At 46.3% G+C, this 72,089-nt stretch overlaps 1 protein-coding gene across 1 annotated transcript; it reads right to left on the bottom strand.

Moving 5' to 3' along the window:
• Positions 1–18,087: 18,087 nt before the first annotated feature.
• On the bottom strand, positions 18,088–59,701 carry LOC126183863 (aquaporin AQPAe.a-like). The gene is made up of 6 exons (XM_049926156.1): positions 59,609–59,701; positions 24,365–24,564; positions 22,812–22,955; positions 21,668–21,868; positions 18,592–18,672; positions 18,088–18,483 (listed from the first exon to the last, which is right to left on the bottom strand). The coding sequence occupies exons 1-6, from the start codon at positions 59,646–59,648 to the stop codon at positions 18,331–18,333; spliced, it is 819 nt and encodes a 272-aa protein (XP_049782113.1). The 5' UTR covers positions 59,649–59,701; the 3' UTR covers positions 18,088–18,330.
• Positions 59,702–72,089: the final 12,388 nt, after the last annotated feature.

Here is a 72,089-nt window from a genome sequence, read left to right as displayed (position 1 = left end):
GACGTGGAGCTCCTCCACGCCCAACCTTCATGATGGCCAACACAAAAGGTCTACTGCCATCTCTACATAAGGGTTAGTGTTCACTAAGTGAGGTCTGCGATGTTTTCGTACGTCTGGTTAAGATTAACCATTAATATGCGCTCATCTGGAGATCGATTGGGTCGGAAAATTGAACGAAGGGTAGCTTTTGAAGGGCAGAGGAAGAAAAGTTCCAAGGCAAGAGCCAAGGGGAAAAAAACCCTCTGCGATAGTAGGTTGGGGTAGTAAGAGCAGCAGTGGATTTCTTGTTGCCTGCGACAGGTCATGCAAGGGTAGGCTACGTCAGTAGTTGGTACCATGCATCGATACAGTGTCAGAGCCACAGGTCATTATAGTGAAAGGTTCAAATGGTTCAAATGGCTCTGAGCACTATGCGACTTAACTTCTGAGGGCATCAGTCGCCTAGAACTTAGAACTAATTAAACCTAACTAACCTAAGGACATCACACACATCCATGCCCGATGCAGGATTCGAACCTGCGACTGGAGCGGTCGCTCGGCTCCAGACTGTAGCGCCTAGAACCGCGCGGCCACTCCGGCCGGCTCTAGTGGAAGGAGTCCGGTGCGGCAGCGCAGTGCGCTGCCTTGAGCCCTCTGCTCCGCCGTGTCGTTGGTGACTTGGCACAGCATCATCAGGCAGATGTTGAACGGCGGCAGCTCGCTGTTGGACGGCGTCTACTGTTTACTGTGTGGCGCAGTTTTTCAGCAGCTGCTCCTCGAGCAGCTCTGCTTAGTTGGCGAATTGCGGTGCTGATTCGTCGGAGAGCTGCAGGCCGTATGCTGCCTTTTTATCTTCTTCTGCCTTCGTTCTAGTCACCCCGCGGCTTTTGACGTCGCTGCGACGGATGTCTCCTTGGCGCCCTCCTCCTGCGGTGCTGCTGGGGCGGTCGAAGGGCAGGTACCCTAACACTCTTCTCCGTGGGTGCAGGAGCGTCTGTCGGAGTTCGCACCCTTCCACTGATCGCAAGCCTTTGGTAAGAACTGCACGCTGTTGTCTCAAGGCCTCGTTCTCGTCTGCAGGCAGAGTGGCTGCGAAGGCGGCCACCTCTGCCGCCATGACGGCTTTGAGAGCCACTGCGGCTTCCTCCACGGCGGTGTGAAAGTCGACGCCACTGTTCTTCTCAGGGACGCGAGCTACAACCCATCCGTCCCGTCCACCTCTGGGCGGTCGTCCCCGCTAATGGCGGGGGCAGAGGCTTCTGCGCTGTCCCTCAGCTGAGTCGGGTTGGTCTGTGTCCGTCTTAGTCGCCGTAGTCATCGTCGTCCTCGCCGCTGCGTCGGTGCGCCCGCGGCCGCCTCTCCGCTTTTGGCACGGCTGTGGCTTGAGAAAGTTGAGCAGCCAGGCCAGATGGCGACGAGCTGACCGCCACAGCGGTCGAAAGTCGGCAGCACTTCTCTGCCGCGGTCGCAGGCGCGGCTATCGTGCTCGCCGGAGCACTTGACGTGCAGCGCTGCGTTGCGGCAATACTTGGCGACATGGCCCTCGCTCTGTCACTTGAAGCACTTTAAGTCTCTAAGGGACCATGCCGAGCAGGAGAGCTTCGGCCGTAACAGGGTAGCGAGCAGCTTCTGCAACGCGCAACACGCCCCGCCGTACGCCGTTTGCACGGTCACAGCATAGAGTGGCGGTCTCTTCTTGTTTGTCCGGTTATGCAACCTAGCGATCACGTTACCGAAACCTGTTCGCAGCAGGCCTTCTCGGACAGTGTCTCGCCGCAACACCAAGGCAGCCCCCTTAGGAGTGCATCGGTCGTCCTCATTCTTCCAGGGGAAGGTGTCTTCTCACGCGCTGAAGGAGCGTCGACGATACGAGCGTCCACGTCGCTATCGATCGCCCTGTGGTCACCATGTTCGCTGCCAGAACGCAAATCAGCGAGTCTGGATCGACGGCCTCGTAGGCCACCTCGTTCTTGGCGCAGGATGTCATTAAGTCGAAAAGTGCTATCCGCCCGGCTCTGCATTCGACGTGCAAAGGGAGGTACAGGCTGCGACTCGTCTTCTCGAGTCTTCTTTGCCTCGTCGGCAGATTCAGTGAGTTGCACAATCGATGCCCCCTCGTGGCAGATGGTTTCTTATGCTCAGTCTTCCATTTCAGTTGAAACATCACATGTCCAAGTGCAGATGGAACTGATGGAACTGATTGACCTGCAATGTAATCCCTGTTTCAGACACAAATTCTTTTACTTTAAAACTGTCCAATAGTTCTACTTTGTTATCATGGTCAAAAATTGCTACCTCTGGATCACGGTGTCACCGGTTCGATTCCCGGCGGGGTTGGGGATTTTTCTCTGCCTAGGGACTTTGTGTTCGCCGGCCGGAGTGGCCGAGCGGTTCTAGGCGCTACAGTCTCGAACCGCGCGACTGCTACGGTTGCAGGTTCGAATCCTGCCTCGAGCATGGATGTGTGTGATGTACTTAGGTTAGTTAGGTTTAAGTAGTTAAAGTTCTAGTGGACTGATGACCTCAGCAGTTAAGTCCCATAGTGCTCAGAGCCATTTGAATCTTTTTTTTTTTTTTTTTTGAAACGCAATGTTATCTCTACCCGAACCGAATGCCGACTAACTTTGTAATGCGCTGAATTTAAACACAACATTTTCAAGTCTTCTTGATATCCTCGGCTCTTTTCCGATTAACATGCGTTGGTAAATGTTTCACAGAATTTCAATTTCAATGTAATTAAAAACAGTAATTAAGTATAAAGAGATTTAAACTTCAGCCTTCAATGGTGCATGTTCCCTATCGTAGTAGTTATTTGTTACTAAAACATTTGGCTCTGGTAGGCCAATTCCAATGGAACATCTGTGGATTCAAAACACATCAGGGGGAACTAAAATGCGTATCACAGACAAGACTATTGTACATACGTCTACATTAAACTCGTTTTAAGGATACTGATAGCTGTGTGCTAAGTGGGTGTAGCCTCTACAGGAATAACCACCTTTTTTATTTTCTTTTTTTTATTTTGCAGAGATGCAACCTGAGTGTCTTTGCTCGCAACTACATCAAGATTTTGTGTAACTAGCACATCATCACAATGATGGGGTAAAACGTTTGCCATGGAGTTAATAAAAGTCGCACAACGTAACAAGATAGAGATAAATATATAAACCTGGATTCAAGTTTTTGGATTACAATGACTAGTTCATAATTAAGTTGTAAAAAATTGTAGGTTTACAAGGAACTTTATAAATATGTAATGGGTAACATACCATTACCTTATGATAAAAAGAACAAAACATTTACAATTTGCAACGATACAATTTAAAATATTACAAAATATTATTTACAATGATGTTTGAATTGACATACATGAATATGCGATTACAATATTTACGGTGTTGTACGTTGTACGACAGTATTACCGATGTGGTAACAGTACCAACTATGGACTTTTATGTTTGTGCTGGTCGTTGATCTAATACGTGGATATTAACGATTGAGTGTGTCGGCTAAGTGAGAAAGTTTGATTTGAAAGGTTTCAGATATGGAAAGGATCTCTTCTGAAACAGGGAAGCACTACCTCAGGGGATGGAACTCCTAATTTATCCCGTTACCACTAACACGTAGGCATTCGTCGCCACTGTGTATGTGCATCATACGAAGACTGTGTCGCCTCTCTTAACAAGGTCTTTAGGAAGTAGGTCAGGACCCTCTTAGCAACCTCATCCCGTAACGCAACTAATCATTCCTATACTGTGGGCATTTTGATATACAATTCTCTCTAGGTTTCCATAACCACCTGCCCCGTTTTCCGCTCTGAATACACATGCCAAACAGAGCAAAGCCGGAAAGGAAATCAGCCATGTGTGTCCTCATTTAGGCGAATTGGACACTACAGACAGCCTGGTGTGTATGAACAACGGGACAGTCTTAGGATATCGGTAGATTACAAAGATAATCCCCAACGCTACTGAAGCATATATCGCACAGCGCTGAAGCCAGCTACGAAGGCAACTTTTTCGCAGATGGAGTGAATAGTGCAGCTCTGCTGTCGGGTGTTCGTAGGTTCAGATTTCGAACAGATAAGGAGAAGAGAGTGCCTAATGACGCCGAATGATACCTTCATTTTCGATCTACAGTAGTACTTTGAGGCATTGTATCCTAAGACAGCACTATGAGTCAGGTATCCGAGGATGTCTTCCAGCTTTCCTACAGTCATTTTTTCCTTGAATTATCTTACATACTGAGTCAATGTTGTTTCCGCTCATTTTCCAAAAGGGAGTGGTCTCCTGCAAGATATTTCTTGCGTGACAATGTTTGTGTTTCCTATTAAAAGCATTATGCCGTTTTTGGTGCCCCTTATTCATAGATCACATTTACTTGTTGAGATGGTCATCCAGCGTTGTATTAGGCACGTACCAGTTGCAGATGAAAATCCAGCGTTGAAGTAACTTCCAAATAAAAATGGTTGTAAACAATCTTGACAAATCTGTGTGTCGTTTGTTTTTGATTCGTTTGAACTGAGAAAGAGGGACGCCGTTTGAAAGTTGAAGTAACCTTTGAAGTTTTTAAGACTAATTGTTGAAAAGCTTAATTGGTCTCTACACCACAAGGATTCAAAAGCAAGGTCTCTCGGAGCATTAAATACATTTTAAACTTCACTAACCACAAAGCTTGGGGAGCAGACCTAACTTCTCTGCTACGGTTTTCTTACAACAGTTGTACGATCGCAATGGCTTTGAATGTGTAGTGTTCGTATCAAACATACATCATAAAATATTACCTGCAGTCTACCGTGAGGGAATTATAGTCGCCACTGTGACATTTATGATCAGACAAATTTCATGCCTCTTCGCTGCGGCCGGTGAATCAGCTGCAGACATCAGCCGACAACTCTGTTACAATGAGATTAGAAAATGTAATTTTATCTCCTTTCAGTTGCTCATCACTCCGTTGTTTTCCCAGCTTTCGAACGACTATTAACAGTCCGCGAAAAAGGAAACCGTATGGGATACTTCCAAGGCTTTTTGTTTAGCAATAGGTGTAACAGATACTGATTTTCCAAGATAATGTTATAGTACATCGCCTATGAAGAGATAATTATATTACGATTGACTACTTGATGAAGGAACATACTCTCAATGCAAATTGGTAAATTAGTACTTTTAGTCTATTACAAATAAGCACCATGTAGTATATTCCGGTGACTGGAAAAAGGAGACTGCCTCGGAAGTCTAATATTCTTTCCTCGGCGTGTCGTCAGATTTTGACTTTTTGACAAGTTCACAACCTTTAGTGCTGAGCTGTACGCGATCCTGAACATATTGGAACACATGACACATCAGCGAAATAATAAACTTTCCATCTGCTCAGTTTCCCTCAGTCAACTAAAAGCAGGGAAAATGAACCATAACATACACGAATCCCTCCATCAACCGCAACAGAATGAGACAGTAACCGGAGTCCAGAAACTGAGGGAAATAAGCTTGCAAACAGAAAAGCCAATAGGACTGCAGGCAGCTCACTGTGACAATGTGTCACTGCTCTGCAGCTGTAGTCTCGCTGCTTGGTCAAAAAGCCATACAGGTAACAAGTGGACAAACATACCTGTTAATCAAGGCCTTGGATGAGTCTAAGGTATGTTGTAGATGGATCTGTCAGGAGTACCTGGCTAGCGGTTTTTCTTGGGACAGTCCTAGCTTCCGAGAATATCGATGTTGCAAGTTTTACCCGTACGTCCCATATCCGTAACGTTGTTCATGTTGCGACCAACCAACCGTAGCACAGGGGCGAAGTTTGACGGCTGCCACGCTGGCGCTACGGTTTCAAATCCTGCTTTTTTACTTTATCTCAGTTTCATCCACAGAGTATCAATACGCCACTGAAATTATTCAGTAGTCATTTTCGTAGTATTAAATTCATTAAATCAATCTTTATAGCAAACTTTCTTCAGATATGTATTCCTTTTGTTACAAAATAGATTACAGAACCGTCTTATTCGATATCGCTTGCTGTGCTACAACAGAGTTCCGGATGGCAATTGGTCTAGAAGCATCAGAAACAAATTCGCAGACTACTACGCACCTTCAGCGCAAGCTACTCCCTTGCAGGCACACGGATTCTTCAGAAGCCATCCCCGAAGAGTTTGTAACGTCCCCCTTCCCTTCTATCGACAATGTTGAAAATATATGACCGTGTAAGCAAGTGCCTAAACAATTGGAATAAAACTTTGAAAAGGCTATCGTTCCGAAGATTCAATATAAAGTCGATAAATGAGGAAGTAAACAACAAGATGCCTTCTAAGACAACTTATTCCGCCTACTTAATGACTGTAAAATTTAGTATGGTTGTTCGAAAGGTTTATATCATCATTCACGGACTGTGCCAACGAGAAGGGGTACCACGTGGATCGGAACAGAATAAGAGTTACTGAAATAATTATAGCTAAAAGAAATACGGTCGCCAGCCCAATTGGGCAAAATTTCTGTTCGGTAGGTGAATTAATGAGCCGAACGGTCAATGTCAATAATTACTCGAACACGCGCGGCAACAGAGCTGCACGCACGTTAGCAAAAACAACTGAAACATTTACATAATAAAGCGAGAAAGAAAATAGTTTGTACTCGAGATGTCTAACGAATAGAGCTGAAATTTTTAAAACATGCAAGATAACACTTAGATTAATGGTTACTTACTGCTGTAAGTGACAATGGCGCTACTTCACAATAACTTCTATTTTCATATGAATTTTGGAAAATAGCAAAAAATAATTAAAGGAAACTATTGGCTTCTGAACAGGGACGTAGAAATTGATAATTACTGTACAAAAGGTAATTATTATACTTCAGCACGACTGCAAGTCAAAATGTGAACCAGAACTTTACTAACAACAAATTACAATAATCACTGATATTTGCACACCATTAATTCTAGTTAGTGCTTTTGTTCATAGTGCAAGGAATCATTTTAATTTGATTAGTTGATTTACTGTTTGCAACAATTAGATCGCCTCAGATTAAAGTTCAAATTTAAAGTTAGTGAGACTGAAATTACTGAATGCTTTAAGTTCAAATCTTTAATCTAACTGAATCATTTACTTCATACGCAAAATTAACTGGCACTGCAATTTTCATTTTTCGTAAACGGTATTCTGATTATTGCAACAATAGGACAGGGCAGGAACCTACTTGGTGAATGATTTTAGGAGAATCACGGGTAAACAGTTTTGATTAAACTATGGTAATTATGCACTCGCAAAACACCACAAAGCTGAGTAACGCCGTTACAAAATTAGTTGACAATAAGCTGTGATGCTGCAATCTTACTTCAGTCCATTCTCGCCGTGCCGAAGTTGCTGACGACGATAACTGCTGCTGAGTCTTTTACATGATAATTAGCGAGCACTGGCGCTATTGGCAATGATATTGGCGTGGCGGGTTCTTGATGTTGCTGCAGCCAATATTTCCACCGCCCACGCTCATCACTTGCCATGTGCCGCTAAACAATCACTCCTCCAGTACAGTGCACATCCACGCGTCCGCACCAAGTCTCACACCAGAGTTCCCTCTGCGTTGCGCGCGCGCTCTGACGTAACATCCTCCCGCGTCCAGAGACGCCGCTACTCCAACGATACTTACTCTTTGACAAAAACCTAACGTTTCCCTAACATTCCCTCAGGGATTTTACATAATATACATAATTGATTATACAGCAAAACACACAAATTCTTACATCGTGTACATATAAATTTACATAAAGATAAAAGCAAGTATATATACAATAATAAATGGTCAAAGAGCACATCGGCATGGAAGTGTTACAAGTTCCTTCAAATTCCAAAGATTTCTTTCTTGATCATCGCTACGAACCACTGATACTTGATAGTTCCTGTCAAACACGTGTAATAAATTGACATTGACTTAATGAATGAATTTTTATCGAACGTTTCCTCGAAGCGATTTCTCTAGTAGTCTTTAGCAACTTGGGAGCATTTGGAGCTTTTCTCGTGAAAATTTTAAACTGCTTGAAGTAAGCATCACAGGGTCGGCAAATTTCGCCCGCAAGCATGGTCCCCGTGAACCTTAACCGCTACGCTACTCTCACTTGGTTGAAATTTGACGAACCTCACGGGCATATGAGGTCGTCGTAAGACAGTATCTATTTTCTTGAGAACAATGGACCTCGCATTAAATGCCGCCAGCCAGGTACTCTGTTCACGTCCTCCAACTTACCCAAGACTCATCAAAACCCGCGATTAACGAGTCTGAGGGTCCCTTGTTCTTAGATAAATCGCTGACGCTGAGAGTCATTTGCATGCAGTCGTCGAAACTGATTATCCTGCTGTGTCGTATCTCACACAACTCAGTCATAGAGGACGAAGAAGCCATGTTACTCTCTTAACGCACAGTATTACACTCCGAACAGGAGTACCCCTTTGTCTGCGGTGGATGTGTAACGTGCAAATCAGTTATTTTGACAGCGGCAAAAGGACACCAGTAAATTTAAATGAAAGCCTAGTCTTCACTTGACTATTTGAGTCTTTTTGGAATTTCTTGAATCTTGTGTCATTGAAAAAATAATTTAGGTTCTAGTGTTAGAGCCACAAAATATGGCGCGCTGCCAACTAACGTATTTCAGCACTTTCCGGTCGAGACATTCATGAACTTTTACTGACGTTTGTAATTGTCTAAGTAAATCTTTGCGTTCCTTGAACATTAATCTTACACTACTGTAGGTGAATGTATTTTATTTTTATTGAAGAAGAGAATCAGTATTTCTCCAGTTTTACTTAGCAGTTACCATATAGCACAAATATGCCACTTGAACGAAGTTTTTAGTGCTAAATCTAAAGCAATTAAACGAACTCTAGACATTTCCCAGCCACTAGGCTGCTCCTCGAAAAGCTTGTAACTAACAACTACTGCTTATTGACCTCTTACAAACCGTACCGTTCTTCTTTGTGGCTTAAACCCTACCACAGTCCAGTACATTGCGCCGTGGCCACTAGTTAAGGAGTTTGCTGTTCACGTGGAGACTGTCCACGTGTCTTTTTGATCGCAGCATGTCTGCCTTACATGGTAGCGTTGATTTTTTTTCTTGCCCTCTGATTTTCCAAAGGGACAGACTCAACTGCACATTGACGGCGGTTTAGGTGGCATCTACAGCCGATGACGATAGTGAAATTCGCGTCCTGGGCGCAAATCTGTTCAATGCTCAGGATGGTTAGTGATCCATTGTGATTGAACTTCCATTGCATTTCTAGCAATGAGTGTGGTGGGGGCCATAGCCATTAGCAGCTAATGTTCGTAGTGTCAAATTTACTCAGCATATATTAATACCTTACCACTGAACACGAGATTCATTTTAGTTCATCGCTTGTATTATGATTAGACTGTCGAATGGCGCAGACATTCATGTGGAGATGTAATACTGCTCAATCATAGAAATGTGCGACAGGTTATAGTTACCGTGTGAGTAACATTTGACTTGTCAAAGCATTCCAACTGTGGAGTTAATTCCTGGCATCCCAAAATATTTTACGTACTTATTACTGGAAAGTAGACTCGCACGTTCCTGCAACAGTTTCACGAAGCCAGATCATGAATAGGGCCACGAAAATGCGAGCTAACAACTTTGGCCGCGTGGGCCTGACGTCTACACGTCCACCTGGAACACACGTGAAATGCTCGATTGTTACAATCAGCCCCACTACCACGTCCACATGTAAGCAGACTTTTGTTCACTGTAATTAATCGTTAACATTGGAGGTAACTACCCAACTTACCTTCCAATAGCTAATTTTCATTTAGATGGTGGCGGTTTAGACCTAAAGAACTTTCATAGCATTTCAATTCAAGTGTAACGTGATGCTCAGAAATTTGTAGAGGGTTTGTACCTGTTGCAAGTACAGTAAACGACCTTCAGCCATTAAAGATTTCTATTAATTTATCACCTTCTGCTCATTTCATTCATCTTCCAGTTATAAAAACTGGATTGTTTCAACGCAGTAGCGGACAAACCAGCAAGTCGACAGCAGATCGCATGTATTAAGTTACTGGACGATGCAGGACTCATTTCCCGGAGTACGGCACTACTCTGCGTTTTACCAAATGAGAATCATTAACTGTGTTCAACGAATATTACAGCTAATAATGCTGCCATTTGCAACGTAAAGGAAGCATACGTCTTTCTTCGTCATTTTGGCGAAAAATGTGTTAGTGGAGTTGGACAACGTATGCTCGTAATTATAATTTGTAGCTTTTAATGACTTCTGTGGGCCTAGACAATATAGCATCGCTTTTTTCGAGAGACGCTGTTTTCAGTGTTAACGCGGTATGAGTTAAGAATCGGTATCAAAATGCTGGCATTTTCGTTCAATACATAACGAGCACAATGGATTCTCCATGCAATGACGTTTTGTAACGTTTTAACATAAAACAACGGATGAGAACACCTGTCGTTAGGCCGAGTGATTAGTAACCATTTTTAAAAAATTTATGATCATTTTTGCATATGAAACGATACAACGCCACGTAGTTGATTATACTAAGGTGGTTTTCCTCGGATGTAACTACTGTTCGCTTCAGCGACCTGCTGTGAACGCTGGATCAAAATCGCAATCTTACCTTTAAATTCCATTGTTTTGTCCATTTCAGCCGTTTCAATATCGTTTGTTCGAATACCGGTATCCATATTTGCAATGTCAGTGTTACTTGGTGAAGCACCGATGCATTTCATTTGCAAATCAGCGTTAGAGTCCGCTGTACGTTTTCTTCTGCTTCATAAAACAGCAATAAAAATCAAATTCGAGATATAACTTGTATTAAAATGTAGTGTGCAGAATTCCCTTTCAGCGTTGGAGACGTCCCACACGATTGCGACAGTAGTAGATTTTTGTGTTCAGGCACGTGTTAAGCCTATGTCGGTTCTCCGAAGGCTTATTTATGACTTTATGAGGGGGGGGGGGGGGGGGGGGAAGCAATTCCGGCCGAAATGTAGCCTTGTGCCTCGTTAACTAAATCCATGTACTATAAAATTGGTGTTACCCACGTCTTTGTGCTTGTTTCATTTGCAGTTATTTAACAAGTGCTTTCACAGGTTTATCTTGGAAAAACTTGTTACTTAAATTCGTGTAACTTTATTGCTGGAGGACATCGTTTTTTAGCGAAAAGATTCCTTCCTGGATTTTTTGGAGTTATCTGACCGCCTGTTTTCCGTATTTTTGCTACCTGGCGTTAGTTAGCGCTTGATTGTAGAAGCTTTTCTACTGGACACGGCTAACCGAAGCAGATTAAAACAGGAAATATACACGAATATGAAGTACAGTTACCTTCTTGAATGTGGTAGTATAAATTGAATTGTGAACAACTTGACCAGAACAGTTATCAAAGTAGGAGTACCGCTTACCTGTATCTTAAGCATCTTCAAACTAGATGAAGGGTGCTGCATCAGATTTGATGAAGACTGCGGGAGGCTAGGTATGAACTGAAAAATTTCTTTAATCACTTGTGTTATTTCTCGGTAATGGTTTTTCAGTGTTACTTTGCGCTATGCCACTGCTGACTTTTCTACTGTATGCAAATTATGTCAACATATTTCATGACAATGATAATATCACTTCATGTAAACGATGTACATGCAACTCTGTACACTGAACTCTAGAAGATCTAAGGTTGGCCACAGGCAAAACTCACCCATGAGCTCTTTGTGCCGAAATTAATCTGCAGATGCCACGGGGTACGATTCACTAAAATAGCGTATGTTGGGAACCCGCAGTTAATGAATGGGCACATCAAAGTGTTAACGGATTTACGAAAGGTAATTACAGTGCGTATGAAATTGAAACATGACTGAAGCGTGCAGACAACGTAGGCTGAAATTCATTTTAACGGCTGGGTTACCGGTAAGCAAGGGTGAATCTGAAGATCTGCTTCGCAGTATTATCTGTCCCACATGTGTATCCAGGCAAAACACGGGAATATTATGACAGCAATGTTAGTAATCCATTCCCACAATGTATGCAGAGATGTGCGTTGACAGTGCAGTGCAAAGTAAAGTGTACTAAGTGCAAAGTAAAGTGTACTAAGTGCAAAGTAAAGTGTACTAAGTGCAAAGTAAAGTGTACTAAGTGCAAAGTAAAGTGTACTAAGTGCAAAGTAAAGTGTACTAAGTGCAAAGTAAAGTGTACTAAGTGCAAAGTAAAGTGTACTAAGTGCAAAGTAAAGTGTACTAAGTGCAAAGTAAAGTGTACTAAGTGCAAAGTAAAGTGTACTAAGTGCAAAGTAAAGTGTACTAAGTGCAAAGTAAAGTGTACTAAGTGCAAAGTAAAGTGTACTAAGTGCAAAGTAAAGTGTACTAAGTGCAAAGTAAAGTGTACTAAGTGCAAAGTAAAGTGTACTAAGTGCAAAGTAAAGTGTACTAAGTGCAAAGTAAGTGTACGAAGTGCAAAGTAAAGTGTACGAAGTGCAAAGTAAAGTGTACGAAGTGCAAAGTAAAGTGTACGAAGTGCAAAGTAAAGTGTACGAAGTGCAAAGTAAAGTGTACGAAGTGCAAAGTAAAGTGTACGAAGTGCAAAGTAAAGTGTACGAAGTGCAAAGTAAAGTGTACGAAGTGCAAAGTAAAGTGTACGAAGTGCAAAGTAAAGTGTACGAAGTGCAAAGTAAAGTGTACGAAGTGCAAAGTAAAGTGTACGAAGTGCAAAGTAAAGTGTACGAAGTGCAAAGTAAAGTGTACGAAGTGCAAAGTAAAGTGTACGAAGTGCAAAGTAAAGTGTACGAAGTGCAAAGTAAAGTGTACGAAGTGCAAAGTAAAGTGTACGAAGTGCAAAGTAAAGTGTACGAAGTGCAAAGTAAAGTGTACGAAGTGCAAAGTAAAGTGTACGAAGTGCAAAGTAAAGTGTACGAAGTGCAAAGTAAAGTGTACGAAGTGCAAAGTAAAGTGTACGAAGTGCAAAGTAAAGTGTACGAAGTGCAAAGTAAAGTGTACGAAGTGCAAAGTAAAGTGTACGAAGTGCAAAGTAAAGTGTACGAAGTGCAAAGTAAAGTGTACGAAGTGCAAAGTAAAGTGTACGAAGTGCAAAGTAAAGTGTACGAAGTGCAAAGTAAAGTGTACGAAGTGCAAAGTAAAGTGTACGAAGTGCAAAGTAAAGTGTACGAAGTGCAAAGTAAAGTGTACGAAGTGCAAAGGAAAGTTTTTTTTTTTTTTTTTTTTTTTGGTTTAAGGGCGCTCAACTGCTGAGGTCATTAGCGCCCAGTCACTGTTGTTTGAGCACATGGAATCTGGTAAAACTCAAGGGGATGGAGGGGACACCAGAAGGACCCGACAAAGATGCAGACAAAATAAGTAAAAAGATTAAATGTCCTTGTACAAGCCAGTTAAAGTTATAAAACGCAGAATACGAGCAGCTGCTCGAGCGTCATCAGCTAAAACATCCAGTAAAGTAGATGGCAGGGACAGGACAACACGAAATTGACTAAAACGGGGACACGACAATAAAACATGGCGCACTGTTAATGCCTGACCACGAGGGCACTGCGGGGCTGGGTCACCGGAGAGCAGGTAGCGGTGGCTAAACCGGCAATGCCCAATCCGCAACCTGGTCAGAAGGACCTCCTCGCGCCGAGATGGTCGGGAGGATGTTGTCCAAGCTGTTGGTAGCGGTTTTACTGCCCGGAGCTTGTTTCCTTGGAGGGATGACCAAGCATCCCACCACAACGACACAAGCCTCTTACAGACATCCCCACGAACGTCGGATGACGGGACACAATGGGAGGCTGGCCGAGGCAGGAGGACTGCAGCCTTGGCTGCAGCATCCGCAGCCTCATTCCCAGGCACTCCCACATGTCCGGGAACCCACAGAAAGCTGACAGAACCACCGGTATCAGCCAAAGAATGGAGGGACTGCTGTATCCGTTGTATCAAGGGATGGACCGGATAGGGAGCTCCAAGGCTCTGAAGAGCACCGAGTGAGTCAGAGCAGAGTACATATGATGAATGGTGGTGGCGGCGGGCATACTGAATGGCCTGATGGAGAGCAAAAAGCTCGGCCGTAAAGCTGGAACATTGGTCGAGGAGCCTGTATTTAAATGTGGCGGCCCCGACGACAAAGGCACAGCCGACACCATCGTCAGTTTTGGAGCCATCGGAGTAAATAAAGGTGTGACCGGTAAGTCGAGCACGAAGTTCGGCAAACCGTGAGCAATACATTGCAGCCAGAGTACCATCCTTCGGGAGTGAGCTGAGGTCGAGATAAATATGAACCGGAGCCTGGAGCCAAGGTGGTGTCGGGCTCTCACCCTCTCTGAAGGTGGTAGGGAGGGCAAAATCCAATTGTCGAAGCAGGCGACGGAAGCGGACTCCGGGGGGCAGCAGGGCAGACACATACAACCCGTACTGACGGTCGAGAGAATCGGCGAAGAAGGACTTGTAAGAGGGGTGGTCGGGCATAGACGACAGCCGGCAGGCATACCGACACAGCAGTACGTCGCGCCGGTAGGTCAACGGTAACTCGGCAGCTTCAGCATAAAGACTCTCGACAGGACTAGTGTAGAAGGCTCCGGTCGCAAGACGTAACCCCCGATGGTGGATGGAGTTGAGCCGGCGTAAGAGGGACGGCCGAGCGGACGAGTAGACGAAGCTCCCATAATCCAGCTTCGATCGAACTATGGACCGATACAAGCGAAGCAGGACAGTGCGATCCGCTCCCCAAGATGAACCGCTAAGAACTCTAAGGACATTAAGGGAACGTGTACAACGGGCCGCCAAATAAGAGACGTGTGGAGACCAACACAGTTTCCTGTCCAACGTGAGCCCTAGAAACTTAGTTGTGTCCACGAATGGGAGAACAACGGGACCGAGATGTAAGGATGGCGGAAGGAACGCCTTATATCGCCAAAAGTTGATACAAACCGTCTTTTCTTCAGAGAACCGGAAGCCATTTGCCACACTCCATGAGTAGAGGCTGTCTAGACAACGCTGAAGGCAGCGCTCCAGGAGGCATGTTCTCTGGGCACTGCAGTAGATCGCGAAGTCATCGACAAAGAGAGAGCCTGAGACATTAGGTGGAATGCAATCCATAATGGGATTGATCGCGATGGCAAAAAGGGCTACGCTCAAGACGGAGCCCTGAGGCACTCCGTTCTCCTGGAGGAAGACGTCGGACAATACGGAGCCCACACGTACCCTAAACTTTCGATCCGTTAAAAAGGAATCAATAAAAAGGGGCAGGCGACCGCGTAGGCCCCACCTGTGCATAGTGCGGAGGATACCTCCTCTCCAACAGGTGTCATAAGCCTTCTCCAAGTCGAAGAACACGGCTACCGTTTGGCGCCTTCGCAAAAAGTTGTTCATGATGAATGTCGACAAGGTCACGAGGTGGTCAACAGAGGAGCGGCGGTGACGAAAGCCGCATTGGACATTAGTAAGTAGCCATCGAGATTCAAGAATCCAGACTAACCGAGCATTAACCATGCGCTCCATCACCTTACAGACACAGCTTGTAAGAGAAATGGGGCGGTAACTAGAAGGAAGGTGTCTATCCTTCCCAGGTTTGGGTATAGGAACAACAACGGCGTCACGCCAACGCATGGGGACTTGACCTTCGGTCCAGATGCGATTGTAGGTACGGAGAAGGAAGCTTTTGCCCGCCGGAGAAAGGTGTGCCAGCATCTGAACGTGAATGGCATCCGGCCCCGGAGCAGAGGACCGGGACAGTGCAAGCGCACGTTCGGGTTCCCGCATAGTAAAGGGGGCATTATAGCAAAGGAAAGTGTACGAAGTGCAAAGGAAAGTGTACGAAGTGCAAAGGAAAGTGTACGAAGTGCAAAGGAAAGTGTACGAAGTGCAAAGGAAAGTGTACGAAGTGCAAAGGAAAGTGTACGAAGTGCAAAGGAAAGTGTACGAAGTGCAAAGGAAAGTGTACGAAGTGCAAAGGAAAGTGTACGAAGTGCAAAGGAAAGTGTACGAAGTGCAAAGGAAAGTGTACGAAGTGCAAAGGAAAGTGTACGAAGTGCAAAGGAAAGTGTACGAAGTGCAAAGGAAAGTGTACGAAGTGCAAAGGAAAGTGTACGAAGTGCAAAGGAAAGTGTACGAAGTGCAAAGGAAAGTGTACGAAGTGCAAAGGAAAGTGTACGAAGTGCAAAGGAAAGTGTACGAAGTGCAAAGGAAAGTGTACGAAGTGCAAAGGAAAGTGTACGAAGTGCAAAGGAAAGTGTACGAAGTGCAAAGGAAAGTGTACGAAGTGCAAAGGAAAGTGTACGAAGTGCAAAGGAAAGTGTACGAAGTGCAAAGGAAAGTGTACGAAGTGCAAAGGAAAGTGTACGAAGTGCAAAGGAAAGTGTACGAAGTGCAAAGGAAAGTGTACGAAGTGCAAAGGAAAGTGTACGAAGTGCAAAGGAAAGTGTACGAAGTGCAAAGGAAAGTGTACGAAGTGCAAAGGAAAGTGTACGAAGTGCAAAGGAAAGTGTACGAAGTGCAAAGGAAAGTGTACGAAGTGCAAAGGAAAGTGTACGAAGTGCAAAGGAAAGTGTACGAAGTGCAAAGGAAAGTGTACGAAGTGCAAAGGAAAGTGTACGAAGTGCAAAGGAAAGTGTACGAAGTGCAAAGGAAAGTGTACGAAGTGCAAAGGAAAGTGTACGAAGTGCAAAGGAAAGTGTACGAAGTGCAAAGGAAAGTGCCAAACTGACAACCTTGCAAATACAGTGTATGCTTTCTAAAGAACTGTTGTAAAAACCATTTATGTAAATAAATTTACAAGGGTGCACAATGTTGTGTCGTCTTCTGGAGAGGAATGACACTGTCGATGCTACAAACTCAGTCCAAAGCAGATTTAAGAGAAATTCTGTTTTAGTGAGGACTAATGGTGTCATTCACTCTTACTCAGTGATATTTGGTTCTGTCTCATACCGGTGGCAGCAGCAGAAGCAGCAGCAGCTGCTAGGATCATGCATGCTACATCAAGTACATTTGATGCTGTCTGACTTGGAAGGTATCTTTTCACTGCACCTCTGGTGCGGTTTGATAGGGGGATCCGGACGTTGCCATGAACATTTGACTACTGTTTACCACAGACCCCACTCTACTGATTAGTCATGTCATTACAGAAATTATGGGCTTTAGGAAATACAGACATACGATTATGCAAAAATTCATTTTGCTGGCGACTATCCATGTTCAGAGCTGTTCCTAGATAGGTGTACTTAAACCAGATGTCAACGACTGAGTTTGAGGTTACCGAATATGACCATGTGTTATACCTGTATGACAATCGATATTTAGAATTTTTATCTTATGTATGTGGTTGTGGAGATCATTGTGCATTTATAGGCTTGAACTGGTTCATGTCAAGGGACAGCGCCATAACATGCCGGCATCTTCACGCTGTCGTTAAGCAGGCAGCTTCCTGCTTATTTACCAGGCGAAGGCTGTCACCTTAAGTACTCTGCGTGTTATCGCCCTCCTATATCCGTAAGGTATCTTTGAGACAAATGTACTATCGATGTGAATGGAAAGTTTAATGGTTTAGTACTTCTCTCGGCCTTACACGAATGGTTACTATGTCGCTGATAAACTTCCTTCGTAATGCAATACGATTGTTGTGAGACATTTATCCATCTTTTCTTTTTAAATTTTCGTCTATCGGAAACTAGACTCATGATTAACAATGTACGAATGTGTTATTCCAGTCAAATAAGTATTCGATCGATAGAATCGTGAGCAGAAATTATACCTTATGTTAATTTGTGGAAGACACGAAACTTACGGGACTGGTTACAAGACAGTAACGGAACTTTTTCTCTACTTCTGATCTAGTAGGAAGTTAATAGGTGTCGCTGTGTTAAATTCGTCGAATTCGTCGTGGTGAGCACTTTTGGGAAATGGGTCTTAAAGAGTCCAGCTGAATTACTGCACGTACGTGACAAAGATTGTTAACTGCGCGTTAAGAATGTCAATTTATGTTGCATGCAAAGAGAGATCGCGCTGCAATGGCTGTAATCTATTTTGAAGGGTAGGGGGAGAAATTATTTGGGTGGATTTCCCTTCGTTTGAATTCCAGCTTTAGGAGCATCTAATTCCACTAGTCATCGGATACTCGTTTTTGACATGCTCAATTTATTCAACTTTGACAACATTTAAAAATCCACTGGAGCGTAAGGTCTCAGTTCATTGTAAATGTTTGACATCATTAAAATTTTACATCCATTATATGTCCTCGCCACGCCTAGTGAAATAGGCGAGTTCCAATATGCATTCTCTTAACATCAGGCTTAATTAGGTGTACACAGTCGTCCACAAAGTTCAGGCAGGAATTGGACAATGCCATGTTGTCAAGAGCATTACATTTTTGTTTCGTGTTTATACATTCCGTTCCGCTACCCCTGAGGCCATGCCAGAAGCTTGGCCCGGAGAAGCCCTATGCTCTGCTGCATCCACAGGCTCTTCTGGTCTGAAGTATTGGTAGACGATACCCGCAGCAACACCGCCTACGCACGGTCCCACCCAGTACACCTGCAAAAGACGGCCGAACCAATACTAAGCAAATTCGTATCATCGTTAAACAGCTTTGTTGACAACTCTCACTCTTAATGCATTTCACATTTTTCCTTGGATACATACCCAATGGTTTGTCCAAGATCCAGTAACGAAAGCAGGTCCGAAAGAACGAGCCGGATTCATACCAGCACCAGTATACTGCATCTGCGAAAAAATGAAGGTCATTTAGTCTTGCACGATACCTCAGGGATATTTCCGCCTTACATTTGAATTCATCTGACTAGGGATATACAGCTTATTGAACTGTAGGATATCCTTTGTCATTTACAAGTGCGTACTGTGGCTGCTTTTTCAGCTACTGTCAGGATTTGCCTTACTGATGTACGAAGTGAATTTTCTATCGCCGGAAATTTTTGGATAGTACTCTACAAAATCAAATTTAACTGACATCGTAAAGCAGTTTTATCTTCCCGAGGCTTAAGTTATGAAGACGAGCACACATCCTAACTCCGTGTTATTTAGTTTGGGACGATACCTTCACGTTTAGTCTGACATACTTAACCTCAATGATTCACTTCTTTCATTGCAACAGTGTTCCTGGTGTGTGAACATCACTCTTTCCCACTCACTGATGACACTAAAGTGATCATACGTCTGGACGACGCAAGGTCGATCCAAACTTTTTCTATATGGCGTTAGTCCACGTTCAAAATTTAAATACACAGTTTAAATAAACACTAATGTCACCGATTACTTTTATACGGGGTAGACCAAGAAGTAGTGCTCTGTGTCCAAAAATTTAGTGAAACAGCGGAATTAGTAGTGATTATAGACTAAACTGTCCGCTACACACCTCGCTCTTTGCACTGTCGTCTATGCATTCGTGTCTACCTGCGACATCATTGAACCAATGCACAAAAAAAACAGTTCAGAAACCTTCAGCACCTTGCTTTTTGACTTTTGCGTAAGCTGTTTTAACTTCATGCAAGTTATTTGATCCGTAACAGTGTATGTTCTTTTCGTAAGTCCTAACAGTGAGATGGGCTCTAGGGTGCAAGATCCACTTATGACCAGCCTTATTTTGCAATCGCTTGGGAGGCGAAGAATGACGTTCGAGGGCGCGCATTATTGGCTCCGTAAGATTCTTGACTGTGGTTACACAGGCGTCGCTAGTTATCCGTAACGCTACAGCGTTTATCTTGCTGATCGCTATCAATACGTCCTCGATTCAAATCTTATCAATGTCTGCCAGCCGCTGTTCGGAGTGCCTGCAATGTCAGTTTCTTCGATATTGAAGTATTTCACCCGCTGCCGTACGTTGTGCACGTCCATTACAGCGTACCCGCCCACTTATGTGTCGAAACAGCTTGAAAATAGTTACAAGAAGCAGAGCCTCTAGTTACTGTAGCCTTTTTTGATGCCTTGGTTTAACGATGGAGAAAATTTGTACAAATGGTCACAAACGGTAGTGTTGGGCAAGTAACAGTTCAGTTCACGCTACGATCTATACGAATTTCGCTATTTTAATTTTTTTTAAATATCGAGACAGTGTTCCATCCACACTTAATTCGAATCTGAATGATTCCATAATCAGCGATAGCTAAACATGTATCTTGGCCACATTATCTTATGACGCACATATCCTGGTAAGAATTCAAGCGAAGGAGAAATCAACAGTTGAAGGGGAAACGCTGGGTTAGTTCACTGGCCAGAAGCAACCTGAAATCGCCGCCGCTGTCACTAGAATATATAATGACAGATTCGCCACCTAGACGTTAGCCACCAACAAACGCAAGCCATCTCAAGGCTTTGGCGTTCGCTTCGAAGATTGTATGTGGTGTACCAGGAAGAACCTTTATATTCCCGGATTTAATGGATTTAGCATCGAAATTGTCACGTACTAAACCCAAATATGAGTACCATCCATCATAGTGGTTTTGCTTACTATCTACACACATAGTACAAGCAGATCACACGCTGGGAAATAATTAACCTGATCTACAGCTGTAGTTTTTGGCAGTTCGTATCTAAAACCGAACATCGGATAAGATTAAGTTGAACTAGCTGCCGAGTATCGTGATTAGTTAAAAATTGAAGCGCGATCATGTAAATTCCAGTATGGAAACACTGTAGAAAACAACCACTGCCTGGAATGAAATTAATACAGTATATTATAGAAGGAAACTATGGAAACAAAGAAAGAACGATAATTTTACTAGATGGGACTGCTACTGACGCAATATGCTAAACAGAAGACACAGGGTACATCTGTTCGTCAGTTACGTCGAACGCTCGACGTGACTATCACACTGCAGGATGACGCGCTGCTGGTGAAGCTCTCCTCCTGTAAGAACGTTGCATGAAAGAAGCGTTGCATTGGGCCCCATGTGAAGGGGCTGGACAGAAGCGTAGTTTCGTGGATACAGATTCTACAAGCGCAGTGCGGCGGAGGGTGGAGCACAATTGGTCCGACTTCAGCAGATGTTGCCACAGCATTATAGGAGGAAGTTCCGCTGTGGGATGCTAATATTCAGTGCATGGCAATTTACCTGAAATTACGACATACTTTTGAGGACTGCATAAAATTCTGCCGAACATCCAGCATTGATCTCCATACAAAATTAGCAGTGTTCAAGAGTAGCTACAATGCTGACCTGCCAGTAACACGAACTTTTATTTTTTTCTCGCATCGTACATACGAAGCCGTAGTGAATGGGCTTACGTAACAGTGCCTCAACTATTGAAAACCGAACATGTGCAGTAACGTACATTGCGCAGTACCGTTTAATGTGCAACTCACCATGGATGTTTTATTGCTATTCCCCCTGCTATTATACCATGTGTAAACACAGATCAAAGTTATGAGGGGCCGTTAAAACTGTTAGCGCTGTTTCTGTATACCATGAAAGGAGCCCATAAAAGTTTCTACTGAATTAGATTCTACGGTAGAAACGGGAGTTTTGAACATTTAGGGCGGTATCCGAGGACATTTACCAATTTATTAATTAAAGTAGTGTGCCAACTGATACGCCGCCGATTCTCCAACTAGATGGCTGAATTCAGGCACTTCCACGATCAAATCGACGGATTTATTAGCCGTAGTCTCAACGTTAGCACAGAAGTCAATTGCAGGCAAGAAACAGTCATTGAAATTAAGCCTTACCCATGAACAGGGACTTTAGGTGCTCGGGAGACATACCGCGAACAAATGGCAGGCTGTGATAGACATGCCGACAGTGAAGGGTCCTGCTGCTGCCGCCGCCGCTGTGACAGCGCTGTACACGGCCATCACGAGCACGAATGATATGACCATCTCCACGAAGCAGCCCTGCGTCGGCGTCACGTGCTGATTCAAGGCTGTAACGCCCAGCGTTGCGACCGTCTCGTTGGGTGTCAGGGCCTGCAACAACCGCAACATAAGGCTGCCAAGGTTTCTTCTCACAGCCTACATTAAATTACCTTTAAAACCATTTCATTTTGTCAAACGACCAAACAAATTTACTACAATTAACATAGCTGGACAAAGTTTGTAGCCTCATTACTAATACGGCTGTTTTGTTTTCGGAATTCTTCGACTGTACATTGATTCTTACGAGCTCTCACCGAATTGGGATCTGTATTCACCACATACCAGGGATTGGCCCTTACAGTTTAGGTCCATTAAAACGCCTGAAACATTCTAGAATCGCGTGCTTCTGTTTACTATTGCCTGAGTGCCCGCGTGTAACTAATCGTTTTATGCGCAGAAATTAGTTAATTGAACCGGGATCTTTAAGTGGTAACTCTACACTCAATTTGCCCTTATTAGAAGACAGTAGAAGCATCTAGGCTACGAAGATTATTTGAAAGCATTAGTCGCTGCTCACATCGACATCCAGTTGCCATACAGGAGGAGGATATTAGTGTTTAACGTCCCGTCGAAAACGAGGTCATTAGAGAGCGCAAGCTCAGGTGAGGGAAGGATGGGGAAGGAAATCGGCCGTGCCCTTTCAAAGGAACCATCCCGGCATGTGCCTGAAGCGATTTAGGGAAATCACGGAAAACCTAAATCAGTATGGCCGGAGACGGGATTGAACTGTCGTCCTCCCGAATGCGAGTCCAGTGTGCTAACCACTGCGCCACCTCGCTCGGTAGTTGCCATACAACTTTGTGTTCTGTACTATTTACTGCTTTAAGTCTTCATTCTTTGGCAACTAGTTGCCTTGTACAGTTATTGTCATAACGCGTCAAAATTCCAGCCAACTGTTTACTGCGTAGGTTTGAAGCAATTTCCTTTCTCCTCACCATTTAACTAACACTTGTTAGAACGAAATAACCACTTCAACAAGCGCAGCTACTAGTACCTGGAGCACAAATGAGCCAGCGGTGGCGCCCACGCACTGCGCCGTCACGTACAGCAGAGCCTTCAGCAGGCCCAGGAAGCCGCCCACCACCAGGCCCACCGTCACTGCCGGGTTCACGTGAGCGCCACTTACGTGGCCAAGCATCTGAAATCAAACATTTTGATCAATCACATTCATCATCTAGTTCCACATACAAATATTTCGGTGCAACTACCCTGAGAGTAAGATGAGTGGAAATGGATACGTTTAAGTTGGTCATATTCTTACAATGCCTCTTCACTCGTTTATTGAATATCCCAGGTGCCAAACGATACAGAATTTTTTCTAGAATTGCCTTAGGAAGAAGTGCATCGTCTTCGTGCCAAGACGTGCTTACCTATGATACCAACTTGAATCCTGTGAAGTTTTCGTCGACTGCTTTTCTACCAGTGAAGAAGCTAATAGTATGTCTCCACTAGCTTTGTCACAAATGAAATCTTGTCTCAGTATTAATGGGACTTCCGACAAAAACTGTTCCTCCTGTTTCGCCGCAAATGGATATTGAGACTATGCTCATCTGTTTAATAATGTTATTTTTCTAACAACGAATTTCACATAAATGGAAGGAACCGATTGATGAATGTCGGATCGAAACCTGTCATCTCACTATTTGTGTGAATAGCGTTTGAGTAGCCATTGTTCGAATGACACTGACCATTACTTCTACACTTCACGTGTATTCAGACACTCGCTCATTTCATGCAATGGCACCTTTCAAAGCCATTCCTGCAGCGGATGTGTGAAATACTTGCGTGAGAGCAAGGGCAATGAGTTACAGGCCAGCCATTAAGCTATTCTGATTGAACTGCAATAAGAAAGGTCAATACGAGTGAGCCTGATGAGTTAAGATGCTGACGTTTAAGTATCTCAAATTTTCGTTTCCAAGTGACTGAACAGTTCAATACTGTGCACGGGCGAGCAACTTTAGTTGCTACCGCCACACACAACCTTCACCACATTTAAGCAATGCGATTCCTTGGGGCGGGGGTTTTTATTTTCACATTTTAATTATTAAGTCACTGTAAATCCTACCTTGTCCCCTATCTGATAACCAATTTAAGGCCATTTTGTATGACGTGGAAATAATGCGCACAATACGGATCACAACGTCTTTGCCGCGAACTTAGTAAAACTGAAATTTTAGCGGAAGAGGCTGGCCTTAGGCCTAATATACAGCGAATGTTTTACTTCCTACAGCCTTTACATGGCCTGCGAGATTCCACATCTTGTCTGACATTTTACACGGACGAGACACTAAGAAAGCACATATAGCCAGCACACACCGTTTTCTTACTGCACTTTGCGCCCCTACTCCTATCGAGGTACGCCGCTCAAAGAGCGGCCCCAACAGGCAATGACCAGGTACTTTCTAGTCAGTAGCAGTTGAATCTGCCTGAATTCCATTTGCGATACGCAGCTCATTACACTTGTGCCATTATTTCCCCCACTACTGGCAAGCTGAACGAGTGACCATTTCTTGCTCTCTAGAAAGCGACCATTATTGCGATACCTACCTGCACGATGCATGCGACAGTAAGTCCAAATGTCAGGGCCACCTGAACAGTCGTCGGCTGGTAGCCTTCCGACCACGCCGTTGTAGTCGAGCCACACCCCACGACCACCAGCAGGAACGTGCCGAGGAGCTCAGCAGCCAGCTGTACCACCACTGTTTTCCAAGGCTTCATCTCTTCTAACCTCATCAGTTTCAGGACGCCTAGAACGTAAGCACAATGTCACTTCCGTGATTATGACATCGCAAGATTCAAGCATAGAAGTGAATTTGCCATAATCTTGTGAAAACACTATTTTAACCACAATGCCCGCCACATTAACGGCTGTAGTGCTGAGGCACCTTCCGACCAAAACCAGTTTCCTGTAGCTGAGCTGCCACGTATTTTCACACTGCGACTGTCTCAGCGCTATCATTAAACCAATGTACAGCGTGTCAAAGAAACGGCTAAGATACATGTGTTACAGTGCCACCTTATCCTCTGTTGCTCCACTCTTTAATGCATTTATTTTCCTTTACTTGCATCTAAATAGTTCTGTTTTATTTTGACCATTTAATGATTTTCGAAGAACTGTGCTCTTACTGGCTGCTGTGGCTGTTGACAACAGCGGTCTTTGTTCTCTGTAGTGGTCTGACTGATCTGAAAACTAAGCAATCATTTCAATTAATTTTAATTCTCCAAGTGTTATGCTCCAAGTGTTATGTCAATAAGCAGCGCACACAGTGAAGAATGAAGCTGAGATATGCACATTGCTCAAGTAGTTAACTGTAGTGTCAATCAATCATGTTGCATCTGTTATTTACTGACTGGCCTCCCTCTATTTTGGACCAATTACAGTGAGATAGAAGGGGCTGGCTTTAGTTTTGTTTCAGGGCTCAGAAACAACTAAGGCCGTACGCGGCCATGATGGAACCTTACAACACTAATATGAACTAGTTGAAAGTGATTACACGAAAGCGCAATCGATGGAAGGGAAGACAGGTAAGAAAAAGGACTTCCTCTTTGAGAAAGGTCCCAAAAATCATAGACAACGGAGATCCCGAATTGGTGATTGACTGTCCTACGGCATAACACTGCGACAGATAAGTCGTGAAACGTGATCGACAGCCCGAGCGTCGTTCGCTGAAACGGCCGATAGTTCAGACGGGTGAACAATTAAAACTTAAGTGATTAAAGCGCATTTGCTCAGAAAATGGCGAACCATCAAAGGCTGACGACAATGAGCAGCAAGTAGTGGGGCGAACACCACTTACATGGCGATGTCCAATGAGTGCCCAATACGCAACCTAGCTAAAATGTTTTTGCGGCGAGAGGGCGGAAAGGAGGTCGGCGAAGGCATTGGGAAAGGTTTCATGCCCCAGAGCTTGTTCCCATGAAGAGATGACCAGTGGTGACACCAAAGTAACACCTGCCGACAGACGGCAACACAGATCATCGTAAGGAATGGAAGAACTAACAGACCGAGGTAGGAGGACTGCAGACTTGGCAGCAGCGTCAGTAGCCTTGTTTCCCGTGAGACTGACGTGTCCAGGAACCCACAGACATCACGGTGGCTCCCTCAAGAGTGAGGAAGAAGCTTCCTTTGACCTGTTGCGCTAAGAGATTGACTATGTACAGCACACACAGGCTCTGCAGAGCACAGATTCTGGGCAGATGACAGTGAAAACCTGTATCACCTTATGTACCACGTGGCCTGATACATGAAGACCTGTGCTGTAAATACTGAGAAGTTTTCCAAAAGCCAGTACCGAAAATCGTCGGTGATAATGACGGGGGCACACCTGTCACCACAACCAGTTCGAGAGCCATCAGTGTAAACATAGTTACTACCGCTAAGTTTCGTGCGAAGGTCGAAAAACCTACACCGATAGAGTGAATCTGGGTATCCTTAGGAAGCGAATGGAGTCCGAAATTAATACGTACCTCGTCACTAAGCCAGGGCGGTGAATAGTTCGCATCTGTGGGGAAAGTAGTAGGAAGCGTAAAAGAAAGCTGTATAAGCAGCTAACTAAAGTGAACTCTAAGGAAACAGAAGACAGGCGCAGCCCATAATGTCGGCCAAGGCATCAGAAAAGGGATGGTTGGTAGGATGAGATTGAAGGGACAACAGCAACGACGTAATCCCCTTGTTTCAAAAGCGGTCCATCGGACGGATTTGCATCTCAGGAGAGTCAAAGGTAAAAGGCTAAAAAACGTAAAAGTGCAGTCGTGTTGTCAATGGTGAAAAAATGAGGGAAGTCAGTTGGTTGGTTGGTTGTTTGAGGTTTAAGGGACCGAACAGCAAGGTCATCAGTCCCTTGTTTCAAATAGGCTCCATTCCGCTAATGGGACATCTCAGTAAAGTCAGAAAAATAAAACGGAAAAAGGTAAAAACGTAAAAGGGCAGTCATGTTGTCATTGGTAAAAAACAAAATGAGGGAAGTCGGCAAGAGAACGAACCCAACACTATGCTGAAGCAGCACAGGCAAGACCACCTGTGACGTAAAAGGTACAACTGCTAGAATGTAGAAAGTACGTATGGGAATAGAAAGACTAACCAAGCCTTAAAGAAAAGGGTAAAAACAGAGTAAAAGGGGAAGAAAAGAGGATTTCGGTCAGGGAGGGGAATCGGGAATCTCCGAACACTGCTTACAGTGGGACACACCCAAACACTCACCGCCCTGCCCAACACCACAGAGATTAAAAACCTTAAAACTGAGAATAAAAACCACTTTCCCGGAGGAAACCGAGAACCAGGGAGACCATCCGGGAATCGTCAGCCAACATCAAAGGTAAAGTGTTGGGGAGCCTATACTTAGCACGCAGAGCCAAAAGAAAGGGGCATTCAACCAAAATGTGGGCTACTGACTGGAAGGCTCCACAACCACATTGTGGGGGTGGCTCATCACGCAAAAGAAAACCATGGGTCAGCCTGGTATGGCCAATGCGGAGACGACACAGTGTGGTCGAGTCCTTTCGGGAGAGGCGAAAGGAAGAACGCCACGGGCCTGGTGTCACCTTAATTGCACGAAGTTTATTAGACAGGGGAGTAGCCTCCCAAGAATTGGCCCATGATTGTGCGAAGCGGGATTTGATGTGAAGCCGTAAATCCGCTGCAGGAGGGGTTACAGAAAACGGGGGTAAGTAACTGCTCCCCCAGCCAAACGATCAGCGAGCTCATTACCCGGGATACCCACATGGCCAGGGACCCAAAGGAAGTCAATGGTACAAGCAGCACAGATAATATCAGCGAGATGGTCATGGATGGCAGAGACCAAGAAACGGCGCGAAAAACACCGGTCAATAGCAAGAAGGCCACTCGTCGAGTCCGTACATAACAATACGCGGTTGTGTTGGGACTGTTTAATAAAGGTAAGGGCCTGGGAAATTGCCATCAATTCCGCAGTAAACACCCCACATGTAGGTGGCAGCAGATGACTTTCCGTTCCAACAGGACGTGAAGGCATACCCAACATTATCAGCAGATTTAGAGCCATCAGTGTAAAAAAACAGCATCCCGAAACTCCCATAAAATTTGGCGGAAAAAGGAACGGAACACCACCGGGGGATGGAATCTTTCGGACCTCGGCGGAGATCCATCCGAATTCTAGGCCGAGGACCTAACCAAGGAGGGGTAGAGGGGAAGGAGCGAGGAAGACAGGACAAAGAAGGAAGCTGAAAATCACGGCAAAGAGACGCAAGGTGCAGCCCAACTGTTAAACCCGGCCGAGGGCGGGAGTCGGGTGGGCGACGTCCATGGTCTGGGAACAGGATAGAATAGGAAGGATGAGTGGGAGAGGAACGGATACTGAGTGCATAAGACAAGCTGGGACTGCCGAACAGGAAGGGTGGGATCCCAGCTTCAACCAGTAGACTATCAACAGGGCTAGTAGGGAAGGCACCAGTGGCCAAACAGATACCATGATGGTGGACTGGATCCAGCACGTGCAGTGTGGAAGGAGCAGCTGAACCATAAACTTGACAACCATAGTCCAAGCGAGACAGAACTAGAGCACGATAAAGACGGAGGAGGAGGGAACGGTCCGCACCCCAAGAGGAGTGGGCAAGGAAGCGAAGGACATCGAGTTTACGGAAACATCCTACCTTCTGGAGTCTGATATGGGGCAGCCAAGTGAGCTTGTTGACGAAAAGAATACCCAGGAAACGAAACTGTGGGACCACAGGCAATCGTTGTGCATCGAGATAGAGCTCTGGATCAGGGTGGATGGTAGTACGGCGACAGAAGTGGACCACTCGCGATTTTAAAGGAGAGAATTGAAACCTGTGTGAGAGGGTCCATGCAGAGGCACGCCGTATAGCTACCTGGAGCTCCCGTTCTGCAGATGCCATCGAGGAGGAACTAACCCAAATGCAGAAATCATCCACATACAGGGCAGGGGCGACCAACGGACCGACAGACAACTAGTCCATCGATAGCAATGAGGAAAAGGACACTCAAGACAGAACCCTGTGGGATGCCCGTCTCCTGGGTCCGTGGAGAACTAAAATCAGTATCAACTCGGACTCTGAATGACCGATGGATCAGGAACTGGCCGATAAAAATCGGGAGTGGGCCCCGAAGACCCCACTGATGAAGGTTAAGTAAGATGTGATGGCGCCAGGCCGTGTCATAGGCCTTGTGAAGGTCAAAAAACACTGCAACCAAATGGCGGCACTGGGGAAAAGCCTGCCGAACTGCGGATTCCAAGTGGAGTAAATGATCGATTGGAGACCGTCCCTCTCGAAAGCCACACTGGTAAGGGGACAATGGATCCCGAGATTCGAGGACCCAATTGAGCCGACGGGCTACCATCCGTTCAAGTAACTTACAAACAACATTGGTCAAACTAATTGGCCGATAGCTGTCAACATATAGGGGGTTCTTACCAGGCTTAAGGACAGGAACCACAATGCTATCCCTCCACTGAGAAGGGAAGTCACCCTGGAGCCAGATACAGTTAAACACCCGAAGAAGATGTTGCCGTTGTGGAGCACTGAGATGTTGAAGCAGTCGGTTATGAATGGAATCCGGGCCAGGGGCCATATTATGAGAAGATAGAGCAGAAAGAAATTCCCATTCAGTAAAAGGTTCGTTGTAAGATTATGACTCACAAGGGGTGAAACATAAGGTGGAAGCTTCAGCCCACTGTTTTTGATGAAGGAAAGCAGCTGGATAGGAGGCTGACGCTGATGCCACTGCAAAATGGGTCGCTAGATGTTCTGCAAGAACTAATGGGTCCGTACAAATGCCATCCGGGAGGTGAAGGCCTGCGAGGGTGGCCGTGACAGAGGGACAGTAGGACCAAGGGAAGAAACGAATCGTTCCCAACATATCCGCTTGCTCTGTTTGATTAAGTAACGGGCTTTAGCGCGAAGGCGTTTAAAGGTAGTAAGGCTGGCTACGGATGGGTGCCTCTTAAAGTGCTGCAAAGCTCGAAGGCGATCACGGATGGCAATGGCAATAGCCGTACTCCACCACGGGACTTGCCGGCGACGAAATAGCGCGGGACAGCAAGGCTAGCAGCGCGAACAATCGCGTCAGACACGTCACGTAGGACGTCATCAATACAACCCGACAAAGAGGGAGAAAACGCGACCTGTGCAGTGTATAGAGGCCAATCAGCGCGTTGGGAAGACCAACGACGCAACCTGTCCATCGGGGAGCAGGAAGAGAGCGTGAGAATCAACGGGAAATGGTCGCTATCACAAAGGTCGTCGTGTGGCGACCAGTATAATGGAGGAGAGAGGGAGAAGAAAGAAAGATCAATGGCAGGAAAGGTACCATCATTAAGAAGGCACAGGTCGTGGTCTGCAATAAATTGGTCTATAAGAAGACCTCGTCTAGATGGAAAGGCACTGCCCCACAATGGATGATTAGCATTAAAATCCCCGAGGAGGAGGAAGGGAGGAGGGAGTTGCTGAATAAGGGCAGTTAAGGTAACAGGTGTAAGAGTCCTGTCAGGAGGGAGATAACGATTGCAAACTGTGATTGCAGAGTCAAAGTGGACCCTAACAGCAACCGCTTCCAATGTAGTTTGAAGAGGAATCCACATGCTAGCAATGTCTGTACGGACCAATGTACAAACGCCACCAGAAGCCCACAAGGGTCCGACCCGATTTAGACAGAAACCACGGAGGGTCGGTGAGTGAGCATCAGTAAAATGAGATTCCTGGAGAACCACACAAGCTGCAGAGTAGGACGAAAGAAGGGATTTCAATTCCGGAAGGTGGCGATAGTATCCATTACAATTCCATTGGAGAACCACAGAACGATGGTTTAAATGGGGCTGAACATTTTAAATCCAGTCATACCGCCGGGTCCCCACCCGTCACCGACAAGGAGGGGGCGACATCCATGAACGACAGGTCAGAATCCGGTTGTGAAGTCGGGGAAGGGACTTCCGGTCACACCAGAGGCTCTTTGTCCCGGGACTTTTGTTTCTTCTTCCGTTCAGGCTGCGATCGAGGAGGACTGTGTGGAATGAAGGAGCCAGCTGCAGCAACATCAGGAACAGAAAGAGACCGGGCAACCTGGGGGCCGACAGACCGCAGCTCTCGCGGTCGTCGCGCGGCGACAGACCTTTGGCCTGGAAGGTGCCGGGAAGGGGCATCCCGGGAGAGGCGCCCTTGACCGGCAGACGCCAAAGGAGTGGGACACTTCTCCAGCAGGGGTGGGGGGGGGAGGAGAGGGGTCCGGGATGGTGGTAAGGAAGGGGGAGGAAGGGGTGAAGATGTAACCAAGGCATAACTAGATGTCATGGACACAGGGTGGAGTCTTGCATATTTCTTATGGGCCTCTGTGTAGGTTAAACGATCGAGTGACATACTCCTGTATCCTCTTTTCCTTCTTATATACTGGGAAATCTGGTGAACGTGGAGAGTGACCACCATGACAATTTACACACACAGGAGGGGGAACACAGGGACTCCCCTCATGGAGTGGACGTCCACAGTCACCACAGAGGGGCCTGTGAACAGCGGCAAGACGTGTGTCCAAAACACAAGCACTTTGAACACCTCATAGGAGGTGGGATGTACTGCTTCACATCACAACGATAGACCATAATCTTAACTTTCTCAGGAAGGGTATCCCCTTCAAAGGCCAGGATAAAGGCACCAGTATCAATACGATTGTCTTTAGGACCATACTGAACACGCCAAACAAAGTGAACACCCCGCCGTCCGAGATTGTCCCGAAGTTCCTCATCAGTTTGAAGGATGAGGTCCCTGTGAAAAATCACACCTTGTACCATATTGAGAGACTGGTGGGGGGGTAATGGACACAGGTATTGTGCTAAGATGGGTACAGGCACGAAGGGCCGCAGATTGGGCAGCTGAAGCAGTTTTTATCAGCAACGAACCCGACCGCATCTTGCTCAAGGAGTCCACTTCGCCAAACTTGTCTTCAATGTGTTCCACAAAGAATAAAGGTTTGGTATTGGTGAAAGTATCTCCATCAGTCCTGGTGCAAACTAGGTAACGGGGGGAAAGGTTTTGCCCCTAGCCGACGGGCCTGACCCTCTTCCCAGGGGGTAGCCATGGAAGGGAAGGCCAAAGGGGCAGCACTTTAAGAATCAGTTCCACACAGAGACGGCCGCAGAAGAACGGCCAGAGTTCTGGACCCGTATGCGTTTCATGTGCATAGCGTCCGCCCTGATACCACCCACTCTGATCAGGGGCTCTCCTCACGGGCGCCACCCAGCCACAGCAAGGGCCGTCTGGCACAGCGGCCATTGCCGGCAGTTCCGATGCTCCAGGAGAACGAGCAACCACTCCAAGGCATGCATGAGGAGGTCACAACTCAGGTATCAGAAATGTGATCCCTGTGTGTTCAGGGGGCTCAACTAAAAGGGTACATAGTGACCCCACCACATGGGCTGACTACCGTGCTGGCTATGCACCCTAGTATCAGACGACGTGAAAGAAAAGGTGGAATGTACTAGGTGTGCGCACATCGGAGACACTAGGTAAGGTGCTCTTGCCCAAATGGCTCACTACGGAGGAGAAATTTTGTAATGGAGGTCAAACCCAAGAGGGGGACCAAGGAATGCCAGAAGGAGGAGATGATTATGCAACAAAGCCGAATTGTAAAACCAACAGAACCAGGAGGATAGCAGGGGCCAACATAAGCAAGGACACCAAGAGAGGGAGAGGAGAGGGTAAGGGGAAAGGAGCATGGAGGGCAAAGGAGGGGAAGGGAAAGGAAATGCAGCCCTGGAGAGAAAGAAGGCTGCAATGGCTCAGGGCCCCGTGCTCGCCACGCACGTATCCACAAAAGAGTTGTGGACCCGCTGGGGGGGATGGGGTGAGGAGGTGGAGGGGGGACAGGATAGGGGTGAGGATACTGTGGAAAGAGTGGACACGACTGAGGCAAACGGAGTTGTCAACGTCACGGGATGGAGGCGGTCATACTTCTTCCTGGCCTCAGAATAAGAGACGATCCAAAGTTTTGAATTCTTGAATCATCTTCTCCTTCTGATACGTGGGGCAGTCTTATGATCTAGGCAAGTGGGTGCCAGGACAATTGACGCACCGAGGTGGTGGGGTGCATGTATGTTCCTCACGAAGACGATGTCTGCAATCGCCACAAAGGGGCTCAGCCTCACACCGTGACATGTGCCCAAAGCGCAAATACCGAAAGCAGCGCATAGGAGGCGGGACGTAAGGTTGCACGTCGCACCGGTAGCACATCACCTTTACCTTCTCCGGGAGAACGTCCCCCTCGAAGGCGAGGATAAAGGTTCCGGTGTCGATGCGACTGTCTTTGGGGCCGGCTGAACTCGCCGGACGAAATGCACGCCTCGGCGCTCCAGGTTGGCCCTGAGCTCATCAGATTGCAGCAGGAGATCCCGATGAAAAATAACCCCCTGCATCCTATTCAGTGCCAGATGCGGGACAATAGACACTGGGATGTCCCCTAGTCGGTCGCACGCCTGGAGCGCCGCCGACTGGCGGAGGCGGTCTTTATAAGAACGGACCTCGAACGCATTTTACTGAGAGCCTCGATTTCCCCGAAGATGTCCTCGATGTGCTGGACAAAGAACATGGGCTTGGAGGTGGCGAACGTCCCCCCATCGGTCCGATAACAGACTAAATAGCGGGAGAAGTACTTCGCCCCAAGCTGGTGGGCCTGTCCTTCCTCCAGGGAGTGGCCAAGGGGGAAAGGGCAGGAGAACCAGAACCAGAGACAGTACCTTTCTTTTTAAAAGACTCGGCCGCAGAGCGACCTGATACATGTTGCGTTTTATCTGCGAAACGTCCGCCTTGATACCACCCACTCCGACCAGGGACTCTTCCCACAGGCGCCACCCAGCCTCAGCAAGGGCCACCTGGCAGGATGACTGTTGCTGCGAGTCCCGATGCCCCAAAGAGACGGGCATCTACTCCTTGGCCGACGTGGGTAGGGTGCAGCTCAGGTATCGGCAGTACGATCCCTGTGTTGTCGGGGCTACAACCTAGAGAGTACATGACGACCCCACCACAACGGGCTGGCTACCGTACTGGATTCCGGGTGCCATGGAAAGTCCATCACGATCGTAGGTGCAGATATAGACGCACTATGGGCGTAACTTGTGCAACCCATCAGGCACTTAGGCCCAAGTTGAGGAATAATGGGTGTGGTTACAACGCCGTTACAATGCTGAGTGCCAAGGTCTTAGTGCACTGAGGACCAGTGATACACCACGTAAGGCGTCCTTCCCCAAAAGGCTCTTACTTATGTAGAATTTTGAAAAAAGGTCAAACCCCAAGGGGGACCATCACATGGAAGGCCAAAACGGTTGAAACTCCTTTTGGTCGCCTCTTACGACAGGCAGGAATACCTGGGGCCTATTATTACCCCAGACCCGCAGGGGAGGGGTATAACCGTGACCTTGTCTAAGAGGATCTTTGTGTGTGAAGGAAACGACACATTTCTTTGAGCGTTCATGGTTGGCTGATGAACACTCAGATGTTTGTTGGCTGGAGGGACATAGAAAGTCTTCATGGGAATATTCCTTCTGTCCCTTCAGGCCTGCCAGTTGGGTAGCAGGTGATTTCGTCACTGGGGGCTGAAGGTTTGGTAGCTTGTTTCCCAGCTCGAGGAGACGGATGCTACCGTGGCAGTGCGATTGGGCAACTGCAGTGCTAAATTTGATGTCAAGTCTGCGTGGCCACTTCCTTCGTGAAACGAAGTGTAGCAAGAACGGTAGTTTAAGTCCCAGATGGAAAAACGCAGGGCTTCTTATTAACCAAGACCTTACAAGTTGGTTTGTTTTGCTTTAGTTCAAAAAACTGGCGTCATACGCGCCGAAGTCAAAACTATATAACACGAAGACAGGAGTTAAAAACGACCATCCGTCAGTCCCAATCGACATAATAGAAGACAGCTAAAAACACACACGTTGAAGAATGGCTAAAAAGGACATACAGAAAAGGATGCTCGAAAATAAAAAATGGCCTTCGCCATATTGCTTTGGCGGATAACAAGTAAAACTTGGTCGCCAGCCCGCGCGTCATTTGCTAAAACGGCCGATAACAGACGGCAAACCAAAACGGGAACGTAAAAGGCTAAAAAATAGATATTCCATCAGGAAGTGGAGCACAGTTAAAACTGGAGTACAATGTACAAAGTGGTGAGGTAGCACCACTTAGCAAATGAAGATGGCTAAAAATGCAGTGCCCAATACGCAGCCGAGTTAAAATAACCTCCCAGCGGGAGGGCCGACATGATGTCGACCAAGCTGCTGGGAGAGGCTCAGTAAGCCTGAGCTTATTCCCATGAAGGAACGACCATAGGCGATGCCAAAGGGACACCACCTTCTGACAGAAGCCAACACAGATCGGAGGGAATATAGGTACTCGTGGGCTGAGGTACGAGGACTGCAGCTTTGGTAGCAGCATACTCAGCCTCGTTTCCTGGCAGACTGACGTGACCAGAAACCCACAGAAACATTGCACTGGCTGCACGAAGAGTGAGCAGTTTACAGTTTTCGTGGGCCCACTGCACTAAGGGATGGGCTGTGTACAGCGCACAGACTTTGAAGGAAGCTGAGTGATTCTGAGCAGAGGACAATTGTGAAGGCTGTGTCGCCACATGTACTCCGTGGCCTGATACAAGGCGAAGACCTCTGCTATAAATACTGAGGAGTGTGCCGGATGCAGATATCGAAAGACACGGGTGCCAATGACAAAGCCACACCCAACCCTCAGGCGTCCTCAATAAGCGAATGAAGCCCAAAGTTGACATTGGCCGCTTCAAAAAGCCAGGGTGATGAAGGGTTCACAACCACCGGGAGAGGTGCAGGTAGTGTGAATTTAAGCCGCCGTAGCAAGTGCAGAAAGCGGACTCCAGGAGATAACGGAAGGACGAGTATCATACTGACTAAAGGTATCATCAAAGAAGGAGGCAGAGGGTTGGTGGCCACACATGGCATACAAGTGGCATGCATACCTGCTGAGAAAGAAGTCCCGGCGGTACGACAGGTAGTTCAGCAGTTTCAGCATACACTCAACCGGGCATCTTGCGAGTGACAGGGTAAAGCAACTTTTCTTCAACCACGTCTCTGACAGCCCACTCATCTAGATACACTGGACATTCTCGGGATGAGGCTGCATAGCCGCCATTGGAACAGATACAATGGGAAGTGGGAGGTGGGCAATCACCCTCTTGAGCATTCCTATAGCAAATAACACCTTTGGCAATGTTTCGACAGGGCATTCCAGTGTGTCTGTAGCGTTGACACTGGTAACAGCGCATCAGATTTTTAGTGTACAGTCGGACCTTTATGACTTCATAGCCAGTTTTCATCTTTATTGGAATCACTGTTCTATCTATCTTGAGGAAAAGTGTGTAAGCGCTAATGTTGCATCAACGTATTTCATTACCCACTGGACTGCAGTGACGCCCTGATCAGAGGTTAGTATGGATTTCTGCCTTCGACCATCGAGCAGCCTAGTGTAAGTAACATAACGCAAGGAATTCAGCGTGCAATGGGCCTAGACATGAACAGGACAGCCATTGAGAAGCGAAGCTGCAAGCAGTTGTTGGGCTAGAAAATAGCAATTTGTCTCCAAAAGCAAAGTGCCATTACACAAATGCAAACAAGATAATTACAGGGCCTGTAGCTGTACAAACAAATTTCTGAATAAACGAGTTAACCATACCAAAGGACTTTGTTTTGGTATTTTAGGGCGCAAAACTGCGATGCTCATTAGCGCTCGGTCCGTGACTTAGGAAACAGTAAAAAACCGAAAATGGAAACCAGCAGCAATGGGAACGAAACTCAAAAAATTGGAGAAACAAAGCAGAAGGAAGGCTTAAAAATCCACTACAGAAAGGGGTTAGTTGTCCCCAAAAAATAGCTTCAAACAACCGACGTCATTTCACTGGCACTAATAAACTCGAGAACGCGATCGGCCGAGCGCTTGTCATCTGCTAAAATTGACGATATATCAGGCGACAGCTGTAGACGGGCGCGTAACGGAGTAAAATAGGGGCACTCCAAAGGTGTCTTACCGTCCACAGCTAAGAGCAGTGGGGACGAAGTGGGGGAGGATCGCCGCTTAAAAGATGCCGATGGCTAAAAAGACAGTGCCCTATCCGGAGTCTAGTTAAAATTACCTCCTCCCGACGACGCGTTCGGGAGGAAGAGGTCCAAGCACAAGGAAGAGTTTTCACGTCCTGCAATTTATTTTGGGGAAGTGTCGACCAATGTGCGTGCCATAAAAGAGTAACACGATGACATAAAACGCTCCGTAGATCGGCGACGGGAATCGATGGAATAGCTGGCCGGAGAAGAGGGATTGCAGCCTTGGCCGCAATATCGGCCGCCTCATTGCCACAGATACCAACGTGTCCCGGGAGCCAGAGGAACGCCACCGAGATGCCCCCCCAAGTGGAGCAAGCGCAGACAGTCCTGAATCCGGTGGACCAGAGGGTGCACAGGGTAAAGAGCTTTGAGACTGAGGAGAGAGCTGAGAGAATCTGAGCATATAACGTACTGTATCCGCTGATGGCGGCGGATGTAGTAGACAGCCTGGAGAAGAGCGTAAAGCTCCGCAGTATAGACCGAACACTGGTCGGGAAGTCTAAAGTGATTTGCGGTGTCGCCAACAACATAAGCACTCCCTACACCTAACGATGTTTTCGAGCCATCGGTGTAAATAAATGCGGCTTCCTTCATTTGTGCACATAGAGCAGCAAATGCCCGACGATAAACAAGTGAAGGGGGTACCATCCTTGGGAAATCGACAAAGGTCTCTGAGCAGGCAGATCCGGGGACGGAGCCAAGGCGGTGCTGTACCCCAAGTTGTCAAGAAGGTTTTAGGAAAGCGGAAGGAAAGAGAGTGGAGCAGTTGACGGAAGCGGACTCCCGGTGGTAGTAGGGAGGAGGGGCGGCCTGCTTACCCTACATCAAAGGAGGCGTCGAAAAATATGTCATGGGCTGGATTAGCAGCCATGGAAGACAGATGGCTAGCGTAACGACTCAGGACTGCTCGCCGATTGGACAGCGGAGGTTCAGAAGTCTCAGCATAAAGCCTTTCCACAGGGCTCGTGTAAAAAGCTCCAGACACTAAACGTAATCCACGGTGGTGGATAGAGTCGAGACGCCGAAGAATAGACGGCCGAGCAGAGGAGTAGACTATGCTTCCATAGTCCAATTTCGAGCGCACTAAGGCGCGACAGAGGCGGAGAAGGACCACTCGGTCCGCTCCCCAGGAGGTACCGTTCAGGGCACGGAGGGTGTTGAGGGATCGCAGACAGCGAGCCGAAAGATACGAAATGTGGGAGGACCAGCATAGTTTTCTGTCAAACTTAAGACCCAAGAATTTAGCGACGTCTGAAAACGGAAGGTTGACAGGTCCTAGATGTAAGGAGGGTGGAAGAAACTCCTTACGTCGCCAAGAATTAACACAAACGGTCTTACTGGGAGAAAAACTGAAGCCGGTTTCGATGCTCCAAGAGTGGAGGCGATCGAGACATCCTTGAAGACGTCGTTCAAGAAGGCTGGTCCGTTGAGAGCTGTAGTAGATCGCAAAATCGTCCACAAAGAGGGAGCCCGAGACATCAGGAAGGAGACAATCCTTAACTGGATTTATGGCAATGGCAAACAGTACAACACTCAGCACGGAGCACTGGGGTACCCCGTTTTCTTGGGAGAAAGTACGGGAGAGTAGTGTTCACCCGCACTAAATGTGCACTCTGCCATAAATTCGCGAAGAAAAAGGGGCAGCCGACCTCTAAAACCCCAAGAGAACAGTGTGCAGAGGATACCTGTCCTCCAACACGTATCGTAGGCACTCTCCAGATCAAAAAATATTGCTACTGTTTGGCGTTTCCGGAGAAAATTGTTCATGATGTAAGTGGAGAGAGCAACAAGATGGTCAACTGCAGAACGATGCTTTCGGAATCCGCATTGAGCAGGTGTTAAAAGACTGCGGGACTCCAGCCACCAAGCTAAACAGGAGTTCACGATACGCTCCAAATCCTTACAGACACTACTCTTGAGAGAAATGGGGTGATAGCTAGAGGGGAGATGTTTGTCCTTTCCAGGTTTAGGAACAGGAACGACGATAGTTTCCCGCCATTGTCTGGGGAAAGTACTGTCGGTCCAAATTCGATTATAAAGGCGAAGGAGGTAACGCAGACTATGGGTTGATAAATGCAGCAACATTTGGATGTGGATACCATCCGGTCCTGGGGCGGATGAGCGAGAAGAATGGAGTGCATGTTGGAGTTCCCGCATGGAGGAAACAGTATTGTAGCTTTCGCGATTTTGAGAGGAGAAAGCAAGATATCGCACTTCCGCTGCACGTTTCTTCGGGAGGAACTCTGGCGGGTAATTGAAAGAGCTCTAAATCTCAGCAAAGTGCTGACCCAATGAGTTAGAAATTGCGACGGGGTCTACTAATGTATCATGCGCGACAGTGAGCCCAGAGACCGGGAGAAACTAGGCGCGCCTGAGAACCGTCGAAGCCGACTCCAAACTTCCGAGGAGGGAGTGAAGGTGTTAAATGAGCTAATAAAGAATTTCCAGCTTGCCTTGTTGCTATCGCGGATGACACGACGGCATCGCGCTCGGAACTGCTTATAGCTGATACAGTTGGCCAAAGTAGGATGGTGGCGGAAAACGCGAAGAGCACGTCGCCGCTCACGTATTGCGTCACGGCATGCCGCGTTCCACCAAGGAACTGGAGAGCGCTGGGGCAATTCGGAGGTGCGTGGTATTGAACGTTCCGCAGCTATAAGAATAACGTTGGTAATATGTGTGACATCATCGACGCTGGGATAGTGACGGTCATCGAATGTCGCTAGAGACGAAAAGTGTCCAATCGGCTTGGGCAAACTTCCAGCGTCGTGGGCGCATACATGGCAGTTGAGGCTGCAGTCTGAGGACACATGGAAAGTGGTCACTCGAGTGTGTGTCATCAAGGGCGAACCATTCGAAGCGCCGAGCTAGCGGAACAGTACCGACCGCAAGGTCCAAATGAGATAAATTTGTCGTGGAGGCAGACAAAAATGTAGGAACCCCAGTGTTGGGGCAAACTAGATCCACTTGGTGGAAGACGCCTAGCAATAGTGAGCCACGTGGACAAGGATGTGGAGATCCCCAAAGCGGGTGGTGGGCACTGAAGTCCCCAACCAGCAAATAGGGGGGGGGGTGTGGTGGAAGCTGACCAAGAAGATGAAGGAGATCAGCTCGTGCCATTGGTGTGGACGATGGAATGTATACAGTACAAAGAGAGAACGTGTATCCTGAAAGGGAAAGACGAACGGCGACAGCTTGGAAGGAAGTGTTTAAGGGGATTGGGTGATAATGGAGAGTATCATGGAGAAGAATCTTGAGTCAATGTGCTGGAGTGCCTTCAACAGAGGGGAGATCGTATCGGACGGACTGAAAATGAGGGAGAACAAAGCGGTCATGGGGACGCAGCTTTGTTTCCTGAAGACAAAAGATGACTGGCGAGTAGGATCGTAGGAGGATCGACAATTCATCCCGATTGGCTCGAAAGCCGCGGATATTCCAGTGGATAATGGACATAGGGTGAACAGAAAATGGAGGAATGTGACTCAGGTTGCCGTCAACTCAACGACTGCTCAGAGCTTGCGACCGACAGCATGGAATGGAATTCAGCTGAAGGCAGAAGATCCTGATCCATAGGTTGTTCAGGAGCAGCTCCTGCCACCAGCGATCGGCCGGTTGATCGGCCGCCAGCAGTGCGCCTCGTCGACACAGAAGACGGCCGAGGGCGATTTCCGCCAGGTAGTGCTGTAGATGGGACACGCCTTGGCGGAGAAGGAGATGAACTGGGTTTCTTAGTAGCCTTCTTGGAATTATGATGTTTAGATGTAGGAGGAACCGATGGTTGTGAAGTTGGGGTACGTAAAAATCTTCACTAGTATAATCATTTTTCGAAGTCTTTGTGTCTGACTTTTGGGCTCGAGATTTAGCAGAACCCGACGAAGGGTGAGCCATAGAGTGGGCAGGCTAAAGTGGTGAGGTTGAACGGGCGATCTTTGCGCTGGCCGATCTGACGACCGTGGTACTAGAGGTGAGGTCGCAAGTCTGCGTGGCCGCCTCCTTTGTTGGCCGAGGAGAAGCAAGGACAGTGCTGTATTTTCCTGTCTGAGGCAGGCGAATAATTTTCGAGCAGCAAAGGTCGACACCTTTTCCTTCACTCTTATTTCATGCATGAGCTTTTAGTCTTTAAAAACGGGGCAATCTCGAGAGGAAGCAGCGTGGTCACCCATACAGTTGATGCAGCGAGGGGATGGAGGTGGACAAGCACCCTCATGGGCATCCTTGCCACACGTAACACATTTGGCCGGATTGGAACAGGACTGGCTGGTGTGATTGAACCGCTGGCACAGATAGCAACACGTAGGGTTTGGGACATAAGGGCGAACGTAAATTATCTCATAGCCTGCTTTGATTTTCGATGGGAGTTGAACTTTGTCAAATGTCAAGAAGACAGTGCAGGTTGGAATGATGTTCGTGTCAACCCTTTTCATAACTATGAACAGCCGTTACGCCCTGGTCAGACAGGTAGTGCTGAATTTCTTCGTCAGACAATCCATCGAGGGAGCGTGTATAAACGACTCCACACGAGGAATTTGAAGTGCGGTGCGCTTCAACCCGGACAGGGAAGGTGAGGAGCAGTGAAGTACGCAGCAGTTTTTGTGCCTGGAGGGCACTGACTGTTTCTAACAACAAGGTGCCATTCCGTAATCTGGAACAAGACTTTACAGGCCCTGCAATTGCGTCGACACCTTTGTGAATAATTAAAGGGTTGACCGTGGAGAAGTGACCGTCAGACCGAGAAACAACAAGGAACTGTGGCAACGATGGAAGAACCGTCTGTGGCTGAGACTCAGTATACTTACGCTTGTGAGCAGACATAGTGGAAGGTGAGGAAACCATTGCAGAAGAATCCCCATGATTACTGGCGTCTGATGGCGCACTCCTCCCTTGTGGGGGCCATCTCTGAGGGCACTCCAACCTTAAGTGATTGTTCACACCTCAGGTCACACCACCCGACAAACTGATGGAGGGACCAATCGGCACTTTCGGAAGGTATCAGCTCGGGTAATCACCCCTCCCTGGGCCTGGCCGTTACCAGGGGGTACGTACGTATCCTACCTGTCTACCTGGGGCGTGGAATAACGGGTTACCCCGTCACCGGCTACGCACAAAATGCGTGGGTCGGCCTTCAGACACACAGGGTGGAAGAAAGGGAAAAACAAAGAAAGGGAAAGGAAAGAAGAGAGGTCTCAAACGCCACAGTGGGAAAAGGGTAACGAGGAAGGACAGGACAGAGGAAGGACAGGACAGAGGAAGGACAGGACAGAGGAAGGACAGGACAGAGGAAGGACAGGACAGAGGAAGGACAGGACAGAGGAAGGACAGGACAGAGGAAGGACAGGACAGAGGAAGGACAGGACAGAGGAAGGACAGGACAGAGGAAGGACAGGACAGAGGAAGGACAGGACAGAGGAAGGACAGGACAGAGGAAGGACAGGACAGAGGAAGGACAGGACAGAGGAAGGACAGGACAGAGGAAGGACAGGACAGAGGAAGGACAGGACAGAGGAAGGACAGGACAGAGGAAGGACAGGACAGAGGAAGGACAGGACAGGACAGAGGAAGGACAGGACAGAGGAAGGACAGGACAGGACAGAGGAAGGACAGGACAGAGGAAGGACAGGACAGAGGAAGGACAGGACAGAGGAAGGACAGGACAGAGGAAGGACAGGACAGAGGAAGGACAGGACAGAGGAAGGACAGGACAGGACAGGACAGAGGAAGGACAGGACAGGACAGGACAGAGGAAGGACAGGACAGGACAGGACAGAGGAAGGACAGGACAGGACAGGACAGAGGAAGGACAGGACAGGACAGGACAGAGGAAGGACAGGACAGGACAGGACAGAGGAAGGACAGGACAGGACAGGACAGAGGAAGGACAGGACAGGACAGGACAGAGGAAGGACAGGACAGGACAGGACAGAGGAAGGACAGGACAGGACAGGACAGAGGAAGGACAGGACAGGACAGGACAGAGGAAGGACAGGACAGGACAGGACAGAGGAAGGACAGGACAGGACAGGACAGAGGAAGGACAGGACAGGACAGGACAGAGGAAGGACAGGACAGGACAGGACAGAGGAAGGACAGGACAGGACAGGACAGAGGAAGGACAGGACAGGACAGGACAGAGGAAGGACAGGACAGGACAGGACAGAGGAAGGACAGGACAGGACAGGACAGAGGAAGGACAGGACAGGACAGGACAGAGGAAGGACAGGACAGGACAGGACAGAGGAAGGACAGGACAGGACAGGACAGAGGAAGGACAGGACAGAGGAAGGACAGAGGAAGGACAGGACAGAGGAAGGACAGAGGAAGGACAGGACAGAGGAAGGACAGAGGAAGGACAGGACAGAGGAAGGACAGAGGAAGGACAGGACAGAGGAAGGACAGAGGAAGGACAGGACAGAGGAAGGACAGAGGAAGGACAGGACAGAGGAAGGACAGAGGAAGGACAGGACAGAGGAAGGACAGAGGAAGGACAGGACAGAGGAAGGACAGAGGAAGGACAGGACAGAGGAAGGACAGAGGAAGGACAGGACAGAGGAAGGACAGAGGAAGGACAGGACAGAGGAAGGACAGAGGAAGGACAGGACAGAGGAAGGACAGAGGAAGGACAGGACAGAGGAAGGACAGGACAGGACAGAGGAAGGACAGGACAGGACAGAGGAAGGACAGGACAGGACAGAGGAAGGACAGGACAGAGGAAGGACAGGACAGAGGAAGGACAGGACAGAGGAAGGACAGGACAGAGGAAGGACAGGACAGAGGAAGGACAGGACAGAGGAAGGACAGGACAGAGGAAGGACAGGACAGAGGAAGGACAGGACAGAGGAAGGACAGGACAGAGGAAGGACAGGACAGAGGAAGGACAGGACAGAGGAAGGACAGGACAGAGGAAGGACAGGACAGAGGAAGGACAGGACAGAGGAAGGACAGGACAGAGGAAGGACAGGACAGAGGAAGGACAGGACAGAGGAAGGACAGGACAGAGGAAGGACAGGACAGAGGAAGGACAGGACAGAGGAAGGACAGGACAGGACAGGACAGGACAGAGGAAGGACAGAGGAAGGACAGAGGAAGGACAGAGGAAGGACAGAGGAAGGACAGAGGAAGGACAGAGGAAGGACAGAGGAAGGACAGAGGAAGGACAGAGGAAGGACAGAGGAAGGACAAAAGAAGGACAAAAGAAGGATTTTTTTGTGGTTTTAGGGCGCACAACTTCAATGGTCATTAACGCCTTGACTACATTAAGAATGCACCGCGAGGCACAAGTTTAAAACAACAACTAAAAGGGAAAACACGATAAAAGACAGACTGACAGGCATAGGATTAAAAAACGGCATCATCAAATGTCCTTAGAGAGGTGTGTCAAATTGATAAAACGAAGAGCACGAGCAGCTGCTCGTGGGTCATCCGCTAAAATGGCATCTAAAGTACATGGCAGGTTAAGATCTAGACGCAGTGTGTTAAAATTCGGACGGGACATTAAAATGTGGCGGACCGTCAGCAATTGCCCACATGGGCAGAACGGCGCCGGCGCAGCCGTCAGCAGATGGCGATGGCTGAACCAGCAGTGTCCAATTCTTAACCAGGCCAAAACTACCTCCTCCCGCCGAGAAGGGCGTGAGGAGGACGTCCAAACCACGGGAAGAGGTTTCAAGGCCCGAAGCTTGTTGTCTGTAAGTGCAGCCCAATCGGCATGCCACAGCGATAAAATGCGCCGACAAATGGCCCTGCTAAAATCTGACGAAGGGACACAACAAGAAGCTGTCCGAGGCTGGAGGACCGCAGCCTTGGCCGCGGCATCTGCAGCTTCGTTCCCAGGGATACCGACATGGCCAGGAACCCACATAAAGCTAACTGGAGAACCGACGTCCACCAGCTGCTGAAGAGAGCGTTGGATCCGGTGCACGAAAGGGTGAACCGGATACGGATCACTGAGGCTCTGGATGGCGCTCAGGGAATCTGAGCAGATGACATAAGCAGAATGTCGGTTGCGGCAGATGTAAAGAACAGCCTGGTAGAGGGCAAAGAGCTCAGCTGTGAAGACCGAACAATGGCCATGGAGCCGGTATTTGAAACTTTGTACCCCGACAATAAAAGAGCACCTGACCCCCTCATTGGTCTTAGAGCCATCTGTATAAATGATGGTCATATTGATGAACTTCAAACGAAGTTCCACAAAACGGGAGTGGTAGACCGAACCGGGGGTAACCTCTTTTGGGAGCGAGCTGAGGTCAAGGTGAACGCGGACCTGAGCCTGGAGCCAAGGTGGCGTGTGGCTCTCGCCCACCCGAAAGGTTGCAGGGAGTGAAAAATTAAGGTGTTGAAGGAGGCGACGAAAGCGAACTCCAGGGGGTAGCAGGGCAGAGACATACAACCCGTAATGACGGTCGAGAGTGTCGTCAAAAAGGAACGGTAAGACAGGTGGTCGGGCATTGACAGTAGCCGACAGGCATACCGACAAAGCAGTATATCGCGCCGGTAGGTGAGTGGCAATTCGCCAGCGTCAGCATGAAGACTCTCTACGGGACTAGTATAAAACGCTCCGATCGCAAGTCGTAAACCCCGATGTTGTATGAAGTTGAGGCGGCGTAAGATGGATGGCCGTGCAGAGGAGTATACGAAGCTCCCATAATCCAGCTTGGAGCGGACGATCGACCGATATAGAAGAAGTAGGACGGTTCGATCCGCTCCCCACGACATACCACTGAGAATACGGAGGACATTTAAAGAACGGGTACAACGGGCAGCCAAATATGACATGTGGAGACCAACTAAGTTATCTGTCAAATGTAAGACCTAAAAATTTTGTTGTCTCCACGAATGGGAGAGCAACGGGACCGAGTCGTAAGGACGATGGGAGAAACTCTTTGTAGCGCCAGAAGTTAATACAGACCGTCTTCTCGGCAGAAAAACGGAAGCCATTGGCGACACTCCAGGAGTAAAGACGGTCAAGAGAACGCTGAAGACAGCGCTCCAGGACACGTGTACACTGCGCGCTGCAATAGATGGTAAAATCGTCCACGAAAAGGGAGCCTGATACATCAGCTGGGAGGCAATCCATTATTGGATTGATCGCTATGGCGAAGAGAGCGACGCTCGTAACTGAGCCCTGTGGCACCCCATTCTCCTGGCGAAAGGTGTGACAGGACAGAACCCACACGTACCCTGAACTGTCGATCCATTAAAAAGGAACGAATAAAAAGACGGAGGCGACCGCGAAGGCCCCATGTATGCATGGTGCGGAGAATGCCCGCCCTCCAACAGGTGTCGTAAGTCTTCTCCAAATCAAAGAACACAGCCGCGGTCGGGCGCTTCCGCAAGAAGTTATTCATAATGAAGGTCGACAAGGTAACCAGATGGTCAACAGCAGAGCGGCGCCTACGAAATCCACATTGGACATTGGTAAGTAGGCGTCGAGACTCGAGCAGCCAAACCAATCGAGAGTTAACCATTCGCTCCATCACTTTACAGACACAGCTGGTAAGCGAGATAGGTCGATAACTGGAAGGCAAGTGCTTGTCCTTCCCCGGCTTAGGAATCGGGATAACAATAGACTCGCGCCAGCATGCGGGTACATGTCCCTCAATCCAGATGCGATTGTATGTACGAAGAAGAAAACCTTTACCCGCAGGAGAAAGGTTCTTCAGCATCTGAATATGAATAGAGTCAGGCCCTGGAGCGGAGGACCGTGATCGGCCAAGTGCGTTTTCGAGTTCCCGCATGGTGAATGGGGCATTATAACTTTCACGATTCGAGGAGCGGAAGTTAGGTGGCCTACCCTCCTCTGCCTGTTTGCAGGGGAGGAAGGCAGGGTGGTAATGAGCGGAGCTCGAAACCTCTGCGAAAACGCGGCCGAAGGCATTGGAGACAGCCTCAGGGGCCACAAGGACGTCATTCGCGACCGTCAAGCCAGAAACTGGTGAGTGGACCTTAGTGCCAGATAGCCGGCGCAGGCTACCCCAGACAACTGAAGAAGTAGTAAAACTGTTGAAGGTGCTTGTGAAAGCAGCCCAGCTGGCTTTCTTGCTTTCGTTAATAATACGACGACACTGAGCACGTAATCGTTTATAATTAATACAATTCGCCACTGTAGGGTGGCGTTTAAAGGTGCGTAAAGCACGTCGACGAGCACGTAAAGCGTCTCTACATGCTGCAGTCCACCAGGGGACCGGTACGCGACGTGGAGAAGAAGTAGGGTGGGGGATGGAATATTCAGCAGCAGCGAGAATGACTTCCGTGAGGTGTGCGACCTGACGATCGCAGCTTGTGAAGGTTTGATCCTGAAAGGTCGCCCTGGAAGAAAAGAGCCCCCAGTCTGCCTTGGAGATGGTCCAACTAGAGGAGCACGGAGAGGGAGTATGCTGCAGGAGATGGATAACACACGGGAAGTGGTCGCTCGAATAAGTATCAGCAAGTGCATACCACTCAAACCGGCGTGCAAGTTGGGGAGTACATATAGAGAGGTCTAAATGGGAATAGGTATGAGATGTGTCCGAAAGAAAAGTAGGGGCGCCAGTATTAAGGCAGACAAGATTGAGCTGGTTGAAAAGGTCTGCTAACAAGGAGCCCCTCGGGCAGGAGGCTGGAGAACCCCAAAGGGGATGGTGGGCATTGAAGTCTCCAGTTAACAAAAACGGTGCAGGTAGCTGAGCAATAAGTTGCATCATGTCTGTCCTGGTAACGGCAGATGACGAGGGAGTGTAACCGGTACAAAAGGAAAACGTAAAAGTGGAGAGAGTAATGCGGATGGCGACTGCCTGCAGGCCGGTATGCAACGTGATGGGATCGTAGTAAATATCATCCCGGACCAGCAACATAACCCCTCCATGAGCTGGGATTCCTACCATAGGGGGTAGGTCAAAACGCACAGAGGTGTAGTGTGCCAAGGCAATGTGATCGCATGGGCGTAGCTTCGTTTCCTGGAGGGCGACGACGAGCGGACGATGCAAGCGGAGCAGCAACTTCAAGTCCTCTCGGTTGGAGCGAATGCTGCGAATATTCCAGTGAATAAGTGCCATCGTAAGAAAAGGAAGATGAGAGAAGGGGTCACCTCGAAGGCCGCTTAGGGCCTGGCTTCGAGCGAGCACTGCCGCCGCTATCAGTAGGCGGACAGTCATCGTCCATTGGGTCTATAGGGTCATCGGCCATCTCGGGAGGATGGCCGGTAGGGGGAGCTTCCTCCGCCGGTGAACGGCCAGATGTACGGCTACCGGCGATGCGGCCAGGCGAAACGGATGACGGCCTGGGGCGGCAACCGCTGGGTGGCGCAGGAGAAGAGATGCGCCGTGGCGGAGAAGGAGAACTGTGCTTCCTATGCGCCTTTTTGGAAGGACGTTTGGTGGAAGTACCGGTCGAAGGCTGGGAGGTCGAGGGACGGAGGAAGTCTGCACGGGATGGTTCCTTCTTGAAGGACCGTGCATCTGACTTCGGGGTCTTCGACTTAGCAGAAGCTGAGGAAGTGGCTGGTGTCTGTGGTGTGATGGGAGGAAGAGGAGACGTCGACCGCGCGATCTTAGCACTGGCCGAACGGACGACCGTGGTGCTGAAGGTCAGATCGCATGTCTGGGTTGCGACCTCCCGGGTAGTCCGAGGAGAGGCGAGGACAGTACTATATTTCCCCGCTGGGAGCAGCGTGGGCTTCCTACTAGCCAATAGCTTGCGAGCAGCCGAGGTGGACACTTTCTCTTTGACCCGAATTTCTTGGATGCAACGTTCGTCCTTATAGACAGGACAGTCGCGGGAGGATGCGGCATGGTCACCCTGACAGTTCACACAACGAGGAGACGGAGGTAGACAGTCACCCTCATGGGCATCCCTGCCACAAGTGACACATTTAGCCGCATTGGAACAAGACTGTCGAGTGTGATTGAAACGCTGACACTGGTAGCAGCGCGTAGGTGTCGGGACATAGGGGCGAACAGAAATCACCTCGTAGCCCGCCTTGATGCGCGATGGCAGCTTAACACTATCGAAGGTCAAGAAGAGTGTCCGGGTCGGTACAAGGTCGTTGTTGACCTTTTTCATGACCCGATGGACAGCCGTCACGCCCTGCTCAGCGAGGAAAGATTGAAGCTCCTCGTCAGTCAATCCGTCGAGGGAGCTAGTATACACTACACCACGAGACGAATTCAAAGTTCGGTGGGCCTCCACCCGGACAGGGAACGTGTACAGGAGGGTGGCCCGAAGCAGTTTTTGTGCCTGAAAGGCACTCTCAGTTTCTAGTAATAAGGTGCCGTTACGCAACCTGGTACAATATTTGACAGATCCGGCTATGGCATCAACGCCCATCTGAATAACAAAAGGGTTGACAGAGGAAAAATCCTTTCCGTCCTCAGTGCGAGAAACTACGAGGAACTGTGGGGCAGGCGGTAGTACTTTTGTCACTGTTGGCTGGTCACGTTTCCGTTTTTGGGTCGAAGTCTAAAGCGATGGAGTAGAATCCATTGCGGAGGAATCCCCCATGATTGCCAGCGTCTCCGATGGCGCGCTCCTTCCTTGTGGGGACCCTCTCAGAGGGCACTCCCGCCTTAGGTGAATGTTTACACCTCAGGTCACACCTCCCGAGAAACAGACGGAGGGACCAATCGGCATGGTCAGAAGGTATCAGCTCAGGCAATCACCCCTCCCCGGGCCTGGCCTTTACCAGGGGGTACGCGCGTGCCTTACATGTCTACACAGGGTGGGGAATTACGCGTTACCCCGTCACCGGCTACACGTGCGAACGCGTGGGTCGGCCTTCAGGCACGCACAGGGAGGAAGGGAGAAGAGGAAAAAGAGAGAGAGAGAGAGGACAGACTGTCTCAAACGCCAAGGCAGTGAGAAGAAGGCAGTGAGAAGAAGGCAGTGAGAAGAAGGCAGTGAGAAGAAGGCAGTGAGAAGAAGGCAGTGAGAAGAAGGCAGTGAGAAGAAGGCAGTGAGAAGAAGGCAGTGAGAAGAAGGCAGTGAGAAGAAGGCAGTGAGAAGAAGGCAGTGAGAAGAAGGCAGTGAGAAGAAGGCAGTGAGAAGAAGGCAGTGAGAAGAAGGCAGTGAGAAGAAGGCAGTGAGAAGAAGGCAGTGAGAAGAAGGCAGTGAGAAGAAGGCAGTGAGAAGAAGGCAGTGAGAAGAAGGCAGTGAGAAGAAGGCAGTGAGAAGAAGGCAGTGAGAAGAAGGCAGTGAGAAGAAGGCAGTGAGAAGAAGGCAGTGAGAAGAAGGCAGTGAGAAGAAGGCAGTGAGAAGAAGGCAGTGAGAAGAAGGCAGTGAGAAGAAGGCAGTGAGAAGAAGGCAGTGAGAAGAAGGCAGTGAGAAGAAGGCAGTGAGAAGAAGGCAGTGAGAAGAAGGCAGTGAGAAGAAGGCAGTGAGAAGAAGGCAGTGAGAAGAAGGCAGTGAGAAGAAGGCAGTGAGAAGAAGGCAGTGAGAAGAAGGCAGTGAGAAGAAGGCAGTGAGAAGAAGGCAGTGAGAAGAAGGCAGTGAGAAGAAGGCAGTGAGAAGAAGGCAGTGAGAAGAAGGCAGTGAGAAGAAGGCAGTGAGAAGAAGGCAGTGAGAAGAAGGCAGTGAGAAGAAGGCAGTGAGAAGAAGGCAGTGAGAAGAAGGCAGTGAGAAGAAGGCAGTGAGAAGAAGGCAGTGAGAAGAAGGCAGTGAGAAGAAGGCAGTGAGAAGAAGGCAGTGAGAAGAAGGCAGTGAGAAGAAGGCAGTGAGAAGAAGGCAATGAGAAGAAGGCAATGAGAAGAAGGCAATGAGAAGAAGGCAATGAGAAGAAGGCAATGAGAAGAAGGCAATGAGAAGAAGGCAATGAGAAGAAGGCAATGAGAAGAAGGCAATGAGAAGAAGGCAATGAGAAGAAGGCAATGAGAAGAAGGCAATGAGAAGAAGGCAATGAGAAGAAGGCAATGAGAAGAAGGCAATGAGAAGAAGGCAATGAGAAGAAGGCAATGAGAAGAAGGCAATGAGAAGAAGGCAATGAGAAGAAGGCAATGAGAAGAAGGCAATGAGAAGAAGGCAATGAGAAGAAGGCAATGAGAAGAAGGCAATGAGAAGAAGGCAATGAGAAGAAGGCAATGAGAAGAAGGCAATGAGAAGAAGGCAATGAGAAGAAGGCAATGAGAAGAAGGCAATGAGAAGAAGGCAATGAGAAGAAGGCAATGAGAAGAAGGCAATGAGAAGAAGGCAATGAGAAGAAGGCAATGAGAAGAAGGCAATGAGAAGAAGGCAATGAGAAGAAGGCAATGAGAAGAAGGCAATGAGAAGAAGGCAATGAGAAGAAGGCAATGAGAAGAAGGCAATGAGAAGAAGGCAATGAGAAGAAGGCAATGAGAAGAAGGCAATGAGAAGAAGGCAATGAGAAGAAGGCAATGAGAAGAAGGCAATGAGAAGAAGGCAATGAGAAGAAGGCAATGAGAAGAAGGCAATGAGAAGAAGGCAATGAGAAGAAGGCAATGAGAAGAAGGCAATGAGAAGAAGGCAATGAGAAGAAGGCAATGAGATTTTGCAGGGGAAAGAGTAAGGAAGACAGTGAGGTGGAGAAGAGCAAAGAAAGGAACCAACCAAGGGTAGGAAGAAACGAGAAGTGTAAAAGCAAAACGACCGCAAATAGAGGTCGTGGAACCGTCCGTCTCCGGACGCAGGCGCTAACTACCCCCATGAGGGGGAGGAACTCGTAGTCGCCTCTTACGACAGGCAGGAATACCGCGGGCCTATTCTAATCCCCGGACCCGCAGGGGGAAAAGGAAGGATGAAGACATACAAGCAGGGAAGGCGAAGAATGCGTTACATTTACGAGCATCCGTCTCCGGACGTAGGCACAAACCATACTCCCAGAGGGGTAGAAAGTAAAGGCAAGAGCCAGAGATGAGGGGAGGGGACGGGGGGCGAAGATGGGGGATAGGGAAGGATGCGGAAAGGGAAGGTACGCAGCCCGGAAAGGAGGGCCACATTAGCTCGGGGTCCTGTGCTCACTACGCACGTATCCACAGAAGAGTTGTGGACCCCCTGGGGGGACCCATCTTGCGTGATTGTTCGCACATCAGGTCACACCTGACTACATGAGACCAATTGGCAAAGTGACGCAGCTTAGGCAATCGTCCCTCCCTGGACTGCTCCTGTACCAGGGGGTACATGCGAACTGCCTATCGACTGGTGGCTGGAATTACACATCAGATGCGTGGTCCACCCTTCAGAAGTTCACAGGGAGGAAGAAGACAGAGAAACCTTAAACACCGAAGCAGAGGAAGAATAGACGGAAAGTGGAAAAAGAAAAAACAGTGGAAGGACTTCTGATTTCAAGCTATTGGTACTTCAGAACACATTCCCAAAAATATTTGAGATATTTCCAAGACGGAAAAAGGAACAGCAGAGGGCAAAGACTGGGGCCCCGTAGTAAACACGAACTCACGCAAGTTTTGAGCCTCCTGGGGGAGGGGGAGGAAGTGGCTGGCTGATGGGTTCTATCTACTTAAGGGAAAGCCTGAATAGTCTTCATACAAAACTTCAACGAATAAACCATACCAAAAAGCCGATTGTCCATTGAATGATCCATATTAATAAGTTAATTATTCGTTGAATTAATGATCCCTTAGTAAATTAAGTTAGAATGGCGTCACACTTGCGTAAGGGTTATCGAAGGACACGAGAAAGGGCTCACCTGCATACGTATGATGTGTGTGTCTACAGTAACAAAGTCGGAAATGCTTTGCAGAAAAGCTTAGCAGACATGCTTTATAGTGAATTTATTACCACTTGGCTGATGTACTATCCCACAGAAACAGTAGCAAAGGGAAAACATATCAACAGAAAATGATAGATCACATCATTACTTCTTGTTAATCAAAATTGTGGAAGACTTTCACACCTGACTTAGCTATGTAATTGTGAGCATTTGATCGTGTGTGAAAATGCTATCTAGAATTTCCCTGAGAAGTTACTGTTTATATACAACTTAAATCGAGCAGCACAACTTCTCGTTCATCAATTACAGCCAAAATTTGAACTCTTACTAGTTAAACCTTTTCAGCTTCCTATAAAACATAATATCCCACAATTTTTTACTTAGTCACATCACGCTGTACGTATTCATTTGAATACCGATACCAGTTGCGAAGATTCACCCACGTGGTCAGCTACAAGCTGGTACTACACATCAAACATCCAAAATTCGTCATCTCCCATACTTTAAGAGCAAAAGCTACGGGTATGTTATGCTCTGACACGGATAAATTTGCACCGAGCACAGCCCGTCACTTTCAGCGCGTGACACGTTGCCTCAAAATTGGCACAATTTGACACATGAAAATTCACAAATTAAAATAAATGTAGCTCAGTACGATTAAGTGAACTATGCGACCACTACTACAATGTGAACTGTGGAACTAGTAATTCCTCTGTGCAGCATTAAGTAGTTACTGGCTCCATGAAGATTCAAAAACATGCAAACCTATAATAAGCGAATTACATTTCAAGAGCTGTACGTAGTCCGAGGAGATTAATAATGGTCACTGAAATTAGCCTGATACTAAACTTCAAGTACCACCGTACACTGTGTCTGTCGTTAAACAGTTTTATAAAGCGCATATTAAAATGAATTTTGCCGTTGTACTAATTACGTAGCTTCGGCTTCTCCAATTAGCGACTGTGCTATGCTGACGACTAGAACACGTGATAATAGCCTCATTCACACGATTCCAAATTGCCTAATTCATCAAAATCAGGATAATCTATCTCCTGGCATCTCTCGACACAAATTGACTTTGAAAAACGCGTTTCTATCATAATCAAGAATGATAACATTTTGTGCCAAGTTTCCTTATCATACCGAGAGCTCACCATTAGCATGTCCGGTCGTCAGGCCGGTGAGGTTGATAGTGGCTAAGGTGGCGAACTTCAGTCACAAAGGTTCTCTGTCCAAACCGCTCGAGGAAGAAGCCTCCCATTCGCAGATTCCTCGCTGCGCCATCTAAGGACTTTATTTTCTCTACACACCCTCTGTTGAACTCTATCCAGCCTAATTCAAAGATCTCTTGTCTACTCGACCAACTCATCTTTGGTTAGCACTGTATTTGATCTGTTCTAATAAAACCAACCACACTTTACACTGCCACCCACGGAGAAGGTAAAGACGGAATATGGGAAATCTGACAAAAATAATACAGCAGTACAGTAGACAATACGTTTCTATGTTCAGCTGGTCAATTTATCGGAAAGTTATAAATAATTATGTTGTGTTACCCCATATTTTCAGAATTACTCCGACAATTTTGGATAGAGTTAGTCCCAAAGGGTTTAAAGTGACGACAGTACCGCTTCAACGAAAAATAAAATCTAGTTAACATGGGCTCTACAATGTAGCCCGTAAGAACTACTAAAACCTTTTTAGAAGAGACGTGACATGTGACATTCTCTTAGCTCGTAAGGTATGCATTTGTGAGTCCAGTTTTGCGAGGCTCTTCGGATGATCGTTCTGTAATACCGTATTTACCATTCCTCCTGTCACACCTTGTGCAACAAACATTCAGTTCGATAGGCTACTAAAATAGATATGCTACATAAATGAAAAAATCTCAGCTGCCTTTTACATATGTGTTACGACCCGTTTTGTTTGACATCTTCAGGCAGCCGCGTTGTGCTTAAGACTCAGATGGTCTAGTTGCACATAATGTTTAAGACCCGATTCATTCAAGTCTTTACTTCAGATGAATTTGGCAACTTTAAGCTGTTCTAAGAAGTTAAACCGGTCGTAACATGTTTACTACAGCTGAGGTGCTTTTCATTCATCGTTCACGTCAGCTGTTGCCTCAAAAAATAGTCAAGATTGAAAATAAGCCATGTAGCTTTAAATCCTGTTCTTATCCTCGTGATTTCACACGAAAGTCAGAACAGACAAGGGTATGATAGAATGAAAATTTGAGCTGCGAGGCCTCAAATTTACCTGAAGCAACAGATGGCTGGAATGTTTCACCAACATTCGGAATGACAAAACTAGGCTCATTGAAGCAAAAATGATCGTAATATCCAAGTAACTAATAATTTTGGAGTATTGGTGGTTAAGAGCACATTTCATGGTAGTTCTTACAGTTGTATCCAGAAAAATTAAGTCTCCTGTCTTTCAGATACTACACAGAGGTAATGGGAAAATGCTGTGGTACACCGTATATTTTGTAGCAGAGATGGGACGGCTGTCAGCAGCTTCTCCATGGAGCTTTACGAGCTAATTAAGGAACCAAGAGCGAGAAATTTTACATGTATATCTGAAAGAATTTTACGTAGATTATGAATCCTCACATTGCTGAACTTTACAGGCATTTTTGCAAAAAACACTAAGCCCAGAGGCTACTTGCCCGTTTAGTACCAAGTTTTGATTTGTTAGGAAAATTTGATACTTATGAGACCATTAAATCCGAAGCTCTTGCAAAGCAGACGGCAAGCATTTGATATTTTTAACTACAGAGAAAAAGATTCTTTCACAATAGGCTATTTTCCGATGTTAAAAATATGGCTTCGATTGTTATTCGGAGTGGTAAGTTTCAAACCGTATTTACGGTCAATATTATATCAAAACCTTATTTTTATGTAAGTGAAGCTTAAAAATCGTTGAATACGATTTGGTCACGTAATCGAAAACGCTCTGTTGCTGACGTTCTTGTGATGTCACATTCTATGAGTAAGAGGAAGCTGTATGTGTTTCGAGTGTTACAGTTACTAGGTTATTAAGTACTTTTTCTGCAAATACTTTAGCAGTCTAGTAATCGAAAACGCGTTTACAACTTAATTAACAACAAAGGAGTTTTGTGAGAGCTGATACTGGAAGCCTTGCGAAAATTTGTGCTTTATGCTCCACTCGTTTAGAGCGGCAGTATGTGAAAAGACTGACATTCTTTTCCTCGTTCTCTGCAACACCATTAAACCCGCTCAAAATTAAGGAATTGTGAAACTTTCGCAAATGGTTTCGTACCTTTTATCAAGATTGTCTAGTATCAGTCATGAAATACGACCCAAAAATATAATTATTCTTGGCAACTCTTAGTGCTGATTTCCGCTATACAGGATACTCAGCAGAGGAATGGTCACAAGCACGACCTATGTGGTCCAACGTATAGCGCATGCAACTACAGATAATGTAGATTCGACTCATGGAAGGGTCAACAGTTTTTAAAAGTTTTACACGAAATATGAAAATAGCGTTAGCCAGAATTCATTGTAGCAGTTGTTTCTATGGTGGGACAACTGAGGATAAATGCGTCTACTGTGTTTCTAAACAATACGTTTTTTGGAAGACATGGCAGTATTTAAAATATTACCACACTCCCGCAGTACGAGGTGTAGGACGACGGTCACATTAACTAGAAAATCGAAGAGAGAGAGAGAGTAAAAATATTGTTGTAGGCTTGATTCGAACCAGAGACCCATGGATGTCATATTCGACAATGCACGGCTCTACCAACCGAGCTGCTAGTGGTGTTCAAAAGGAAGGGACTATAACGATAATTTTTATCAAGACTACAATTTCATTGACTTATACTGACCTTTGTAACAGGACGAAAGCGTATCTCTGAGGTGAATTAATGTTAACTTCAGAGTTTAAGAAATTTTGAATTAAGGGAACTTTGGCACCGACGTGGTGGCATTTCTCCACTAAAGTGCAACCAGTTTTTAGGCACCATCTCATTCTCTGGAACACTATCAAGATTTTTATGGCTGCATTTGCCCGCTGTGGTACTTCATACCATTTGTAATCCATTTTCTGAAACGTAATTTCCAAAACAAGACATCACTGAATTAGCTTTGTGACATCAGGAGCAGCGAGCTAGTCAGTGACGTCACAGGCATCACATGACTTGAATGGAGCGTTTTAGTAGGTTTACTAATTATTTGCATTTCATTTTCGTTCCTATTAAATAGCGGATATAAAAGGAAAAAATCGTGTCAAGCACAAATTTTACCATTTAAGATGGTTTCCAGAAAGAAGTCAAATATTCTATTTGAAATATGCTCTTCGAAGGGAGGCGTGTTAGCGCTTTAAATTTTGGATAATTTTCCTAATTCGAAGAACGCTTCTCGAAGTGAATAAACCATTTGTTGTATAACTCCAGATCATGTACCACAAAAGAAATAAGTAGGTAAACAAATTTATAGAACTCTGCATGCCGTACAGGCAAGAACGTTTAAGTGTGGGATCATTCTGCATAAAACAATGCCTTTTAATTACGTTTCAAATGAAGGTTCTGTAAGTGCAGGCAGATGAAATTTACGGTATTCTCAGAAAATAAATGAGAAGATAAAGTTTAGAAATCCCAAGCTGAAACACGTATAGTACAAATTTTTCCCTAATTACGTCTGAGAACACACTGGTCGGAACTATTTTAATTTATTCATCTTTGATTTCCATAATATTTTCTATTTTGTAGTGCACGGAAATTCACGATTAACGCTATTCCTATAACGAAGTTCATCTAGTCACTAACTAGATATTAACCACGATTAGCAGGTGTTAGCCGCGGGACTCAACGTCTTGACTGACGTGGGTAGTGGCTAATACCGCACAGCCATCTTAGTACACAGTGACGGGATGTCTTCATTCCGTCTCTGGCATGGTAACGTTTGGTGGCTATTTCCCACCCTATCATTGCTGGGACGAAGCTGTTATCTGATCAACCGCTTTCGGAAGCAAGTAAATAGGAAGCCAGCAACTGGGAGCCGCTTTATCTATACAGTTTCCGAGCACCTGCCTCCCTAAGTGGCGTGGCTCGGCAAGCCGTGTGTAAGCTATGCAATTTGTAGCATTCTGGTAGCTACATTACACTACACTGTATTCTGAATGTAGTATCGCATAGCTGTAGTGGATCACGCAATTTCTACAACCCAAGAATCCAGGCGAAAGTCTAGCTACGCACAGCAACTAGTTCACTTTATACTGAAATTTGACTGTTGCATGAAACGATGGTGCACTTTTTCGCGTAGTATCTAGCACGGTTTGCCCCAGTCTCCAGACTGGGAATTTTACGTATTATGGCATTTGTATGTAGGTTCATCACTGTTCTGCATATCGCCACACTTATTCTTTCACTGTGCATAGTTATGAACCGTCAAAACATAGGCACAGTAAAGTCGTTCTATCCTCCTGGAATGCTAGCTGAGCAAGGTATATGGGTCAAAATGGTAGGTACGGGCAGAAGCGCAGCTGGGAGAGCATGGGACGGGGACCTGGATAGTACGATCGGTGACAATATCTCACCAAAGACTGGGAGCGGGTTTCGATCCCAGTCTGCCATGCAGTTTTGATCTGCTTGAAATTTTGCCAAATACGCTCTTTATCACGGAGCTGCAAGAAGAATTTAAGTTTCGTGAGCAACAACCAACTCCTGAATTTCGGAGCAGTGAAGTGGCTGCCTGGAATCTGCTGTACTACTCCCAAGTAGCCATTCGTTTCTAGCATTCAGTCTGACGGCCACTTGTCTCTGGTGCAGCTACAAAAATAGGGAGGAAAACTGTTGCATCAAAAGTCTCGACAAATTAATGTAAAAGTCTACTTTTTGCAGCCCTAGTAATACATGCTACTATCAACATGCAGGGATTTTTTCTATTTCCACATGTAAGAAATTGGCGTAATGCCAGTAAGCTCAAATTACATGAGTAAATGTACGGTAACACGCATCTACGGTTGACGCAAAAAGATTGTCAAAACTGACTAGAACACGATAAATTCTTACCCTCATATTCTTAAACAACAGTCCTGAGAACGTGTAAAATTTTGCTACTTGTGAAGATACTTTTACGTTGCCAAGCGAAATACCTGGGGCGCACGCAATAGGTAAAGTAAGGAAAGTGGGAGGGTGTTACCCATGCATGAATTACGTGTTTTATGCACTCCACTTTATTCCATTTCTAACTTTAGAAGTATTTTCGAAGCTATAGGCGTCATGATCTTAAACTTTCGTAACTTAGTAGGGATAGGAAAAAATTTCAGATGTATATTACAGACTCTAGGAATTTTCCGCTTTGACTAACTTTTTCCAACCGTTTTAAGTTATAGGATTACAATGGACAAATTTCCTGCTCATTTCAGGTTCTCTTCGCATAAGGTAACCAGTGTATTGGTCCCCGAAGCATCGCTCGGAAATAGCTAATTTTAAAAATTTCGATTCAATCTAATATGGAATCTGACCAGAAATTGTTCTCTCCTAAACTAATTGGCCTGGATTAGGGAAAGGGGGAAATACCAGTGGTAAGTATAATGCCTAAGCTGACAGCCATTGTGTTAAAATACTATGGGACAATTTTCTTAGGATTGTTTAGCTCAGTTCTGAAAGTATATTGAAGAGCTAAATAACAGTAAATGTCCAACATTGCGAGTGCGCTTGGGTATCACCTACATACTTTAATGTTCTGTTTCCTCATAAACCATTAGCTCGACACCGCAGTCAGTTACAGTGAAAGTTTACGATCAGTGATAAAATCGTCTGAACAAATAAAGCAATACTGATGTAGTTAAACGCTCAACATTTGTACGGTATACGTTTCTGGATCTACCTTGTAATCTTACAAAATATAAGGCAACAAATTTAATTATTACTGGATCTTTACGCATGCGACATCAAAAACTAAACAGAACGTAGAAGATACGCAAATACATTGACATTCACAAATTCAGACAAAAACAAGTCTAAACACTATCAGATTTTAGAGCAATCGGTATTACACAGGGACGGTAATTCCAGCAGCTTACATTGCGGAGTAACGAGCGGCTTCAACGCTAACAGACACATAATGGCTGTGCTTCACGATTATAGGGATAGCGGCGTCGTTGGCCCAGTCGCAGTACAAACAGACTGGGTGGCTGGCTAGTCTCACGTAACACTACTACGCCAAACACTATCGCAGCGAAGACAGCACAGTTCAAGTCAGGAGTCACCGAAGAACATGCCACACTATAGTCTCTGTCCAATTTATATACCACAATTTCTGTTTTTTTGACATAATGTCACGTCCACAGCACTTTAGATACTACATTTATCTTTCAACGGTACTGTAACACTTCATGGAATTTATTTTTAAAGTCATGCTTCGTTAATTGACTTTTCCTTGTACCGATGAGATGTGTAGACTTCGAATTTCAACGTTTCATTTAACAGTAGAATCTAGGAACAAAACCTAGTACACTGACAGCGTGAAAAATACTAGCAAATAACCCCACTTCATTTAATAAACTTCCAGTGAATGGATGAATAGAATTTAGCGTTGATGGCATCTAGTCAGTAACATCAAGAAACAACTTCTTTTATTTTTTCTTCCTCGGCAGCTTGTGGTTCTATGTGTTACATCTGACAGAGAAAAAAGTGTGGACGGCTGGTTCTTGGCAATTTATGACAACATCGAACACTATGTGGCTGTATTTGTCTGCAATCAGTTTGCTCTTGCAAAGCGTGGCGAACTTAAGTAACTGTCACGAATGTTGCATAGTTCCCTACACACTCGCCTTATGCAGATTTAAGCTCAGGCCGCGAATTAAAAAGGTTAATCCAGAGCGTTCTTAGCTGGTGCCAATGAAATCGTTTCATTTACGGATATTACTGAATGCAGAATAGGTTTATATTCTTGGCAGGAATCTAACTCCTAGGATTAGTTTACTCTTGCTCTGTATCTCAGCACGTACACCCAAAGTACTACTGATCTGTATACATGACTTCATTTCTTATCAGTAGTCCACCCGCACATTTGGTTCCATTAACACTCCACTACTGATACCACCGCTTAACCACTCAGCTACGAGAAACATAGATAGTGCCTATAGCAAAGTTAAAGAGACTTTTGGAGAAAAGAAAAACAGCTGTATGAATATCACGGGCTCAGATGGGAAAAGAACGCTAAGCAGAGAAGGGCACGCTGATAAGTCGAAGGAGTATATAGAAGGACCGTACGAGGAAAAATTACTTGAAGGCAGTATTATAGAAACAAAACAGGACGTAGATTAAGATGAGAAAGGATGTAAGACACTGCGAGAAGAATCTGACGCGCCACTGAAAGGCCTAAGTCGAAATAAGGCCCCTGGGGTAGACGGCATTCACTCAGAAATACTGATATTCTTGGGTGAGCCAGCCATAACAGAACTGATCCACATGGTATACAAGGTGTAGGAGACAGGCTTCAAGAAAAATGTAACAATTCCAATTCCAAAGAAAGCAGGTGCAGACAGGTGTGAATATTACCGCAGTATCAGTTTAAACGTCATGGCTGCAAAATATTGACACGAATTATTTACAGAAGAATGGAGACACCGGTAGAAGCCGACATCGGGGAAGATCAGTTTGGATTTCGAACAAATGTAGGAACATGTGAGGCAATTCTGACCCTGCGATTTCGCTTAGAAGACGAGTGAAGGAAGGGCAGACGTATTTTTATAGCTTTTGTAGATTTAGAGAAAGATTTTGATAATGTCGACTGGAATATGCTCTTCTAAATTCTGAAGTTGGTTGGTTGGTTGTTTGGGGAAGGAGACCAGACAGCGTGGTCATCGGTCTCATCGAATGAGGGAAGGACGGGGAAGGAAGTCGGCCGTGCCCTTTCAGAGGAACCACCCCGGCATTTGCCTGGAGTGATTTAGGGAAATCACGGAAAACCTAAATCAGGATGGCCGGACGCGGGATTGAACCGTCGTCCTCCCGAATGCGAGTCCAGTGTCTAACCACTGCGCCACCTCGCTCGGTAAATTCTGAAGATTGCAAGGACAAAATACAGGGAGGGAAAGGATATATACAAATTGTACAAAACCAGAAGCTCAGATATGGATCGAGATGCATGAAAGGGAAGCAGTGGTTTGGAAGGGAGTGAGACAGAGTTGAAGACTGTGTTATTCAATCTGTACACTGAGCAAGCAGTAAAGTATACCAAAGAAAGATCTGAAGGAATAATTAAAGTTCAAGGAGGAAAAATGAAAAGTTTGAGGTTTCCGATGACACTGTAATTCTCTTAGACGCACCAGAGGACATGGAAGAGCAGCCGAACGGAATGGACAGCGTCTTGAAAGGACGACATAAGAGTATCATAAGCAAAAGCAAAACAAGAGCAGTGGAATGTAGCCGAATTAAATAAGACGATGATTAAAGGATTACATTAGGAAAGGAGCGCTGAATATAGTAGGTGAGTTTTGCTATTTGGGCAGTAAAACAACTGCCGATGACAGAGGTAGAGAGGACATAAAATGTAGATTAGCAACAGCAAGAAAAACGTTTCTGAAGAAGAAAAATTTGTTAACATCGAATATAGATTTAGGTGTTAAGAAGTCCATTCTGAAAGTATTTGTATGGAGTACAGCCTTGTATGACGCGATGCGTGGTCGATAAACAATACAGAGAAGAATTGAGTTTCAGCTTTTGAAAAGTGGTACTACAGAGTAAAGTTGAAAATGGTTCAAACGGCTCTGAGCACTATGGGACGTAACTGCTCAGGTCGTCAGTCCCCTAGAACTTAGAACTACTTAAACCTAACTAACCTAAGGACATCACACACATCCATGCCCGAGGCAGGATTCGAACCTGCGACCTTAGCGGTTGCGCGGTTCCAGACTGTGGCGCCTAGAACCGCTCTGCCATACAGTCCGGCAAGAAAGTTGAAGATTAGATTGGTAGATCATGTAACCAATGTGGTACTAAACAGAAATGGGCAGAAAGAAATTTGTGGCATAACTTGACAATAATAAGTGACCGATTGATAGAATTCTGGGACTTTCAGGGATCACGAATTTAGTATTGGAGGGAAGTGTGGAGGATAATAATCGTTGAGGGAGCCCAAGAGATGAATACAGTAAGCAGGCTCAAAGGAATGTAGGTTGCAGTAACTATTCGAAGATGAAGAGGCTTGCTTGCACAGGATAGAGTAGCGTGGAGAGCTACAGCAAACCAGTCTTCGGACTGAAGACCACAACAATAAACAAACTTTATACTCCAATTTATCCTTTCCCCGTACGGTTCCTTCATCTTAATGCAGCGAAGTGAAATCATTTTTTCTTATTCTAAAGGCTACCAACGATATCTGTGTTTTAAAATACATCTAACTGTTTTTAATGTCTTAAATTTAGAAATGTTCTTTTCAACAGGTATAGCAGAAGTATAGATATTTTAACATTTTAAAATTATGTTTTTTTATACTTTTGTAAACCCTCTCGTCTGATGAGCTGCAACTGTATCACTGCCATTCCAGTCCTGTTCTCAAGGGTAAGCGAATGAAATTACAATCAAGAAAAAATCTGTAGGTAGTGTATTAATTACGTAAAATAAAAAATTGCATTCCTTATGAGTTTTGGTTGATGGTATTCTGAGGTAATTCACAGGTTCAAATATGTTCATCGTTGCCTCACCCAATACACAATTGCTTGCTGAACTTGGTCTGTAATTAGAAGAAATATTTCGATATTATTTTCGAAAAGGGAAATCCAGTTAAAACGTTTCCCTTCTCTACACCAAACTGAAGATTAGTGTTTAACTTTCATTCGATAACGACGTTATTAGAGACGGAGCGCAAATCCGGATTGGGAAGTAACTGGACTACGTCTTTTCCAAATGTACCGTTCTGGCATTTGCCTTCAGTGATTTGAGGAATCTACTGGCTGGATGGGAATCTGAAGTGTCACCCTCTCGAGTACATGTCTAGTGTCTTATCTCTATACAGTCTTGCTCGGACCAACCTGAAGACGACTAAGAATGTTCGACAACTTATAAAACCAAACACTTTTTAAGGAAATGCCGTATATAGAACAGGGTCGTAAAAGTTATCGAGCTCTACAAATAAAGTTATATTGTAGCATAATCAAAACTGAAATAGTTAATTCTTAAAGATTAATGTAATGGGTTGGATCAACTCTGTTAATCGACTTCGCCCACTGAGGGCGACAATACTCGTTCCGCTTCACGTATAGCACATAATTTTAATTCGTCGTAAAGGTTCAGCGTCTGAAATGATCATCATCATCATCAACAACATCATCTACATCACCGCTAACGCCTGGAGACCATTTCCATTGATTCAGCTTATTACTCAAAAATTACACAAATTAAAACTCACAATATTTCCAGGTAATTGATCTGACTCGTTCATAATTTTTGGGTGGTGTGACATTAAGCCGCACTCTGCAACTTGAAAGTGTTGAACAAAGGCTTTTCCCTTCTGTTGAATGACTGAATGATGGTTTATTTTTTGCTTGCCTATTCCTGCTTTAAATAAGCAATGCTTTTTCCTTAGTCTCGTATTTGGTACAACTGAATCATTTCTTAAAATGGCGCATGTAGCAAATACTAAGAATTCAAAACTTTTTGTCGAATGCTTGGGGGATGACGAAGAAATATATTGAATTGATCTGAAAGTTACACTCTTTTGTTTCATAGGAAATTATTTTACTCTATCTTTATGGCATAACACATATTGGTTCATCTTATTGCACGTTTTCCGAGTTTACTCTGAAAACCGCTTCCTTGCATGGTCGATTCCATTCTCCTTCATTTATCGGCTTGCTTTGTAGCCCATTTACCATCTCTTCATTGTTCACGAGATGCTAATAGCCACCAAGAAAATGACGGATGCCAAGTCGCAGACTTAACTTCATAGCTCTGTATGTATAACACATATTTCTATGTGAAATGTGATTATATTTTCGAATCCGTTGTTAAGATTTTTTACTATATGAAATCAAATTTCCAAGAAACTTGTTATCCGACGCTCTGTTATAGTCTACCTTTAGTCGTGTTTCTCCTAGTTCTTGCTTTATTCACCAATTTTAACAAAATTATATCACTCTTAAGTAATTGCCACTGTCAGGAAGTGGGAAAGTCAGGATTTAATCTTCCGTCGTCGACGAAGTCGTTAGCGTCGGAGTACAACCTCGACGAGGACGAGGAAGGAAACCGACTGTGTCCCTTTCGAAGGAAGTGTCCCAGCCTTAGACATAAAATATTTTGAAAAATCTATAGAAAAGCTAGTTTTGGACTGCCTAATAGAGATTTTAATCCTGCTCTTCACGAAAACGATTCAGTTTCTGTTGACATTTGATACATGAACATAAATTCTGCGTTATAGAATACTGATGACCTCAACGAAGGTCCACCTCTCCATACGTCAATGGTACTAAAGGAGTTACATGCAGTTGAAGGAAATGATTCTCGGAAAGTACATTCAGGTGTACGAGGCCTATATGTGTGGACTCACTGGGTTGTTTCCAGGACCATTAAAAATTCTAGTTTAAACCACAGTTAAAAGCTGCGTGGAAAATATATATTTTCATTTGATAAATCAGTTCTCCAAATTATTAGTAATATTTCATGCGTGAAATACGTGATCTATGGATTTTTAACGTGTACTGTTTGCAGCAGCATCAGGAAGAGTATGTCTGAGTCAATATTATTCACAATTTGCTGGCAATGTTTTATGTTCTACTCATCACTGCAGCCAAAAACCTACGGACCTACAATTGTAATGAATTTACTAGGTAAGATATGTCGTGAATTGTTGTGTAACTGATTTAAAGATCATTGCAGGGTGATTGCATGAAATGCACTAGGCCCTGTCGATTCTGATTTATTAAAGAGAAATCTACGAAAGCTGTTATAAATAAAGGTATCTCTGTAAACTTCATATCATGGTAGTTATTTCTGTCGCACTCCCAACAGCTGGTGACTAGATGTACTCTTTAGTATTTCATATATGCTGGACACAATTTGTAGGTATTTCATGAGTACTTTTTTATTCCACTGTTTCTCCAAATCATACCACGGGAAAAAAGTTAACACACCTGGAAAAACGACGTCGATTTTAATCAGATGACGGCATATGCCAACTGGGGGATAGTAGATGTACTCATAATGGTTTCGGCGTCGCCCGCTAGTAGATACCATTATGACACAACTACCAGGACGCAATGTGTGTCTACCGTTTTACAGGAGATGCTCACAGCCATAAGCCGTAGTGCAAAGGTTTTTTTCTTTGTGTGTGTGTGCGCGTGTGTATGTGTATGTCGTAGTGTTGTGCGTGGACGGATTCAGATCTGTACACCTCAGAAATAGGATTGGTGTTCCCATCATCCTCAGTCCAGTTGTCTTCTTCTCTCGAATGTGTGTTGTGTACAGCAGCTTCTTGTCGATATGGACGGCTAAGTATTTGACCGTGTTGGACCATGGAATTGGTTGACCAACTGGAGTCTACCGAGCGAGGTGGCGCAGTGGTTAGACACTGGACTCACATTCGGGAGGACGACGGTTCAATCCCGCGTCCGGCCATCCTGATTTAGGTTTTCCGTGATTTCCCTAAATCACTCCAGGCAAATGCCGGGATGGTTCCTCTGAAAGGGCACGGCCGACTTCCTTCCCCATCCTTCCCTAATTCGATGAGACCGATGACCACGCTGTCTGGTCTCCTTCCCCAAAACAACCAACTGGAGTCTGTCATTAATGATAGGTCTCCTCTTCGTAAATATGACAGCCTCCTTCTTGTTCGTGTTCACATGTATTTTGTTATCACGTGCCCACTGTTCATGACGTCTAGTTGGCGTTGCATTCGCTCTAGCCTTTTTTCCAGTAGTTAATGAAGCCTTGTCTGCAAATAAGCTCAGTGATACCCGTGGTACAGTGGGGATGTCATCAATATGTATGTCAAAAAGTAGTGACGGGAGAACTGAGCCTTTGGGAATTCCTGCGGCAACAGGTCGAGTTGAATTCTGGTCGTCGATGCGGACATATAGCCTTCTGTATTAGAGAAAGTTGTTTATTATCTTGACGGAAGTGACGTGTCATGTAGTAACTTCATCATAAGATTGTGGCGCCGAAGTTTATCATAGGCTCTTTCTAAGTCCAGGAAAACTCCGATGGTCGAATTCTTCTTGTTGAAATTTTCCTGTAGCGTTTCGGTCATCTGCAGTAACTGCAATTCTACTGACAACTTTTCCTGAAACTCAAGCTGTTCGAGTCGTATAACGTCGTGAGTAATAAGAACACCCTGAATCCTCCTTAAGATCAGTCCCTCGAGTACATCTCCCAGTGTCGGAAGTAGGCTTATGAGTCGGCGGTTTTCCCCTTGGAAGAGGTCTCTTTCTGGTTTGAGTATTGGACTACCCTGGTCACCTTCCACGGCTCAGGAAATTATCCAAACATTAAGCCACAGTTGATAATCGTTGTAAGTTGTACTATCGATTTCTGTGGTAAGTTCTTTAGGTCGATGTTGCTGATGCAGTCTTTGCCACATGAGTTGTTCTTCGTATATTTGATAACTCCTTTGATTTCCGCCGTGTAGTCAATAGAGGGTGGTCTTGGGCTAAAGTTTTTCTGATTGTATCCCATACTTTCATGATTTCGACTTCAGTGAAGCGGAGGTGACTGTATTCGGGCAGGGTTGGGATAGTTGAGATCTGCTGCTGGTAAGTTTAAGTGTAGAGCTCCACCTGGTCGAGCGAGTCCAAACTGAGCCCATCTGGTTCTCGATCGCCCTTTCAGAGTGTCACTGTTGTCGGATGTTGTTTACTATCGGCCATTCATTTTTCATTCCCCTGTCCTCCCAAGATCGTTGTTTCCATTCCTTGACCCTTTCCTGGAGTTCACGAGTCTTTCTGTGGGTCTCTCTCCTGTCTTCCGGGTTACGAAAGCGAGCGCATCCTTCTCGACTTCTCTTTCGTTGTGTCTTCAGATCCTGAAGTAGTGGTGAGAATTCGTCGAAGTTGGTGCCTGGGAAGAAGTTCTGCATGGTTATTTACTCTTAGTTTTGTTTTTTTAATTTTCTTTGTCAATGTCTGAACTGCGATATCGACAGCCTCTTAGGTGGATGTGTCCGATGTCGAACGGATATTGTTGTTTAAGTACGCCTGGTATTGCAGCCACTCGACTACGTTTGTGTTATGTGTGGGTAGCCGCCCTTTCTATGAGTCCAAGTACTGGCTTGTGATCAGAGGATAAGTCGTCGACTCTTCCCAATAGCAGGGTAGGATTTATGTTTTTCTTTACTGCAGTGTCCACCACATCGGGGTCCTGATGAGTTAAGTTCTGCGTCCTTACGGGTTCTTTGGGTCCATGAACTGTTACGTTGACGTTTCCTTTGAGGCCAAACGGGATATGTCCTTTTGGGTTGGTATTTCGCGAGTTCTGTGCTATGTTTTTGCTGTTTAATACCCACCTAGGAGGACTCTGTCAGAACTGTTTTAGACTGTATGATTGTCATCTGGGATGAGGCTCTTCTGTGGACTCAGATAGGCAGTAATGCAGGTATCGTTGCTTATCGCTGTCTGGATTGTGACTACCTTGGCTTCAAGTGTTCGCAGCCGTGGGAGCTGTTCGTCATGATGGTGTATGTCTCTCTTGACTATGACGGCGGCCCCTCCGCCTCGTTGTCCTTGTTGGTCTGTCCTGTAAACATGAATGTTTCTTATCCGCAGCTCGCTTGTTTCTCGGAAATATCTTTCCGAAGTGAGGGAGATGTTTATCTGTGGCAGTGTATGAAATCTGTGAAGTCAGTCTTCTTGGTGTGCAGTCCATCTGCATTTAAAATGCAAAATATGAGGTACGGAACGACAAAAGCCTTCAAAACAGTCTCATCTAGAGAGAGGATACTTGTCAGTTTCTGCTGCAATGCGGTGAGTAGTTTGGCGATATCCGCCAGTGCTGGCATGGTAGACTGTGGCAGGACTGTCGGCATCTCATTAGCATATGCGACTGGGTGTCTTGCGTAGATGGTGTTGGCGTATGATTCCGTTTGTCTTGGCTGTTTGGGTTGTCGTGATGTCCTCCTGAGTGGTGCTGCTTGTGCTGATGAGACTTTTTGTACTGCTGGTGTAAATTGTTGTTGGGCAGCTTGTACTTCTGGCATTACTGAATTTTTGATTATGCTCGTACGTCGTGTGGGTGATTTGGCTGGCGTCTTCCGCTTGTATTTACGAAATAATCCTTGGAATTTTCGACGTCATGTGAATGTTGCGAGGTGTGCCTCTCCGCAGTTTGCACATTTCGGTTTTTCTGTGTGGGTACATTCCACTCATCTGTGATTCCCTCCACAACGGACGCATCTTGCTGGCATACTGCAATAATTTGCAGTATGTTCGAACCGCTGGCAATGTCGACATTGGACTGGACCGTTCTTGCTACTGTATGCACCAACTCGTACTCCTGTGTACAAGAGATAGCTGACATAGATCTTGTCACTGTCCTTTCCTGCACCTGGGTGACTCGGTGAAATGGTTGGCGTTTGAGGTCTTTTGTTTTTCCGTCACGATTTTTAAACTGATAAACTTGTAAGCCGTTGAACCCTTTCTTGAAGTGCTCGAAGCAATTCTTCTTCTGTTACTTCTGCAGCTAAATAGTTGATGACAACTTCCAGCACCCTCCTTCTCAGATGACTGATGCGTGAAAGAATTTGAGTAACCATCTCTACTCGTTAGAGGTCACGAAATGGTATTTAATGTGATCGTTTTGGCAGATTGCCTTTCTTGTTCTTTGAGCACTTTATTGGGTTCTGTGGAATGTTTTGTGTAGTAAATAGTGGCCAGTGGGACCTTCTGGATTACGTTGCGCTTACTTTCCTGTTCGTCTTCTTGATTCGGTTATTTGTCTTCAAGCTCGTCGTTTAACGGTGTTCTCTTGCGGCGTTATTGGCACGTAGCTGTTTGTCGTCTGCATGACTTCCTTCATCTTTTTCCGCGAGTTTTCACGTTCACTATGGTTGTTGTCGCTCTGTTTGTAGTGCACTGTCCTGATACGCTTCTCATCATGATTTGAGGGTACATCTTCTTCTTCTGAGTAATCTTGCTCCATGACGGCTTCGTTGTCGGGTTGTGGCGTTGTTGTTTCTCTGCTGGTGGTTGCTTGTTGGAAGCTGCTGTAGGATTATCGGTGTCTTATCTTGCTTGTTGGATGACGTGTTGTATTCCCTCTCAGATTTATTTCTGTTTCTCTTGGCAAGTGGTGAAGCTGACATCTCGATACGGTTTAGACGCATGTTTGACAATCTTCTGTTTTCGTATGGCGCTTGTGGCTGTCTTATCCGTGGAGTCTAACATTCTGTTGTTCGTCCGTCCTTGCCTTTCGTAAACCATTTCCATAGCTTGGGTCGTCAACGTCGATGGTCGTCCCGCCTTTGCCATGTCGCCGTGTCCTTCGTAACTGAAGTAGCCGGTGGGGCCGCCGAAGGGGTAAACCATGTCGGAGAACGATCGACCAACTTCAGTGCGGCCGGTGTGGATGCCCCAGTCGCGCGCACACTGCGGTTTGCACACTGCCGAATCGCGCACTCGACTGGCTGGCGCAAACGTGTGAAACAAGCAGGCAAGCATGCGACAGAAACGCACTTGCGGTTCCTACAGCCAAACGAGCGAGTTTTAGAGGGGTCAAATTGTGGGCCTCCTAGAGGCGGGATGGTCCTTTCGGAGAATTACAATACAAGTTGAAAGTGTTTCGTAAGTTCTGCTACGATGCTGGTAGCAGTGGTCACGTGAACATTCTCACACCCTCAGACGAGTTTCTGGACATGTACGCAACACATACACCCGCCGGTATCGTCATAGTGTAAGGAAAGAAGTGGCATATCGTACAACTGACACAGCACAGACAAGAGGGTTTGTGAAGTCAGCCGTGTCAACACGAACTGTTGAATCAGTCATTAGCAGTGGGACTACAGGCACTCACACCTCTAGCTCCTCTTCCACTCACGCCGCAGCATCGACGAGCGCCACTCGACTGGTGCCGCCAGAGGGTCACCTGCAAGATGAATGCCGCGCCGTGGTCTGGGGTACTCTCGATCACGTTTGGTTTTTCTGGCAGGGACGCTAAACAGCGCTCGGTACGTGTAGAATGGTGTTAGACCCGTCCCTTTGCAGTTCTTGCAACAGGAAGGTGAAGTGTTGTTCGAACAGGATAATGTTTGCCCACACAATGCCCATGAAACTCAACGTATTCTCCAAGACGTGCAACAACTTCCCTGGCAAGCACGCTCTCCGGAAATTTTCCAATCGAGCACGAGTGGGATATAATGGAGCAAGAAGTGACCTGTCCGACTTGTAAACCAACATGTCTTACAGAACTACGTGAACAGGTCGAGCAGGCATGGTATAACGTATCACAGGGCTCGACCTGTTCACGTAAGTTCTGTAAGAAATGTTGGTTTACAAGTCGGACAGGTCACTTCTCGGTCCATTATATCCCAGACGTCCTCGACTGGGAAAATTCCGGAGAGCGTGCTTGCCAGGGTGCAGCACAGCTTTAATGTGAGCCCTCAGCGAGGCACGCGAGAAGAAGTGGATAGCAACCCTAGAAAGAATGGATATGTCCCACAGTAGCAAAATAGCCTGGAACCTGATTAAGAAACTGGATGGTGACCCAAGGCTAAGCAAGGTCCCGGCCAACGTAACTCCAAACCAGGTGGCCAACCAACTCCTTGTAACGGCAAGTTCAACTCCAAACAGCAGAAAACTAAAATCACACGCCTACTGCCAACGGAAAACACCAACTTCCAGAAACCATTTACCATGAGAGAGTTGAACAATTGCATAAATACCATGAAGAATGGGAAAGCCGCTGGGTTCGATGATATTTGCGTGGAACAGATTAAAAACTTCGGCCTTGGCGCCAGGGACTGGATACTTGGACTTTTTAACGTGTGCCGTGAAACCTTTCAAATCCTGAAACTGTGGAGGAAGTGAAAAGTGGTGGCTCTCCTTAAACCCGGGAATGACCCAGAGTCTCCGAAGAGCTATCGACCCATAACCCTTCTCTGCCACCTGTTTAAGCTCTATGAAGATTGATCCTCAACAGAATAGAGAAGATCGTTGACTCGAAGCCAATTCCACAACAAGCAGGTTTTAGACCTGGAAAGTCCTGTATCAGTCAAATTCTGGCATTGACGGAACATATCGAGGATGGGTTTGAGAATAAACTAATCACCGGGCTGGCACTAGTCGACCTAAGTTCCACCTATGATACAGTAGATCACCGGACACTACTGCATAAAACCTACGAGACCCTGAAAGACTACCACCTAGTCAAGATCTACATCTACATCTACATATATAATCCGCTAGCCACCAAGCGGTGTGTGGTGGAGGGCACAATTCGTGCCAAAGTCATATTCCCCCCACCCCTCCCCCTCTGTTCCACTCGCAGATCGCACGAGGGAAAAATGACTGTCTGAACGCCTCAGTACGAGCTCTTATTTCACTTATCTTTGAATGGTGATCATTGCGCAATTTGAAA

The sequence above is a fragment of the Schistocerca cancellata genome, chromosome 4 (genome assembly GCF_023864275.1).
Source record: "Schistocerca cancellata isolate TAMUIC-IGC-003103 chromosome 4, iqSchCanc2.1, whole genome shotgun sequence".
In the NCBI taxonomy this organism is placed as follows: Eukaryota; Metazoa; Arthropoda; class Insecta; order Orthoptera; family Acrididae; genus Schistocerca; species Schistocerca cancellata.
Note: the sequence above shows the minus strand (reverse complement) of the source record. Positions and strands in the feature narration are given on the sequence as shown.

Coding starts and splice junctions, on each gene's coding strand:
- LOC126183863 (XM_049926156.1), bottom strand. CDS start 59,648: ATGTGTCTGTTAGCGTTGAAGCCGCTCGTTACTCCGCAAT. Junction 22,956..24,364: donor CTGTCGCATGCATCGTGCAG/GTAGGTATCGCA, acceptor GTTTGATTTCAG/ATGCTTGGCCACGTAAGTGG. Junction 18,673..21,667: donor CAGCCTGCCATTTGTTCGCG/GTATGTCTCCCG, acceptor ATTTTTTCGCAG/ATGCAGTATACTGGTGCTGG.